This window comes from Varanus komodoensis, unplaced genomic scaffold, assembly GCF_004798865.1.
Source record: "Varanus komodoensis strain SLA01 unplaced genomic scaffold, ASM479886v1 scaffold22, whole genome shotgun sequence".
Taxonomy (NCBI): Eukaryota; Metazoa; Chordata; class Lepidosauria; order Squamata; family Varanidae; genus Varanus; species Varanus komodoensis.
In genome coordinates, this window is record NW_025335606.1 from 16,671,693 (window position 1) to 16,743,315 (window position 71,623).

Consider the following 71,623-nt stretch of genomic DNA (forward strand, 5'->3'; position numbering starts at 1 on the left):
GATTAGATGTCAAATGAGGAGGGAGGAAGCAGTGTAAGATAAGATGCTGATCAAAGCAATGTACCGCTCATGAGACTTGTAAACATTTCCCAATAGTTATCAACTCTCTTTATCCTGTCACCTTAGATTAAGCAGCTGTTTTTCTTAGCTGCTAAGGAGAGTTTGACTCCTCAGTAGCCATTGCTTGTAACACAACCAACAGGTAGCCTGAAGCAAGAAGAACATTTTGGCACAAAAGCCAATTGCTATAATTATGAATCACTGGCTTGTCTTCTTCAGGAGGCAGGGAAAGCTGGACAGAGAGGACTGCCCTCTGGAAAGCAGGACATGTGGACACCCTGGCTTTTCTCAGCATCCCCCCTGGCCTTCAGCGTCTGCTTCAGACATCTCTCTCCACTAAGAGATTACCTTTGAAGGTGTGTAAGTCGTATCTTTCACATTACAATACATGATTTGTTGCAATGCTTCACCATCCTTGTTTTGGCAAAACAAGGGCCACCCACTTCAGGCAGCAAGATCTCTTGGGCAAATTAGTTTATCTGAGAATCAGCTAGTTGCATTTGTTACAGGGTTGCACTGCTGAAAAGTTACTATCTCTGACTGTATACAAAGTTTGGCAAAGCAACTTGTAACTAAACCTTTGTTTGAATTCAGACCGTACTTTTAGAGGTGCTTCTCTGCAAGGGGAATGTTTGGTTCTTTAGCAATTCAGGCATGATAATAGAAATTGAACATTTACTAGCATTTTGTCTTAATTTCCGCTACTGGCTTCTCCAGCTGCCTAGTTGCTGATTAAGCAACTGGCTTTATTACACACTGGGAGCAAATTTAGAGAATTTCTCTTTACAGGACTCCCAGATGGTTTAAGCAGCGTATTTTAAAAGAGAGCTGTAGTACCAATAGCTCCAGTGAGGCAGGAACTTCAGGGGTAGTGTGCATGCTTTGAATAGAGCAGGTCCAAAGCACAATCCCTAGCATCTGCTGTAAACAGGAATAGACTCCTGCCCGAGAGCCTAAGAACCATGCTACACCAGGGCCATGGTCCATCAAGTTCCGCATTCAGGTCACCATGTGGGCAAGCCGCTGCCCAAAGAACCCAGCCATGCTGCCTCTGATGTGGGAGGTGTTATTACAGCAGCTAAACCAGAGGGAGCGATGATGGACCACAGAAAGGCATGCAGTTGTGTGTTAGCTATACCTGCAGGCTGGGATGGGTATGCATGTGTTTAAGGATACTTGGTAACAACCATGATACTGACTGTGGGTTGCATGTGTGGACACGACTCCCCACCAAACTCCTACCTGTTATTTGCTAAACGGCCTTGCCTACTTCCACTATAGAAGCTTGCATATTGTAGGATATTCTAAGGAGTACCTATCATGAAAGTAGTATGGGGCGAAGTCTGTTTTCCCTATTGCCCAATAATGACTAAGTGCCCACTATTCTCCTAAAGTTGCATGAGGGGTAAGAATGTTTTCCCCTCTTTGTTTTTTTATGCTTCCCTCAGTTGGACAAACTCAGTTAGCCAATAATTGGCTATGTTTTCTCTGCTGTTGTGCTTTGGAACGTGTGTGCAGTTGCGAAAGGAACAATTTCCCCTGCTACTATTTTGGCTGTTTCCTTTTTGTCAAGGGCACCCAACGTAGCCTTAAGAACCAAGTTGTGAATGGGGTAGGGTGGGGTAGGGTAGGGTATGGAGTTGCTTCAAGGCCCTTCTGACATTCCAGGTGACTCAAGAGTCTTGCCTTGATGACAGAACTGCATTGCAGTTACTAAGCAGATATGCAGAAGATCAGTATAGATACGCAGAGGATCAAGGTACAAGCAGTGCGCTCCTGTGCAAGTGAAGAGGCTATTTCACCTTAAAGTATTTTCATTTATAGAGATACACTCTTGAAATGAAGTTACATGTAATTGTCAAGACCATTTGACAAACTGCTTTTTACAGTGTAATGCAATCCCTAAAGTCCTACATTTCCAGTCAGAGACAAATACATATACATTGATAGCTTTTTTTTGCGCATTCCAGGAAAGTGCTGTAGAGTATGTACAGAGCATAATTCATAACAGGCTGGAAGAACAGATCACTGCAAACTGAGAATTTTCTAGTAAGCAGATCTCCAACGTTGCATTTACCTAAACATGGATATCCTTTCAAGTTTGTATTGGTAAGTGCCATTATGGAGTGACACTCCTGGCTCTTGAATCCGTTCTGCCTAGTTTCTTAAGACCTTCGTTTAAATGGGACATTATCACTATGCAGATGACTGCAACCATACCATACTTCTATTTTCCAGATTGCAATGTGTTGCCTAAAGTTTGATTGCTTTCTAGTTTAATAACATGTTCACCAAGCCTTTTCAGAAACACTTTGCTGTTTCTGTGTGCATCTTTTTCTTAGTCTTGGTTTGCTTAAGGAACCTAAGAATCTTGCTAGAGACCAGTTCAGTAACTCTAGATGTGCGAAGAAAACATTAAAGTCATTTCAGCCATCCTGGACAAGATATTTTCAAGAGTATCTGAAGATCCATTTAACTGTGTCGTCATTAGAGCTGTTCAGAACTTACCAAACACATTTGTATTTGCCCATTTTGTAATTCAGACATTCACCTTGACATTCTAGGTGGGAGGGAAATTGAGTGTTGGAACTTTGAAAAGCTTGCAGTAGGACTAGGAAGTATCTAAAGAGTACTTGACCGTTTTATGGTCTAGGTGACCCAGAGGTGAAAGTTCAGATCCTGGTCCTCTTTCCTTTGAGTGAAGGTGAATCAAACCTCGTGCAGTTTCATGTAGAAGGGTTTTAGTTTCTTGTTCATTTTACAGTTAAGTGCTTCCAAGCCTTGACAGGAGTGAGAGTGAAGGACTAGGAAACACCAGAGTGTTCAAATACTGAAATCTATATGAGGAGAAGTTCACTACCAGTTCCAGTTTGGTCTCTAGCAAATTCCTTCCTTGGCTTCAGGTAGCTGGAATCCAAGGACTTCCTGGAATAAACTGCAATCCAAATGTGGATGAAGAATGAGGCAGATAATGCAGAGTGAAGACAGGAATTTGTCATAGCAGTCCAGTAATTCCCTTGTTGATTACACTCACTTCTGGTCAAGAACAATGAGAGTGTCACCATCCCAGGACTGGCTACACAACACTGTTGTCTTGAAGTTCACTGTATGGACTATTGAAAACATGCAGACAAAGTGATGACTCAGATATCAAAGAGGAGGATCATGTAGCACTGATTCTCACTTTTGCACCTTTTGCATTATAAATATTATTGCAGAATGCAACACAATTCTGTGTTATCAGGATAAAGCCGTGTCCTGGCGCATGCTGCCTGAGAACTGGAGTTGCTGCAGTAACCCCAGACCTTCCCGTCCAGCCATGATTTGTATTTTATAGTGTAATATGCAGATCCAGGAACATGGGCTTGTTTCTCCCCTGGCAAGTCAGAAAAGTGACCCAAAACACTAATTGCAGTGGGAAGGTCCATGATTTGGTTTTAGGCACAACCAGTGGCCAGTGCGTGCTGTCCAATCATTTCCGCTACATGTGGCTTACTTCCTGGTTACTCAGAATCATGCCTTATTCCTGAGAACCCAGAATTCTGCTACATTCTGCATTATAGCTGCAGGCTAGCCAGGCCACCACTGAGATACAGAATCTAAAGGCTTGCCTCGGCACCTCTGTTTTGACCTTGAAGGCTGAAAGCTTAACTGGGCAGCTGATACTTAGTACACATAGAATTTCCCTATCCCAGGGATTTACCCAGTTCTTTAAATGAGGCTTCTTCCATTTTCATTGCCAGAGGCAAAAGGCATGCTTTACATGGGGATATTTCCTGGGATTTGTATTTCTCTGTTGTTCTGTGTATTCTGCTAAGAAACCACAAGGTGGAGGTAGGGGTCAGCTGTACTATAGCAGATCTGAGGTAACACAGAAAGGTTTTGCCTTGATTGGGACAATTTAGAATTTAATACGAGACTTCCCTTTCTAAAACGAAAGAAAAAAGAAAGGGTGGAAAACATAGGAAGGGCTCCAGATAGCCATAGCTTTGTGAAAGGACTCCACAAACTTTAAGGCAGGTTGAAGAATCATGAACACTCAATAAATAACTCCAGTAAAGAAACCCGTAATAATCAAACCATCTGCACAGTATCCCAGCTCAATCTTTTAAAAGGCGAACATTTGGCTTTCTGGCTGTGGAGTTTCCAGTTTAAGAGGAACAGAATCAGGACTGGCAGCCACTCTACTCAAAGCCACTCACCTATCAAGGCTATGCAAAGGGATTTCCAAAAGGGTCGCCAAATGGAGCAGAAGACAGCATTTGTGGAGCTGTAGTCTAGACAGGGGAGAGAATGAATTAGTCTTTATTTTAGCATGGCTTGAAACTGTGTGGGGCCTTCTTATATCACAGGGGTGTTGAACTTCTTAGAGCAGCTGTTTGGGGCTGCCTCCTAGATGTAATATGGAGCCAAAGGCAAATGAGGTGGGCCCCATAGAGTTACATTATTTAGCTTAAATTTCTTACTGTAACTTGACATATCCAAGTTACTTAAAATACCTGAGGCCCGAGAAAGGCATTTGAACCCATTCCAGCTGCTCAGCAGCTGTACACCTGCTCCTACCTCTGCTGAAGCCTGTGTACTGCTGCCCACCAGCCACCCCGCCATGTAGTCCCCCACCTCTTGTCCAAGATGAGGACCAGCCAAGACACCCTATTCCCTACCCTCTTTTTTACTTCTTAGACCATAAAGTATATAGCTTTCTAAGTCTGCACTCCAAGTGTGTACTTTTCCCATGAGCTAAAGCATGAAAATGCATTTTGGAGTGAAGAGGTGTGGAAGCATTCATTTGCAGAAGTGTGAAAGTAGTATGTTCTTTCAAATGCAAACCATTGTGAAAATTTCCTGAGGATTATGCTGCTGTTTGCAAATTGGACATGCTCATGTGTTTTGCAAACAGGAGCGACATTCTAGAACATCTCTTGCATCAGTGCTGAAGGAGCATCAGTGCTGTACACACAGATTGCCTGGCCCTGATTCATTGCTTGAGAATACCCTTCATTCTAATGACAGGCTCAGGACACATCTGCACACTTCTTTGTGACCTCCCAATTAAGGTGAGACCAGGAAACCCAAACCCAGCTCACGAGAATTGCTTCGAAGACCTTTCCATCACTGAATTTCTCTTCAAAAGCAATTTCTTTTCTATCAGACTGACAGAGAATGATCAAAAGGAATGTAAGAGACATTTTGGGCACCACTCTGCTTTTAAGAAGAATTTGCATACCATTGTTTCACCAATTGAAACAACATTTTATGGTCTGTCCGGCAAGGCTAGTCAGCACAGCTAGCCATATTCCCTTTGAAGATGCAAGCCAAGTTGGAAGAAAAAGGCCAAGACAGAAAACTGACAGATTGTGATGTCTGTCAGCACAGTATTTGGATAACTCTTAGGCTCTTTCACTTCACTAGGAATAGGGTTGTAGGACAGTATTGGCATATGGCTGACTGTAACAAGCTCACTGACAGCCCCGTAAGATGGAACCAGGCATGAGCAGAGCTCAGATACTTACTGAACTTTGTGAGGGAGCAGCAAAAGGGTCCATCTTAAAAGGATTCTCAAATCGGTCTCCAGCAGGTTTGGTAAACGGTCCTGCATTGTGCCTGGGAACAGGCTTTGGCAGTACTAGGTTGTACAAAATGACATGTATCAAGCTACCATTTCAAGGCCACTATAAGCAGCAAAAAGGCCACATTGTGCCAGTGAGCATACCCATACATCACACACGTTATGCCAGCAGCAGGCAACACAACAGCTGCAAGCATTCATGCATCCCTGGATACCTTTCTGGAGATCTGCTGAGGTGCCCTTCTCCACCCTCTTAAAGAAGTAGCTCTAGATCTGCTCTAAAGGTTTAGGAAACCCTCTGCAGAAGACTGGAGGGCTCACGGGGGTCTGCAGGATGGAACAGGATGCAGAATTCCAAATCCATACATTGTGTCCTTTAGATGGTAGAACAAAGGGTCTGGAACAAACCCAGTAGCTCTTCCACAGCAAATCTGCAGCTGAGCTGAGAGTTGACTGGGGCCGCCATGATTAAACTATCAAGAAGGTCAGCAAAGTATTCCCATCAAAAGGCATTAAGGAATATTCTCTTCCTTGAAAACTATGCCGGCTACTCATCATGTACACTCAGATATTTACCTTTAGTTCATCAAAATGGGTGAAGGAAAAGAGGCACCCATTTAAGATACCTCAGTGAGAACAGCCGTTTACCACCAATTTCTGTAGGCAGCCAACTAGCTTCAAAATTATCCTGGTCAGCCAAACCCCGGGGAACCCCCACTTGGTTATTGAAGGAACTATCAAAGGCTCCAGAACTGTTGAACAGACCTTGCTGCTGCTCTGCCCTCCTTGCAGGCACGGCAGGCGGCTTTGTCAGCTGGAAGTCCTTGAACATCTCTTTCACATCCTTTATCTCTCTATCACCAAGTGGATCCAGAGCAGTGAAGGCATCACTCTCTTTCCTGGTGAGCTCCTTTGGAGGCACAGTTCTGGGAGGGAGCTGAGGCGGCGGCGGACTTGCAGATGACATGGGGGACAGCACAGATGGAGGATGGGTGGCCAGTGTTGATGGGAACTGGTTGACCTGGAAGGGGTTGCCAGTGGAAGACGGCTGTGCCCAAGCGTTAGGAGGAGACACACTAGCAGGCTGACCCCAGAGATCAGGGGCTGGAGGCTGGGATGGTGCTCCCAAGGAAGCAGGCTGGTTCCAGCTTGGAACTTGCGGAGTGGCACCAAAACCAAGAGGTGGAGTAAAGCTTGCAGACCGGGCACCCAAAACAGAGCCAGGAAAGACTGAAGGTGACTGGCCGAAGACCGCAGGTTGGGAGCCCCAAGCTGGTGTTGGGGAAGGTGCAGTAGGCAAACCACCTGGAAAGGAATGGCAGGGAGACCACACGGACATTAAGCATTGTGCTGAAGTTATCCCTGGACTTTTTCAAGGCAAGGATTTAACTTGGCCTTGTAGATGCCAAGAATGGGTAGACAGAGTATGCTGTTTACCTGCATTTTAAACAAGAGATTTACCTGTGCATTTGCTTAATGAGTCTGTGACAAGCCTAGGGATTTGAAAGTCCGGATGGATGTGTACTCAGTCCCGATTCCCCCACCATTTTTGCTTTTTACATTTAAACACACCCCTGCTCCCACAACTTTTTTCCAGCTTGGGTTTTCTATAGTTTCATGACTCTAAGAAGGTCCAATATTATTGCCTGGAGGATTTGTATTTTAGTGTTTTCAGTGCTGGGGCAGGGGATCAAATTCATTTTTGTCTTGCTACATCTCAAATGCATCTAACAGTGCTCTTCAGCACCATGCTTAATCTGACTTGTAACATTCAGCATAACAGCAATCCTATGCATATACAGACATTTAGAGCGAGAGCGCCCTACAACTCCCAGAATTCCCCAGCCAGCCATGGTTGCAGAACTTGTTTTTCCTGACTAAATATGCATTAGGATTGCACCCTAAAAAGACAAATGTAATAGCTCTCCTTTAGCAACGTGGTTCTTGACAATGATGCACAAGTGAGTTGCTTCTGCACACCCTCTTCCTGCCTCTCGGCAAATTCTTTTTTTGGTGAGGTTGCTCAAGATCCATTCTCTGCAAACTTGAACAAGCATTCTACAGAAGAACAGCGGTGTGACAAACTGTTGAAATGAAACATGGACTGCTGCCTTCTCAATAGCTGCACACTCCTTATGTCTGAGATAGACAACCTGTGGCCCTTGGGAGGTTTTGGCTTACTCAGTTTTGTGTTCTTCTCCCTAAAGATATAGTCAATGACCTGGAGAGCCAGTATGTGTGGCCAGGTGTTGAATTTGGACATAGGAGATATGGAGCCTAGTCTTCCCAGACCATGAAGCTCACTGGGTGACTCTGGGCCAGCCACTAACTCTTAGCCTAAGGCTGTTGGGATAAGAATGAAAGAATAAATAAGATAACAACAGTAGCAGCAGGGGTTTGGTCCTTTCTTTCACTGTTTATTCTTCAGCCAAGCACTGGAGCTATCTGACTTAAAGTGACAAATTACTTTATATTGTTCAGCACCGAGGGCACTGATGTACTCCGTGCTAGGCATGTGTGTCTATGTTCATCAGGAAGCCTGCTCTATCTGCAATCATGCTTTCTCAAAATGCCATAGAAGTGTGCATTTACTTCACAGCACAATCCAGTTGGGTTGCTCATAGCCCTTCTGACTTGAAAGAGCACGGAAGGAAGGAAGGAGTGTAGAGGTGAGGCTTGCCTCTGTGCCAGACAGCCTTTCTGGATGTATAGGAATAGAGCCAGTTAAGCATCTTTCCCTAACCTGCCAAGACATTTTTTGTGGTGTAGCAGATCTGGGGTTTATTCATTTAAATGAATAAAGCAATTTATATAGACAGCCAGCCCTGTAACTCAGGTGATCCCCCAAAGTCACATTTCACATCAATGGCTTCAAAAGCCATCTTTACTAACCCAGTACAGGCATGGAAGCTGACGTGGGAACACTGGCCTTGAAAAGGTCTAGAGGACTGGTTTGTACAGGTGATGGCTGCTGTGCAGAAGTCAGTGTACCTGTTGCATTCTGTCCAGGAGCAAATATATCTGAGCCAAACAAATCATTACTTGTGCTCTGGAAAAGAGAGAGACAGAGAGAGAGAGATGATCAGAATGCTTGCTTTTGTTCAGGACATTCAACATTACCTGGGATCAAGGTGCTTACATGCCACTATCACCTGTCTGCAAACTGCTGTAGTGTTTGGACAACACAGATTCTAAAAAGCTGAGCTGGGATAAAAGAGCTAACTTTGCAGACTGACTAAAGATACTTCTGGTCAGGAGACAGATTCCAGAGCAGAAATTCAGACGGCTTTGGATGCAGTCATATTCCCCTTGAAGGATCTGGTATGCAGTTTGGGACACTTCTGGACCCCACGTTGCACCTGTATGCCTTTGCCCAGTTTAGGCAGGTGCAAGAGCTGCATCAGTTCTTGATGAGGTCTGATCTGACCATAGTGACACATGCCTCAAATTTATCTAGACTACATTAAAGCAGCACAATTGACTTGGGTCTATCTTTGAAGAGTCTTTGGGATGGTTTAGAACACAACAATGAGAATGCTACTGAGTGGTCCCTTAGATGAGCATATTAGACCTGCCTGCAATAAATGTATTAATGACCATTTTGGTTCTGCTGTGCGATGTGGTGTGATCTTCAGCTGGTGTGGTGGTGATTATTACTCTCTAAACGGCTCACTTTCAGGTTACCTTTGGAGCTCACCTTACCCTGTCTTATGACACTGAGCTGAAACAATTAGGCAGGCTTTTGCTTTCTCATATAGCTACATTTTTGTTTGATGTCTCTGCTATATCTATTATAAGCAATTTATTCTGGAAATGTCTAACATTTTATGCTTACAGACATTACCAGAAGGATGGAATATATATTTTTAATCCATTAAAAATCCCTTCAATTGCACTGAAGTCTATAGTTGAGTCTGTGCTCATGGAAAAAAATGCGTTTGTCTTGTGTTTGTGTTAGGCCTGTACAGCAATTACCAGGACAGGGTGTTGCTTTGGGGAACCATTACATGGGTTTGCACAGCAGGACCCCCAGTATGCCAATTGCTCCTTGATCTTATTTCCTAGCTTCTGAGGTCTACCATGCTGTGGAACGTTGCACAAGGAGATGACCCTTCCTGTTCTTTCATATGAAGTGCTCAAGTTAATCCCCCCTTTCTGGTTTTGGGTTCCTGAACTAGAATAAAACATTTGCTTCATGTTTGGGTTCTAGTCCCCACTCAGCCATGCATTCACTGTCCTTGACTCATAGCCTGACCTACCTCACAGGGTTGTGAGAATAAAATGGAGCTTTGCAAGCTGCCTTGAGTCCCTCACAAGAGGAAAAAAGGGTGGAACATAAATGCAATGTAATCGTATTCAGTACAGCATGACGAGTTAAAGCATCTTACTTACCAGAGTGACAGAGACATGGCAGCATTAGGAGAGAGAGAATTAAGGTTAGAAAGAATGACTATGGATGGACACAGAATGTGAAAGCCACAGAGAAAGGTTTACAGTAGCTGGAGCCTATCATTTTACAGGACAGGATGCAAGTATTTCTCTGCCAGCAGAGCTGTTGTTGAGCAGGGAGGGAAATCCCTTCACCTAGTCCAAGTAGAAAACATGCATGTCACCACTTCGTGCATGCACCAACGTTCACCTTAACAGTCCTTCTTCCTCTTCCTGGCTTGGTACTTTGTGGAGGTGGGCTAATCGTTATAGAGTCATGTGAGATGTTGCTCTCGGAGTCTAGCCGTAATCCATTTTGCACGGGAAGTCCTTTGGAAGAGCTCTCCATGAAGACATTGAGTGGGGATTTGGCAGCAAACCCATTCTGTTCTCTCTCTGGTACTCCATTTGGAGTCGTCCCTGCTAGTGGCACTGGCTTACTCTCAGGTGGCCACTGGCCGGTCTGCATTTCCTGCTTGCCAGTCCGGTTGGAAATCTGGTCAAACTGTTTCCCAAAGTAGTCTACATCCCCATTCACCCCGCTGTTCCCCATGGGGGGGCTAGTCACGCTTCCCATCTTCTGTTTGGCAGATGGGAGAGAAGAATCAAGTGGGGGCTGTGCCAATTGGTCAGGTTGCGTGAAAGGGTCATCACGGAAAGGGTCAGGATTGGGGGTAGGAAAGAAGCTGAGGTTTGCAGAGAAAGCATTTTCAGGCAAGAAAGGTGGCTGCGGCTTTGGCATTGGTAGGGAAGGTGTGATGTCATTCAAGAAAAGATCCTCCCCCTTGACAGAAGCCGGAAGGACCTCAATTTCAGAGTTTAAATCCACTAACAGGATCTCTTTATTCTCCTCCTATTAGGTTTGGGAAAGAAGAGAGATTAGTAGAAGCATCATTCAGACATGTGCAAGTAGTCTCATGTGCTGATTGATTGAAATCATGAGCAAGCAGGTTTGCAATGATATTTCCCCCCACTTTAAAATGGATATCTAGCATCTGGATGCATTTTGCCATTCCTGACTGCTGCAGTATACCAGCTATATTTGACCTCAGGCAAAATATGGCTCGCCAATTTGGCTGTCCAGGATTCTCTTGATGGCCAGAACCCATTTCCATGATCCCAATGCCTTTACTTTGTATTCTGACTGTTCGGAGGTTGGTGACCTCCGAACAGATTTTCCCTCATTCTGACAGGATGAAACATCTCCCTTAAGACTTAAGTTATTGACAGTATGGGAAACTTGCTGGCATGTTTGGTATTTTGGCCTCCCTGTTTATACCTGCGTCCCACAAGTCTGTGGCCTCCAAGAACTTCTCCAAAATTGGATTAAGCCCTTGGGTTGAAAGAGGGCCAACAACCCTATCCTACAGAAAAGTTTATTGTATAATCTGCATACTATTAATTGTGAGTTACACAGATTAGGGGCATTCATTTAGCAGGTCTAGAATAATGGTTATGTGCATAGCCTTTCTTGAAACAACTCTGGTGGCCTACTGGGGGCAACAGTGTTTGCCCAAGAATTGCAAGCTGGCTGGCAAATCAGGCCACCTTCCTATGGATCTGACTTGGGTTCTCCCTGTTGTCCACTACAAGCTGCCTTCTTCATCCTTACTAGTGGTGCTCTCCAGAAGCATGTTGAACTCCCACATCTACTTCCATACCAACTGCTGTTTGATTCAACCATGCATAAGATGTCTGGCACCAGCTCAGAAGTGCAGGGGTCCATCTGTACTGTAAAACTACTCTGGGACCTTTGATGACTGCCACCAGAAATGCCAGCTACAACCCCTCAATACTGAAAGCATATCATTGCCCACTAAACTAGGGATAAATGTTACTTCCAGAACCCACCACTGAGAACCTTATAATAGGTAGAAATGGAGCAAATTTATTTATTTAAGTTATTTGTATGCCATCCTTTGCAAGAGCCTCAGGACGGCTTACACAAATAAAATTCTGAAGTACATAAACAATATAATATAAATAGACAACCCACTCTGGCTGCAAATTAGAGTGCGGTAATAAAAATTCAGTATTAAAACTTGTTAAAATATTGATTAATAAAAAGGTCTTAACCTGGTGCCAAAAAACATGCTGGCGCTAGGCAAACCTCTCTGGAGAGCGCATTCCATAGATGGGGCGCCACCGCAGAGAAGGCCCTCCTCTGGGTACTCTGTCTCCTAATGAAATATGCAATTTCATGTGCATACAAGGGAAGCTTCCTCCATATGAGTACTCATCTGACTCTATCCTAGACACCATGTATGAACAAGTTCTTAAAGATTCCTGCTCTTGAAGTCATTTAACAGAAGGAAGACTAGGCCTTAAAGATGTCCTCTGCTGTTCACTAGAAGCCCAAGGTCCACCAGCTGAAGCCAAGTCTAGAATAGTGGCTCAGGAAGTCAGACACAAAACAGCAAAATAAGGTGCCTCCAGGCACATGCTCAGAGCATGACTTTGTTTTCAGCTCCAGAAACAGAGCTAGTAGGAAAAACACTCACATACACACTAACCTGCTCCTATTGCAGCCCCCAGGTCTTTTTTCCAGCAGCTTAAGTAAAGAAGAAAAATGTTGTTGTTGCCACACAGTTGGGAGTCAGTTGTGTCTTTGTACCACTCCCAATAGGGTACAAATCTCTCAGAGCTACCTGTAGACCCTGATTCAATTGATGCCAACTCTGAACACATCAAATAAGTTATTACTACTCACTGTGGGGCTGTTCAGGTCAGGAGGAGTGGACATGTCTCCAAACAGATCCATCTGCTCAACACCCTTTAAAAGTAAATTTGCAAGAATTATGATTGCAACAGACAAGGCCACCGGAGCTGCACTGTGCATGCAAAAGCGTCCAGCAGATCTTGGCGCGTGTGTGTAGCTGGATGTGCTCCAATCATGTGCTCTAAGTTTGGCTCCACTACTGTTCAGGAGCCTGCTAACTGGCTATTCCGGGCAGAGAGTTCCACGTACCAGCTTGATCTTGCCAGCTTGATCAGTAGTTGCTTCATCACCGCCATTCTGAAACAAAGCAAAGTCAAAGTCAGGATAGATGATCAAGTGCTGTGAACTTGTGTATGGAGATCTCACTTCATTTTGCTGGACAGCAGCAATTGCATGAGAAGTGCACCACTCACCCAGGCTTTTGGGTCTGAAGAAGTTCCTTACCTCACAGGTTTTACTGGCCTCTTCATTCTGAAAAAAACAAGTTACACTTTCAGTATGCAGATGCCGCTGTTTTGTACAACTTGCCTAGCAAGTTGCCTGACAGAAGGTCACTCCAGAGGACTTTTCCATCACCTGCTAACCTGGCTTCTCTTTTTAAAGAACTAGAGTGGCCTGGGACCTTCTTGGTGGTCCCTACCAGTGAGCTGTGGTACCTGCCATCAAGAAGAATGATACACGTCATCTTACATTTCTCCTTACTGAGAGGATTGCTTCAGAAATAATTGGTAGCATCAAGTTTCAACAGACTCCTGTCGGCCTTGTCTGATCTTTGGAAGCTCCAGCTGACACAAAATGCATCCTTGTGGAGATTAGATGGTCCAATTGCACTGCACCATTTCTGCACCAGCTGCACTGGAAGTCAGTGCATTCCTGACTGACCCAACTTAGAGTCGGTCCTCGAAGCCCCAAACTGTTGGGGTCCAGGTTACTCAAGCACCTCAGTTACAGGTGTATGGACTTGTCTTGGCTTTAAGACCATTTCACCAGGATCAGTAAGGCTGGGTGAACCATAACTTTAATCAATTCCTCGTCTACAACTATTGGGGAGCTTAAAATCTGAAGAGCTGCAACATTAAGTAGCATTACCTTTCTCTTGTCATCCTCTTCTTTTTTCTTGATGTTATAGATTACTTGGAACAGATCCTTAAGATCTACAACTAGTGGTTCAGCCTAGGAAGAAAGCAGGGTGGAGTTAGTTGTTGTTGTTGTTTTTAAGCAGGAATAGCCCAAACTGCTTGAACTGCTTGGGCCAACAAGCTTGCAATTCCTATCATTTAAATTAAGCAGTAAACAGAACAGCTGTTGTACTTTGGGCACATCATGAGAAGACAAGACCCACTGATGAAAACACTAATACTAAGGAAGGTTAAAGGCAGAAGGCCACCAACTATGTGATGGACCAATTCCCTAAAAGCAACCTTTAGTCTGCAAGAGAGCAAAACTGTCCAGGACAGGCCATCTTGGAAGGTATTCATTCATAAGGTCACCATAGGTTGGAGATAAATAGATGTCATGCAACTAAGTAAACAGATTAAATCCAAATGGTGGAATCTCCTTAGGGACAGGCTAGCCTGTGCAACCCAGTGGAATGGCTTGGGCATTTCCCAGCATTTCTCCCTTTCATGCTAATTGGCTAAAGCGGATAAGAGAGAAGCAGCCTTGTTCACTCTAGGATCCAGGGACAAAGTTCTTGTTCTATCTTAGATCCTTTTCAGGAAAGTCTGCCCACACATGATCTTGGAGGTGTCAGACACCCACCTCACCCGGCTGTATGTAGATATATACAGCTCTTATTCTCAAGCGTTGTGTTCTCTAAGCGCTGTGGAAATATATAGGACATGCATAAAAAGCACTACTGACCACTGGATCAGTAAGTTGAATCAGACCACATTAGTAGCAATCAATGGCTGAATGTGTCAAGCTTAGTTTTAGCAGGTATTCATTTTTCCACTACTGAATTTGTTACTTTTTTCTAAATCGGATTGTATTTGCTTAAAGTCTGCATAAACATTCATTAAATCATTTTAATATGCCTTTCTTAAAAATGCCCAGTTGTATGCATTTTTACATTTTTAAAATGCATGCATTTCTGCAGGCATTTGAGTGAGTTTTTCTAGATATACAGTTTTTGTATGTATTTTTATAGTATGCACGTTTGTTTCAGATGTTTGCATTTTATTATGAACTGTGCTGAAACTCTGAAAACCTGTCAGTTTTGATGGTTTCCTGAATCCTGGTTCCGTTTAGGTACAGAAATTGTGAATTCATGAAATCATACCGTGAAGACCGCTGGGTCCAAGCCGCTGCTCAAGTCTCCCATCCAGATTTTAACCAGGGCTTACCGAGCTTAGGTTCCAAGATTAGGCGATATCAGGCATTTCAGGCTATACGGAATCTATAAGGGTGATTAGGGGTGCCTTCCTGTGTCTGTTTAGACAGGAAATACCCTGCAAACTCCCATGCTTGCTGGGAAATTCTGGGAGTCATAGGACTTTGTATGAATACATAGATTTGTTCCCTAACTTATTTTGGATTCAACCAAATCAAACATACTGTAAATAAATTGAATGCAAGGGCATCTGCAAGTGCTAGATGTTAAGCAAACACAAAGCTGGAACCAACTGAGTTCCAGAAGATCCAGTCCTCATTTGTGGGCTTAAAAGGTGGGCAGACCCTTTGAAGGTCAGGAAATGTGTGAAGACAGACTCACTGATTTTGCAACACTGAGTATGTTTTTACACCAGTATCCTCTCCTCTGTGTAATACTGCACTTTTAAATCAACCTGGAAAATGCCGTTCTTGTTCACACAACTAGATGCAGGGCTAGATAGGCTGTGTTCTCTCTGCAGCAGTGCCCTGGAGCTCATTGTGCACTGAAGATGATCCCGCTGCTCTGACTTTAGAAAATCATTTCGGTAGCAGGGAAGGGGCCTTAACATTAATGCACCATTTCTAATCCCATGCCATGATTTAGGCCAGGCTGGTTTCTCTTTTAAACTTACATTGCTTTAGAGACCATGATTTTTAAGGCAAAGAATGCAATTTCAAGGGTTTTATTAGCACTTTCATGAGTGGGACTTGCTCTAAATTTCTGCAACCTGTTTAGTCCATTAGACATGTAGTGAATTCCATCCTGCCCCCTTCTACTTGTCTCTAACAGAACCCAGCCCATGAAGGGAACCAAATCAGGTAGACCAATGCTAAAACATCTATGTTTCATTTTTTTTTTTTTTTGCTCAGCACTGAGCTTGTATGATTTGGCTTCTATCAACCCAGAATGCTATAATTTTAGTTTATAGTACGTCAGCATCTCTGGTCCCAAGTAAGTTCCGTTGCAGAAGTTTACCTGCTGTGCTGTTTTGATGGCAAAGAACTGATGCTGCCCTTCTCCTCCACAAACATAGCCAAAGGCACGGTTGTCAGTCACATCCCGAGCAATAAAGGAGATTTTGTTGACTGGGTGTTCATGCTCAATAACCTAGAATCAGAATGGAGGGCACTTTTAGTTCTGCAAAAGTGTAATGTACAGAGAACACCTACACAATTCCCATCAGCCTTAGTCAGCACAGCTGATGGTGGAGAGTCCTGGACCAGCATCCAAGAAGCCACAAATTGCCTACTCCTTGACAGATTATCAAAACTCAGATCCAAGCAATTTGAACAGTTTGCAGATCACCTGTAATTGTTCACAGACTTTAGAATGCAATGAATTTTGACTTTCCTCATCTGGAAAACTGCTCACCTCGTTTGCTTTGGCATAGGTATTCACAGTGCATTATAGACAATGTGGGCTTTGGTGGTAAGGGCTACAGAATTTAGGTTTCCTGTGAAGGCACACAACTGATCATAAGGGTAAGGAATGGGTTTCCATGGGAGGTGGCTGAAGCCCCATCGGTGAGGGTGTTCAAGGATAGGCTGGACATGCACATGGTAGGCATGCCATGAGCAAAGCTGGCTGGACCAGGGGTCAGACTAGATGGCCTGGGAAACCCCTTCTGACTCACTCTGTTTCTATGTTTCTATCTTAAAACTTGAAAGATTTTACAGGCAATAAAAAGATTGCCAGAAGCATCGTGCAACAGGGTAATTTCTTCCTAGCTTATAGGGAATGCTAAGAGAGGGGTGTATGTGTGTGTGTACACACACACAAGAACATACTGATTAGAAGACTTTCAATTGCTTTGCTTTTTGAATCAACAACATTAATTTCTTCCTTGCCATTTGAAGGTATCGGCAATCTGCTTGAACACTTCCTCTGAGTGCCAACACGAAGGGAAATGTAGAGGGTGGCAACAAGAGGGAGGGCTTTCCTGGTGGTAGTTCCCCATCTATGGAATAAGCCACTTCATTCTGGCTGATGCTGAATCTGAGTTTTTCTTCAACACCAAGTTAAGACATTCCTCTTTCCAGGGGCGTTTTAAAGGCTTTCTTGGCCATCCAGGGGGTTGTGGAGGCTCACCAGACATTTCGTAGGGTCTCTTTCTCTTGTTATTCCTTGTTACTGTCTTTTTATTATCTGTTTTAGCTGTTTAAAGTGTTAATGTTTTTCCCAATTTTATTACATTTTTATTGTATGTTATCTTTTTATGTACTATGTTTTATCATGTTGCTATACTAACCAGAAAGCTTTGTCCACGGGGTGGTGTAGAATTCAAACAAGGACAGAGGCAATGCACAGGGCTGGAATGATCCACGAGGCATACCAAGAGGCACTAGAGCAACTGCAGCAGACTCCAAGTTTGGTTTGGGACTGCTTATAGATGATCCGTCACCTAGATGGATAATTAACTTGTTTGGACCAATGTAGTTGAGGCATTTCTTTGAAGTGACTCCAGTAGGAGGTGTTCCTTATTAGTTAAGTCCAAGTTTAGAAGGCTTATGTTATATATTGGCATTTCTCGTGTTCAGAGAGCGCTAGCGGTTTTCTAAGCAAGCTCTACTTGACCTAGATGAAAGAGCCTAACCTGAGAACTTACCCCCGTCTTCTCATCTATGATTTTGATCCCAGCAAGAGAGATATTCACCCATATCTTTTGCTTGTGTTGTCCTTGAGAGCGGGCTGCTACAGCCATTCCCTACAAATGGAAAGCCAATATGAATGCAGTCTTTCACTGCTGCAGCAAATATGTTCACCATAGTAAACTTCAGCTTGATCAGTTAAGGATTATCAATAGGCAATATTCTGAAACAAGAGACAGCCATGTGTTGCCTCCTAACACCCTCTCAATGATTGGGATCAGATAACACAATAACCCAAGTCAAGGTTTGCGTGTGGGTCAATGGTGAACCATGGCTTATTGTGTTTGCTTAAACCCAGCCAAGCCATCTTATTAACCACAAACAACCCACGGAGAGGGTTTGTTGGGCTGTGAACTGTGGATAGTTCACCATTGTTTGTTATCGCAGTAGGGTTTGTAAAAAAACGATAACCAGTGTTAGAACAACCACCCATGGTCCAGTGACAATCCATATTCAACCCATACTCAACTTCTGAGTGGAGGTTTTCATGTTTGTTTGTTTGAACCCAGCCAATTGTCCATTTAAGACAGATTACATGAGTGAGTGGCTCTTTTTTTACAAGAATTCAGCAGCATTCCACCTTGTGATGGCCAGGAAAACAGGTGAATGGTTTAGAAATTCAACCACCATGCTCCCAACAGGATCCTCATAACTGCATCCTAGTTTCTAGGAGGTCATTCACTTGCATTTAAGCATAATGCTTGACCTTGGAATTCTGATCCTGCAAGATAGCAGTGCGATGAACAGTCACTTCTCAGCTAAGGGGTTCTGGATGTGGTGATAACAAATATACACTTGGGGCCCATTAGTTAAATCAAGGGCAGGGAAGTCCTGGCGCAGAAGCCTACGTCTGGCTCATAAACGTTGGCAATGGGCATGTGGAGGGTTGGCATCCTCTCGTTTCTATTCCTCAAGCCCCACTCCTGACTTGCAAGCTTCTCGGGGCTTGGAGAGGAGGTAGGAAGAGGATTCCACATGATAGCTCCAGTTTGAAGCTGGTCCTGCGAGCAGCAACTGAATTGCATTGCTTGTGCCTCAATTGGGATGCAAGTGGTGTGGAAAGGAGGAGCCCAAATGTACACACTAGTTAAGTGCCTTTCTCCACCCAAAGAAGCCATAGAACTCCACACCTCTCCCTGCATGGAAAACGGAAACATGGGCAGGCTGAAGCCAGATGGAGAGGAGCTCCTACTTCTTGGAACCATCTGTCCCAAGTTGGTAGGGGCAGGCCGAAAGAGTTGCCTGCCCCTGAGCTGTGTGTGTGGCAAATAACTATACAGAATTCATACAAACATGCCTGAGCCTCAAGATAACCAGGAATGTTTAGCTTTCATTGTTCTGGCAATGCTTCCATGCCAGATTCTCCCACTATGCAGCTTCTAAACATTTTCCTGTTATTTGGATTTGCAATATAAGGTGCTTAAAGGGTATTGGGTTATTTTCCAGTTTAAGGGAAGTATAATGATCCTGAAGAACTCTGGGAACTAGTTTTGCAAGGATATCAGGACAGCCATTATCAGCCCCTAAGCCCCAATAGCTCTCTCATCCCACTTACTGCTTCTTTAAGGCCCAAGACAGACTCACCTTTAGTTTCATCATTGAGTCTTGGCTCATCTTATCTCCCCTTGCTTCTGGAACATCATCAATTCCAATCAGTTTGGCTTTGTATCTTACACCATCACCTTGAAATCTGGCCAAAAGGAATTCTTCTGTCTTCTCCACACCTGAAAAACCAGTTTAAGACATGCAACTTTTTCTGGGCTGTAAATATCACGGTCTGCATCTCTGTTCATTCCAAAGGGTGCATTTAATCACGTCCATTTCCCTGCATTTGGGTACTCCTCATTCAGGCATGTTTTCCATCTGCCACAGCGATCAAACATTCAGAAGCTTTCACCCACAGACTGCAGCACTCATGCAGAATTCTGTGTGGAAGAGCTCAAAGGGTGAATTCACCCACACAAGTTTTAGATGTGCACCATTAAAAGGTGCAGAGGCAGGATTTGCTGCCGATTCCTGCCCAGAATTTGCTCCACAGCAGATTCGTTTGCAACTGTGCAATCTATGGCAAGGCCCAGAGGTGGCAGCCTACTCCCAGTTTCAGGCTGGTCTGCTTTTCCTACTGGGATTGGCTTGATGGTATATTAACATAATTTTAAGCACCTAATTGGAAAGGTAGGAAAACATACATACTACATCTTTACATATTTTAATATCCCAAAAAGGAAAGAGGAATAACTGGTCAGATTTTCAGCCAGCAATTTTGGGACTAGTTTCAAACCTAGTTGCTTACTGGACCAACAGCAGGTGCTGTCCATTTTCAGCAACTTTTAGACCAGGAGTGGGGAACCTCAGGCCTGTGGACCACAGCTGGCCCTCCTGGGAGGTCAAGCTGACCCCACCATCTGTCTTCTCACCACCAACTGGTTGGCTGTTTTCCAGCTTCTGCAGTCCCCACCCCCTTTTAAAAAGGTTACAAGGTTTGTGAGGATTATTTACTGGAGGTAGCAGCTTTTAAACTAAGATAATGCTGGGTTTTGGTGTGTTTTGGCCTTGTCCCCTTCGCCTTCAGCCCTTCCCACCACTGGAATGAGGTCTTTGAGAGCTTCTCTAAAACTGAGTTTGGCCCTCAGACTGAAAGCAGTTCCTCGCACCTGTTTCAGGCTATGTGGCAAGTGTTTGAGCTGCATGGCTGGCCTGCCTCCTGATTCACTTATATCAGAGCTTACCTTTCTTCTTCTCCTTTTTGGAAGGTTGCACTTTTAGAGGTGTCTGTTGCTGGGCAGGCTGACTGTTGACACTCGCTGTTTCTGCTTCGCTCGACATAGTGAGAAGCCAGCCTCAACTCCAGGAGGAAATGCTTGCACTTGATAACACAACTGGAACCCAGTTAGCAATCCTCAGTGAACAAACATACTATGTTGGCCTTCAGGAGAGAAAGTTGGGATAATCTAAGTTCTCAGATATTCTGGCATTGCCTTAAACCCAGCCAGGCAACCTGCTGCCCTCCAGATATTTTAGACTACAACTTCCATCAGCCCCAACAAGCATGGCTGATGTCAAGGATCACAGGTGTTGTAGCCCAAAGCACTGGGAGCATGCAAAAGTTGCTTGCCCTTGCTTTAGGAATTCAAATGCAGAGCTTAACAGGAAGGGGTATAGAAAGCTATTTAATGCCAAGCCAGTCTGTCATATTTGCCTGGCACCAACTGGCACCTGTACTGCAATAGGGCACAATATGTTGTTGGGAAAATTTTTTCTCTAGCTACTGTGAGATCTACAGCCAAGCTCAATGGGGAATGGGAATCTAAGAGGTGACAGGTAACATCCCTAATAAATAACTAAATGGCTAACAAAAAGCACTGGCACAGCATCCCTGCAAACCTTTGCTCTGCAACATCACTGTTAGTCACAAATATCTTTGCATACTACCTAGCCAACTTCTCTGTGAAACTCTGCCTAGAATGCTGTTTGTATCCATTGAAACAATTATTCCCTGTGGACAATTAGATTTCATGGGCAGATTCAATCCATGGCTCCTAACTATGGAAGAATTTGGATTTGGTGGAAGGGGACAAGCAGGTGTCAGACTGGGATGAGTATGTTGAGTCTACCTCCCCACCCTGATCCCAGGAGGTTTTCTTAGACTCCCCACCCACAAGCCAGGCAATTTTGAGATCAAGTGAAGGCTTTTGCTCAAAATGAAGAACTTTCAGGCCAGATCTCTGCTACTTAGTCTATTTGCCCAAGCAGTCAGCGGCAGAGATGTTTAAGAAGAAAATTCCACAAAATATATGCTCGAATGTACCTTTAATTTGGCATTAGCTCACATAGGGATGTGTCAGCGGTATGGATCAAGCTAGTGCTGCTGTCTCTTCACCCCGCTGCCCCTACAGTCATACTCTCGATTAGCTTAATCCCCATACTGGCAACTGTCTGTTATGAATTGAAAACTATCATCTTCTTGGTTTACAGTAATTTAGAGGCTCTACTTTACAATAAGTTACTTGAGGTACAGGTACCTGCTACAGATTAGATATTAACCAGTTGGATGCCTTATGTGATAACTTTTGTATAAGTAGCTATGGCTTGTGCATGGCCCATTTGTATAGGGTTCTCATTCCAGCTTTGTCCCACTACATTTAAAAGCCTGAATTCAAGTTCTCTAGAACGTCATCTGTTCATTTACTCATGCTTTGTAAATTGCTTTACTCTCATGTCACAGGTACCATTACTCCAAAGTCTAGGCGTGTACACATATGCAGAACAAGACGGTACAGTCCTATGAGGCTACACCACTTCCAAAATCAAACCGGCATTTGCACTATGAGTGCTTTCATGTATAGCTTGCTTGACTGAGAAGCCAATGGACTTTTGTTGGCATTACGGGAGAGCATTAGAACAGTCAATGGGTTAGACTCCTACTGCTGCAGTCCCTGCAAAGCTACACCAGCCTTTAGAGATATTGGACTTCAACTCCCAGCATTCTCCAGGCAGCCATGCTGCAAATGTTTAGAACACCTTTTAGATGCCTACTCCTTGTGCACCAAACCCAGCCTTCATTCCACGTGCAGACATTTGTCAGGTCTTTAATGCTAATCGCTGAATCATGTTACCAGAGTTGCTTTTCCTGAGCTCCATCTGGAATTTCTAGTTGAGATAAGGCTGGATTTCTAAGTATTTTATCTACACTGTAGCATGCTGCTCCATTCAGCCAGTTGAATCCACCATCCAGTTTCATTTTTCCTATGTCATTAAATGTCTAGCCCAATATGACTATTCAGAAACTGCATCAGGCATAACAGGTCACTTAACAGTGCATAACACTTGTTGTTATTGATTCTTATTCTGTTCCATAACATTGAAAGAGCAAAGGCGGCAAGGCAACCGGTACCCTCTCATCCATGCCTACTGAGTAAGGGACATAATAGATGACAGAGGGCTTTGATCTGCTCTGCTGTTGTTCAGGTTCAAGACAGGTGGTGGCAGCAGAAATGCTAGTCTTCTGGTTTTTAGAAGATACTTCTGGGGTATGTTCTAAAGTTTTCACTTTACTTTTCTTCTTGCCTTATGCTACAGCAGCAGCACAGGGTTGGCTTATCACTAGTAACTTAGAGTCACCTAGAAACAGGCACAGTTCCACTGATGGTACTGGAATGCCGATCAAGAGGTTCAGGGTACAAAGGCTGCAGTCATACCAGGTTAATATTTTAGTGATTGGGATTCGAGGCTAAGAAACTCATTTTCTTCTACATGATCTCTTACTCAATTTCAGTTTATTCCAATCATTATAACTAGTACCTTGAGATTGGGGGAAATGTTACTAGATCCAGCATCTTGGGGACACAAATGAAGTTTACGCTTTTTTGCATTTTAGGTGTCAGGATGGCAGCTCCTGGATTTTATGTCCTCTCTTCATGTTTGCAGACAGAAGCTCTGCAAGGAGCTAGAAGCTGATAAGTTGGGACACTTTAATCCCCATCAGTTTCAACACCTTTCTAATATTACAGTTCCTATAGCATAATTGTGTTTAAGGTTGCTGTGGAAGGAGGTTCACCAACATGCTTGTTTTGTGGCCATAAGATACTACAGTGCAGTTTTTAAAAGGGCCTCTCTCCTGCTTTGTACCATGTGTTGACATGGGTCAAGAAGAATAAGAGGTACAGAAAATGTTTCAGCATGATGTAACCATCCCTTAGAATGTAGCAGCAACTAAGCAAGTTCCCAGTCCTGTTACTCTTCATTTTTTGTCAAGCACGAGTTTTGACACTTCTGTGCTAAGCTACCAGACAGACGCACTCTACTGCTTGGGACACACTCAGGACCAAACTACATCAGTCCTGTGTTTAAACTAAGTGGTTTAACCTGCTTTCCTTTATTTTGAAAGAGGAGCAGCTGAGGAGGAACAATCCAGATATGGTTTGGTGCTCCGTGTAGACCTCAGTGTAGATTGCGGCTTTAGGGGTCCCTAGCAGGTTCTTTCCTAAAACAAAGGTATCACCCTCTACTTGGATGATCCGCTTTGAGAGAAAACAAACATTGGTGTTCACTGTTAAGGAATTATGTTATTACACTGCATTTACGTCCTGCCTTTTATCTTTTTGGGAGGAGGGTGAGGTGGCTTCCACAGCTCCATATTATCTGCACAATAACCCTGTGAATTAGGCTGGACTAAGTGTCATTGGCTAGCCCAAAGTCACCCAGTGAGCTTCATAGCCAAGTGGGGACTAGAGCTCAGATCTTCTAGTCCCCAGTCCAACACTCTAACCACTATACGAATTCTCAGAAAAAGATATGGAATGCATCACAAATTTGCATGTTGTCCTTGCACAGGGGCCATGCTAATCTTCTCCATATCATTCCAGTTTTAGCTGTCAAAGCAAGCACTTCTCAGCAGAAAGCCTACATGGGTGGCTTGCAAGGTATGGTGGCCACGTGCCATTTACAGAGGCTCATTTTCTTTTGAATGGCTGTCCTGTTCAGTTCCCACTGAAAAATAAACAGCTAAAAGCAGTTGCCCCTCAGCAGTGAGCGCCTGGGCAATAGGCCAAGCAGGCAGGTACACACGTTTTACTGGTCACACCTTTGTAAGTATCGCAGTTCCCATAAGTCTCAACATCTTTGCAATTGCAATAATTCCTATAACATCATCTCATGGTTTGTAGGATGCTGTGGAAGAAGTCCACAAAAGTACTTAAATCCATGCCCTGTGAGCAGTTGTGTTGACAAATTCATTTAGTGAGATCACTGAAGTTCTACCATAATATTTCTAAATTGGCATCTATACATATAAATTAGCATATGCAAGTCAAGGTCTTATTTGGGTAACATGGTTCCCCCTTTTCTGGTGATGCAAAAGGGGCCATCATCCTCAAAGGTCTAGAAGCCTAGTTCTGGGCAACAGTTGTTTTTCCTCAAGCCACCACAAGAAGCCCTTTATGTTCTTAGGTCTCAAAGTTACTATGCATTAAAGATGAACAACATGATATTTTTGGACTATCCCAACAAACCTCTCGCACAGGTTATGAGTTGTACCAGAGCTGGTAAAGACACAACAAACAACCCAAGCTGCATTTGACTTGGCACTTCTAGCTGAAAGCAGATCCAACCAATACACTGGTGTTGACCAAAGAGCCTCAGGTATATTTTTCCAGCCCTAAAGTAGCAAGTCAGCCAGTTCCCAACCTAAAGCCATCAGGAGATGAACCAACCAGAGTCTCTTTTGCCTGTGACATAAGATGACCAGCAGGCTCCCAATATGCTTATGGATTTGCATGCATTCATGTACTCAGTGCTGGCATCAATTACAGGTATCCCATGGCTCATCAGAGGTCCCCTGAGAAGAGCCTTCTGGATTTACTTCTCCCTCTTATCATTGCACCTCGCTGTATCACCTTGCATGTCACTCTGACCCAGACAAAGGTGGTGGTGAGAAGGAATGTTTTAACAAAATCCCTCTCTGCAATTTTTTTTCTGAAATGCAGAATGCAGGGAGAAGGTACATATTTAACCAGGAGCGGGTTTTTGTGCAAAAGGACAATAAGCTCTGATCAGTTCTGGTACTTAAAAAACAATCAGGATTCCTGAACTGTATTTTTGAGGGCATCTGGCTCCAGTGGGCTGATCTTGGGGTTCTAAGGGGTTGAGAGCTACTGGTGCAGTGGTTAAGAGTGTTGGACTGGGGACTCTGCACCCTTTCCTAGCCTTGCCTACACTGAATCCAGGGACCTTTTGCATGCAAGAAGCCAACTCTACAACAGGCTTATGGCCATTACTGACGAGCAAGAGAAAAGGAGGGGCATGACTCATCTAAATCTGCCCCACTATCCACTGCCCTGAGCAAGCTTGGACTGCCAAGATTGTTTGACCCTTTAGAAGCCTTACTGAAGCTCACATTAGTTTGCATTGCTATAGGAAGGCTAGAATTGTCCATAGTTGTGGGAACTCTTATAAAAAGAGCACAACCTGTTCCCCTTTCATCTTGGGTGGTGGGGCAAGTTGTGGGGAGAACACCCTGCCTCTTTCAATAGCCATTTTAGAGGGAGTTGCCCAAGAGACCCTATCCACTGATATTCAACCTGTTTTGTTAAGCACCCAGCAAGGTAGCCAGCAAGGCCACTCCCATTGCTTGGTGCAGGTTGGCTAGACTCCTGCCCAGGAAACTTCCTTCAGCCAGTCATGCATTTTCTACCCCCACCACCCTGCCAACTCCTTGGTCCTTCTTGAAAGACATGCAGAATATTGGAAGAACAAGGATTTTTTCCCCTTGGAATCTGAAAAGATCTGGAATTTCAGCAGTGCTTTCAACATTCTAGAGCAGGGATCCTCAAACTTGTTCACCAGGGGACCAGCTGAAAGGTGCCGGTGGGGCGCGTGGGCCAGTGAGCGGGCGGGGGTGGCATGTGCGGGCACACGCACTGAGGCGGAGGAGGAGTGCGAGGCGAGGTGTGGGCGGGTGTGCACGTGCTGCAAGGGGAGGAAAGGCGGACGCACGAGGCAGAGCTTGCTCGCTTGGAGATCGTTTTCCCCAAGCAAGCAAACCACTGCCTCCCCATGCGCGGGACGAGGTGAGCGGCAGGTGTGGGCGCATGTGCGGCGGGTCCAACTGAGCATTGCAGGTCAGATAAATGGGCATGGCGGGCCAGCTCCAGTTCCCGGGCCGTAGTTTGAGGACCCATGTTCTAGAGCCTTGAAAGTGTTTTGAGAGAAGGGGATTGGGGAAGCCAGAAAATTTATCAAAATTCACAAGCAGGGGGTGGGAGGTGGGAAGGGAACCAACTACCTCCTTTTTTTCCTGGAATTAATATCATGGGATTTTATCAGTATAGTGGTAATACTGTTGGACTGGGGATCTAGGTTCTAATCCTCACTCAGCCATGAAGGTCACTGGGTGGATTCAGGCCAGGCAGTCACTTTCAGCCTAACCTACCTCACAGGATTGTTATAATATTATACATTGGATAACATTTATTTATTTTATTTATTTATTAAAACATTTCTATGCCGCCCCTTGCCAAGGCATGTTATACATTGCAAGGAACTCATAGTATAATAATTTTTATGCTTGAGATTTGGAAGGGCAGCAATGAAGGAACTAGGAAAGAGCATGAAGAACATTGCACTGGACAGCAAGGCCAAAATCATCCTCAGTATTGCAGCCCTGATCACTGCATAGAGCTGTGAAAGGTGGACAGTGTATAAAGTAGACAGGAGAAAAATTGATGCATTTGAAACACGGTGCTGGAGGGGAGCTTTGTGAATTCTCTGGACTGACAGAAAGATGAACAAATGGGTCCAAGGTCAAATCAAGCCGGAACTTGCCCCGAAAGCAAAAACAACAAAACTGAAGCTGGTGTCCTTTGGATACATCATGAGAAGGCAAAACCCACTGGAGATAACAATAATATTAGGAAAAGTTGAAGGCAGAAAAGGAAGACCAAATATGAGATGGATCAATTCTATAAAAAAGCCACAGCCTTGAGTTTGCAAGAGATTATGCAGGATGGTCATTTTGGGAGGCACTCATTCATACAGTCTCCATAAGTGGGAGAAGACTTGATGGCCCATAACAACAGGTGACTTCCTACCCACTTCCTCAGCCTTTACTCAAAAAGCTTTTACTCCTGGTCTACACCACTCCATGAACAACCCTTAAAACAGCTTAAGGGTCTCTGTACAGGCCAACTAGGATTACTAGATAAATGAAAGCCCCCTACTTATGAATGAACAAACTTCGGAATTAATCCCTCCCCCTGAAGACAGAAGAGATCAGTTTGCATTTGCCAGTTTATATATACTTGAACTATGAATCACATTACAGTTTAAATAGAATTATAGCAGAACTCACCAAAGTGCAGAAGACTGTGAATGGCTGATGTATGTGGCTTGCTCACAGGTATGTGGATTATTATTGCCATTCTTATTCTTATAGCCCTCTAGGTGGCTTATAACAGCAACTTCCTTCTGAAGGTCCAGCTCTTCCTTCTGATGGTTCTTTAACTTTAAACTAGACAGCTCTTTGAAGAGCAGGCACCCACAAAGCAGAAGGCAGTCCTCTGACAGGCTTTCAAGTAGAGCACTGACCACTGTGGACAGCACAGACATATCCCACCTAGCCACACTGCTCCGAGTCTCCTACTTATGGCACCAGACATTTTGGGACCTTTCACTTCAAAAGCTGTATGGGTCGTGGATCAAAAGTCACACACCACATTACTGCACGGAAGGCATAAACAGCCCCCCATCGGTGCATGCAAGGCCCTGGTTGCATGGGGTGCAACAGCATATTGATGCCTGTCTACAAGCCTTGACCTACCATGATGCTTATGCATATAAATTTTGACGCAAGCCCTGCTCAAGCCTGGGGCACAGTCTTGCATTGACAGTTCCTTCGAAGGCTTCGGAGAGCACTGTGCTAGCATTAATAGATGTGAGAAGGGCACAAGCTGCATGTGCCACAAAACAGCAAAATCATGAGACTGGGAAGCTGAGTAATATATATTCAGAACTGTATGTGTTTTGCAGAAAATTGGACTGAACACAGAACGTAGCTTTCAAGGGAATTTTCTAATTCCCAGAACTGCAACTACAAGCATAATACCTGCTGAAGTCTTAAAAGCAGACCTTTGGGGTCATCCACCCCTTTCCTCTTTGGAGGGTGAGCAAAACCCAGATTGATACAGCAGAATGAGGACCAGGACTTAAGTCAACTGACTGGTTAGATTTAAAAAAACCCCTTCTTCGTCTCAGGTCAGGAATAAGCAAAAACTCTTCTCTCAAGAGGCTCTGGACTGTCAAGATTCCTTATCACTGACCATGTAGGCAAAGATTCCTAGGAACTGATCTGGAAAGCCACGTCTTGCCCATCCCACCTTATGTAACTCAGACTGAAGGGCAGGAGAAAGGACATAAATTCTTCAGACCCTCAGATAGGGATACTATTCAAAGTACCACCTTTTACAACAGTGACAAACCATTGTTTTTAGGGGCGGGGGTTCACTTGGGCAAGATCTCTTCTGTGGGTCTACCTGCTTCTCACTGTACCCCATTCCCTCTAGGCCAGTCTGCATGTCATGAGTGGAGCCAGCGGGGGGGTCAGACTAGATGGCCCAGGAGACCCCTTCTGACTCTGTTTCTATGCTTCTATGGTTACTCAGGAGGAGAGCATTAGGGCAAAATGCTGCCCTACCTGCTCACTCTCTTCTCCATTTGTAGGAGTACACTAACATGTATCATAGCAACTGGACAAAATTCTCATATTTCTAAAACAAAGTTCTGTCAGTGAGGAGACACTGGAAAGAAAGACTCCCAACAATCCACAGAATGCAGACAAAACGAGATTAACAAATTCCCTGTATTCCTAACTGATCTGGGAGGAAGAAATGCATTGATGTTAGTTTCCCCTCCTTTGCTCAGCCATGCACAAAGATGAAGCATTGGACTTGGTTGCATGCCACTGCACTAGAATCAGTAATATAGGACTAGCAATTATGCCAAGAATTTGCAAGACCAGCATATCTATTGTGCTCCTACTACCAAGTGTGGCGGCATACATAGGTCTAGGGCAACTCAAAAGAAGGGTCATTCATGAAGCATTATGTACTTCAAGGGGGAAGAGAGGAAGTTAATGAACTACAGAATTCCAGCTTAAGGGCTATGACACATTTGCTAACACAGCATATTTCGGCATCAATGAGTACATTTCCTTTGAAGAGCGGGTAATGGTAGGGCAACCTCTTACAGATGCCAAAAGAGAGCAAAATGATAGAATAGAATTGTCCAGGAACTGGTGGGCTTCTTTGGTAAGTAGACATCGCCCTTAAGCGCAATATATACTTAAGGCACTGGTTCATCGCCATTCCAATACTGACTGTTAAGTAGAGTGGCTAGGCATCTCCTCTTTACTAGGGATTTTGAGATTTGATTCAATATTTATGATTCCTAGACTGTTTCCTAGTCTTACAACCACCCTGTTAAGTCAGTAATATCCACATATTATAGAGGGGGGAAATTGAAAGCGAGTTCCATGGGGGTGGGGGGAGAATACACTCATTTGAGATTAGCTAGTGAGTTTCTGCCAAGAGAGGAGATTCAAAATAAGTTCATCTAGATTCCTATCTCAGTTTTAGCCATTGCACTGGATGAATTCATGCGCTATTTTAATTGTTTTATTATGTGACTTTGAATGTGTCTGAAGAGCAGGATATAAATATTTATTTAAGTGTGAAATTCTTTCCTCTGACAACATGATAACCCAGGCTTGGCATGTACTGTATCAGGCTGATAAATTGCATAATCAGATGCTCTTCTGCCTAAGCAGCAGTGGTACAGCCTTGACACAAGTTTACTCGCTTGGCAGCTGTCCTAGGAAACCAACTTCCAATTTCAAGATTTCAAGATTCAGTGCTCAGCTCACATCTGTCAAGTCCTTAGGGTAGTCACGATCAGGTTCCCCCTCTTGAAAGGGGGATGCATCCTTCTCCAGGATACCTGTGCGCCCACTTTCAGCCTGCTTCTGCCCACAGAGAACAACATAAGTATGATGATATAAAAAGATCTTTAGGAAACAAGTGATTATCCTCTGTGGTGATATTCAGTGTGTTGAAGGGAGATATCTATGCGCTTAATATATTAAGATGAAAGCCTCCAATGACTCAAACTTTGACTGAAGTAGCATTCCTGGATTGCAATGAAAATAGTCCTGCAAGAGAATTTAAGAAGTCTGTCAGTCAACCTTGTAGATAAGGTATTGCTTCAGGATAAGGGTCCACAGCTTGTCCATCCCTACTTTATGTGGATCGGAAGCCCAAGATAGTTTTATGTTGCGCCACCATCCAGATAAATCAATACAGTTTTGGGTGGTTCATCACATATTTACAAGAATTGGCTGCTATGTCCTCCTACACTATATTCCATGCCAAAGCAGCCAGAAACTTTCCAGCAGTCAGAAGTCTGAGCCAAGACTTTTCTAAAAACGGTTTTTGAACAGGAACCTCCAAATTAGGTTGTGTTTACCATTATGGACCAAATGCAGCTACCCTCTGGATCATTACCACGGCAGAAACAGGTTTTATATTCATTTGACCGCTATAACATCTGAGGAATTCTTAGCTCCTCAATGAATAATTTCCAGAGATCAATTCATAGGATTCACTTGGACAAAATAAAGTTATACTGAAGCTAGGGTAAAGATCCTAATGTTTCTTTCCCATCAACTGCACACTTTAAAGAAGCATTATTTCCCTGCTTTGCCATGTGGTGGAACATCAGGAATGGTGGAAAATTTTTCTATACTGCAGATAGTTCTTAAGTAGTACACATATGTACCTTTACAGATAAGACTTGGTTTGCAGGTTCCCATCCATTCATTCTCCCAAAATCTTCCTTACCAAATTCAGCAGTATTTCCCAAGGTGTAGCTTCTCTGGTATCTGCAACCAGACTCATGAATTTAGGCTCACTTTGGCATTTTCTACAGATTCCTGAAGCAGGACAGCCTATTGCTGAAGGAACATAGAGCAGAATATACAAAGAAAGCTGGTTGTGGAAGTTGGATGGTGAAGGAAACTGACAGGAAAAAACTAATGCATTTGAAACATGGTGCTGGAGGAGAGCTTTGCAAATATGCTGAACTAACAGAAAGACAAGCAAGCGGGTCCTGGATCAACTCAAGCCAGAGTTTACCTTAGAAGTAAAAATGACAAAACTGAGACTGTCATATTTTGGACGCATCACAAGAAGGCAAGACTCTCCAGAGAAGACAATTGTGCTGGGGAAAGTCAAGGGCAGAAGAAAAGGAAGACCAAATACAAGATGGATTGATTCCACAAAGGAAGACACAGCACTGAATTTACAAGAGCTGAGCAGGGCTGTCATGGATCTTTTAGCTTTGATTCATAGGGTTGCTGTAAGTCAGAGATGACTTGATAGTACAAAACAATTGCAAGGAGACTACCAGTAGAGTGCTCTGGGTATCAAAGCACAATGAATACTGTTTGGTGCATTTTACTACTAGAGTTATAATGGAGAAATCATACTTAATGTGAGGTGCATTTGATTATCCCTTTCAGATGCTGGAACCTTACATTCCTAAATATTACAGTAAGATATTTGTCACCTGGTAACTAATGAAGCATCATCACTGGAGGTTAATTGAGCAAAGACAGGTCAGCTCATCTGTCTTGGTTCCATCTCTGACTAGATGACTTGAAGGTCACTTCCAACTCCATTATAATGATTTTAGCCCCTCCCAGGTCTATGATAATGTCACCAGGGAAACACGGTTGAAGTGCACGTCACAGGTAGGGAATGATCTCCCTCTCATATCCTAGATGAAACTCAAGTAAGGGTTGAACTTTATATTGTGTACAAACTAGAAGCCTGGTGACCACTTGTTCTAGTTTGCTCCACATTCTCAGTGTGGTACAGTGGTTTAAAGTGCTGGACTAGGACCTGGGAGATCTGGGTTCTAGTTCTCATTTAGCCATGAAGCCCACTGGCTGCCTCCGAGTCAGTCAGTGCTTCTCAGCCTAACCTACCTCAGAGTGTTGTTTGAGGATAAAACCAAGAGGACCATTCTGAAAAAATTTCTGATTCTCTATGAAGCTTTGTACAAGAGGGGGCTGGAGCTGCTGCCATGGGAAAGACAAGGCAGAGAAGTCCACTTCTGCCAGCATAGTTGATCCAGCTCAAATCTGGACTGAGTGCACTGCTTGGTTAGTCAATGCCAACTGCTCTAGATTAGCTCATGTAAACTATCCAGTCACAGTTGGATAGTTGTGACCAGCACATGTAAACTCTACTTGCATTGGATTTTTTGCACTCAATTGCAATGGCCTTCTTTCAGGAGGCTGCCTGAAAGAATTCCAGTCAACTGAGCACCTCCAAGGCATAGCAAAGTGATTAAAAGACAGCCCTAGCCAACTGAAAGTTGCGGTTGCTAATAGCTCATTGCTGGACACCAATCTGGATATCAATGACAAGAAAGTTGAGGGGAAAAAATTCCTGGAAGTAAAGCTACTTAAGATATCTTTACATGTTGACAATGAACTCCAGTAGAAGAGAGTCAATTTGTTTTAAAGGAATTTTGTTGCACAAGGAAAGGCCAAACCTTTGTGACAGTTTTGGCGGAAGTTGCAAAGCGGTCCTGACATAGGGAGACCTGATGTATTATAAAAGCAACAAGGCCAGGTCAACGGTGCCATATTCATGTCATCACCCATTTCCTGCTCTCTTCCTTGGCCATGCTGGGTGGGAATTACAGGCATTGCAGTCCAACACATCTGGAAGGCTCCAGGCTAAAAAAGCAGCCCTGGCATTTGCTACAGGGCCCAGTTGTCCTCTCAACATGTTACAGTTTTAAGCTGTTGCAGTCAGGGCTCTCATTGCACTGAATGAACAGTCGACCAGCTTACAGATGATAAAAAACTGCATACCCAGCCAGAAGTTACAGCCACATTTTTACTTTCACACCCCACACCCAGTGTAGCTCCTAGCATGTACATCCTAGCTTGTTATTTCCTACCAAAACATGCTTATAGCAGAAGGAAGGAGAAAGCAATGCAGTGACTCTTGTTATATAACCCTAAGTAGGCCTTCAAGTCACAATTGGTTTTACCACTGGATAAGGCAGCAAGGTAGAGGGGAAAATGGCAAGGTTGAAGCAGATGTAGAGCAAAAGAATTCAAGACCTTCCTGGCTTGTATTTGAGTTCCTAGGTTGATTTAGTATTATGAATGAGGGATACCATTCAGTTATATTCAGGCAATTGTCCAGTCACCATTTCATCATGTTGAGTGGAAGAAAGGTAGAGGAAACTATTGGCCTGGTCACAACTACTGGGTGCTTTCTCAGCCTTCCACATGTTGGGAAGGTAGCTGGTGAGTGTGGAACTTGCAATATATGTGGAGACTGCCTATGTGAGATCAAAAACCTCTGATCTTCCGACATTTATTTTTTGATTTATATCCTGCCTTTTTCCTACAAAGGGCTCAAGGCAGCTAACATCATTCTCCTCCTCCATCTTATCCCCATAACAAGCCTGTGAAGTAGGTTGGGCTGAGAGTCTGTGACCGGCCCAAAGTCACCCAGCTGGCTCCATGGCTGAGTGGGGACTAGAACCCAGGTCTTCTGAGTCCCAGTCCCGTGCTCTTAACCACTACACCACACTAGCTCTCAGTGACATAGGAAGAGAAAGGAATTTGTGATGGGAACATAAATACCATGACAATGGGCTTGCAATCATATGGGCAAAGTGCCTAAACAAGGCTTTTCCTTTTAAGAGCCCAGTATTAAATTTAGTAGGCTGGTAATTTCCTTATTAGCATCCACGTCTGATGATAGCAGATGTCTGATAGAATGCTTTGGACTTCCAGCTCCAAGGTTGGAAGAGAGCTGCACATTTGGATCACCTCACAATGCAGAAAGAACCAGAGCAGCTTTGCCTCTGAGGTTGTAAGGCCCACTTAAAGAAGGGACACAGTATTCTGGGGCCAGGCAGGAGAAGAAACTGGGTCCACCGGGCTTTGATATACCTTGGTGGTACTCCAGGCTCCTTCCTCTCACTGAAGCATCACAGCTAGAAGGCCAAAAGTCACCCACCTAGCTGGAGCAACTTGCTCCTTCAAGCTCAGAGGTTTGTAGGCATCTCTGCTGGATTTAAGACAGAGAATTCTTCCATATTTTATTTAATTCCCAGTTCAGCAAAACATTGCAACTATATTGTTTCTGACTTGACTGCAGGAGAGCCAATAAATGATGCTTGTTTTCTCTTACCTATCAGCATGTGTGAACCACACATTTCTCAAGGACTGGAGATCTAAAGAACAGCTTCAGCGGCTTTCTACGCATTGCTCTTTTCCTGTCCAGGCATTTCCTTTAGCACAACTGGGGAAGCTTCATCTTCCTTTCCCATATTTTCCTCTTCATGTCAATATTCACACTGGGCTATTAGCCACAGATTGACATTGCCAATCATGGGAAAGAACAGCAGGTGGGGATGCAGTGGGGAAGACACCATCCAAGATAGACAAGGCAAGAGTGGCTCTTAACACATCACCAAAACAACAGACAGATCCGTATCAAGTTAGCATTGCTAATTCATAGAGATGCAAATACAGAAGGAAATACTATATTTTAAATAGCAACACCACATATCTCACCATAGTAGGGGAAGATTGGGGTCAGGGTAAGCTGTGTACCTGCCCAGTCTGCTTTCTAGGTGATGTCAGTGGCCTGCCCTCCCCTCCTTACAGTTCTTTAACACTGGACTAATGAAGGACACCAATGGAGAACTGTTCTTGGAAAGCCCCCCTAACAGAAAACTGCCTCTGTATAATAGAACACACAGCCAGGGCTTATTATGGTATTCTGGAGTGTGAATCAGGGCTACCTACTTTATTAATCCCAGTGCAAGGCACAAGTCCCCAGTAGCTTCAGAAGTCCAGTTATGCCAAACGTACATGGAAGAATTATTCAGCGAATCCCTTGGACCCTAGATGTCTCTAGGCTGAAACAGGGAGGGAAGTGAAATCCAGAAGGTCATTGCATGACATTTAGCAGCAGCAGCAACCTTCAATGGTTCTGAAGGAATGCACAAAAGCGATTACAGGGCATTTGTTGCAAGGGCTACATTACTGATGCCAGAGAGTTCCTAGCTTTAGCCTTCCATCAAATAATGTATCACCTCCTCCAAGCCAACATGTGTGTCCCAGATTTAAGATATCGTGCTGTGTAATAAACTATGTTCAGTATGAAGAATTTGTGATTTACATCAACTTCACCTTGCCAGTGGCAACCAAGCAATCGTTTCAGCAACATACATGCAATAACTATATTATTGCTTCTATTACAGCAGGCTTTGCCTGCTCAATAGCCACCATTTTGTGTTTTGATCTGTGGTTTCTATTTCATGGCTTTGTGATTTCAGGTTGGTAGAAGCCACTCTGAGCAGGGCATAGGTACTAGCAGTCTGGATAAAAAAAAATGCAACCCTCAAAATAGCACTTATAGGTGGTGGGGCTTGTTGTCCCGTTCTTGAATACTTGGCCTTAACGAATGGCTTGACACTGACGAAAATGACAGGAAAGCAGACCTAGCGGCACTACCCTCATCTTCCTTCTATGACTACTGTCTCCTCCACAAACTCAAGAGCATCCAGAGTTAGCAGCTGGAGTGTCCTGGAACATGTGGCTCAACACACCCCCATTGGAAGGATGCTCCTCACTCTCCATGAATAAGCCCTGCATTCCACTCATCCTTCCTCTCCTATTACTCGATTGCACTATTAACTGCTGAGCTAACAGAAAAATTAACACTCAGTGCCAGTACATTGTCTTTAGCTGGCCCTGCCGTGTAGAATGTTTAGTAGTAGGTCAATTTCTAGACATTTCAGAGTGTTAAACACTACAAAAAGAGACCAGCTGTGCACTGTATACCATCCCCCCTATAAAATATCAATAATTATTTGATATAATATTGCTGAAAAGCCATCAGGGTGGTGTATAGCAGTTTAATATGCACTAAAAAGACAATGCAAAAGGAATAAAACAGCGAGCATATGAATAGGAAGAATGGCTAGTCAACCAAGGCAGGCCTCCTGGGAAAAACAATGTTTTCAGGAGGTGGCAGAAACACAATGTTGCCAGTCCCTTCATCTACGGAGGCAGGAAGTTAGTTCCACAGAGATGGAGCCACCACACTTAAGGCTCTTCTATAGGGAGGCTTTAATCAGGCCATGGGTCAGTGTGGGACCAACCTGTCTGGTGATCTCTGACTGGGTCGGCTGTTAGAGAAGGCACTCTCTGAAGTGCTCGGAACCCAAGTTGCTTAGGAATTTACACACTCCTGTAAAAACTTTAAGCCTGGCATGGAAAGGCAGGTTTCTACCATAATTTTTTAGGTTTCTACTATCATGTTTTACAGTTTATTCATTGTTAGTAAAAAACAAAAAGTTGACATAATAAACATTCTAAAATCTGTATTAGTGTAATACTTTTATTAGGTCAACAAGGGCAAATATTGTGCAAGATCTTCAGATCTTTTAATCAGCCAAAATGCTACAAAAAGCAGCTTTTGAGGAAGAAGAATAGGGAAGGAAAAGAGCTGATTGATGGTGAAGCCATTGTTAGTGTCTCGTCTCGAAACAGTGTGGTAAGCAGGGGGTGGCAGGAAAAGGTCCCTGCAAACATTTAAATTAGGCCATGCAGGCCATGTGATGGAAGGACCTGCAGCTCCTCCAAAGACTGATGGGAATCAGAAAAGGGGAAAATGTTGTATCCCTCATTTTGAAAGTGCAGGGAAATTAGTGTCAAACTGTTTGCTACTTGTAGTAATCTATGGCCTGCACTCTCATCCAAACCCACCTGTTCAGCTGCTACCTACTTCAAACATTTATTTCCAACTGAGGGACCTTTCACAACGTACATTTCCAGGGATTGCCTTACTTTAATAAAGGACATTTCTGCCAGACATCATTTTCTTCAATGCTTTGGAATAATGATCAGTATTTCTGAAGAGTGGCATGACCCTCTATGGATAAGCAAACTTAACTAACGTTCATGTATGAGCATGACGAAATAAGCTTTATTTCCCTGCTGAGGAGCACTTCCTGGGCAGCTGAGACAACCAATCATCAAGACATCAAGTAGCTGGTGTTAATTACCAACAATTAAGGGCAAGGATACTACTAGACCTGCTTTAGTGGTCACTTGTTAATACATGCATGTTCTCAACCATAAACACATGCAGGAGTTAAAACAGTCTTCCAGAGGTGTTGACCTACAAGTCCCAAGAATTCTAGTTCAGCACATCTGGAAAGCACCAGGTCTGGTAACATGGGTAGAGGTTGCTGGGAGTGGCAGTTCTTAACATCTGCAGATCTACCTTCCGCCCAGCCCCGAGCTGGACTAATCTTACCGAAGAATTCACTTGCTGGGTGCATCACAGCTGCACAGAACTGGACAAGCTTGTTATCTTAGCATACCTATGGGTTATTGCAGCCCCTTGCTGTGACCAGAGGGATGGCTTTCCTTTTACATGACAAATGATGCTGAAGATGAAACTCAAATACTTTGGCCACCTAATGAGAAGGAAGGACTCCCTGGAGAAGAGCCTAATACTGGGAACAATAGATGGTAAAAGAAGAAGGGGATGGCTGAGAATGAGGTGGCTAGATGGAGTCACTGAAGCAGTCGGTGCGAGCTTAGGTGGACTCCGGGGGATGGTGGAGGACAGGAGAGCATGGAGGAATGTTCCCCATGGGGTTACGATGGGTCGGACACGACTTCACTAAACCACAGCAGCATGCTGAGGCAACTTCAAGGCCTTCTGTAAAGGGCCAGTTGATTTAGATCACTTGGTTTAACTGCAAAAACATTGCAGGTTCTCACAATGTAGTACAGCTGTACCATGACTATTTTTAAAAGGTGAGTTGGACTCCTAGGTGATCAACTTGCTGCCAAATTCTATGGCCCTATTAATATAAGCATTCCATTTCTAGCATTAATATATAAACATTGTTTTATAATATGCTTTATTAATATATAAAGCATATATAAAACACTTTCCACATTTTCTACTCCTTCTTCGCTTGTCAGACAATTTGCATATGGTTCCAGGCCAGAATTCTAACTTTTGTACCAGAACGCAGATCATAAACTTTGCCCCAAACATTTCTCCCAATGTTGCAAACCAACTCGGTTGCATCAAGTTTATCCTTTATTCAGCCTGAGAAAAGTATAGGCAAGGATGTTAGTTAAGTTGCAAAAGCACAACGTGCAGCTAATGTCCTTTTTAGATCCTCTTTCACCGATGAAAATCATGGCTTAATTCCTTGGCAAATAGCTTCCCTTAACTTTCCTCATTACACCTGTGAGGGAGAGGTCACCTGCCTCTTATCTTCCTCTGGTTCTTTTTCACATGGTTGCAATAGCAATTATTTCTATTTTAAGGCAACAATGGCTTGGCTCCACTCCTCTGTGCTTAGCCTTTGAGAGCCAAAACAGACATGATAAATATGTGTCTAGCAGCTACAACTTCTCTTAGATTTGGATCAGGAATAGGCACAGCTCCCTCTTAATCCAGAAGGGAAGCTTTTGAGATCTGAACTGGAGTCCCTGCATCTTCTCTAGAGTAAAATACACACTTAAGAAATGTACTAGATACAAATTTAAGGTAATGTCTGTTGGTGCCCCAAGATGAATCCCAAGGTGTCCACTGGCCCATTAAACCACCTTTGAGAATGCACTGGTAGCTTCCCCCATGGCCATAGTACTAGAGGTTGCAATGCAGGCCTCTAGGGTTCCCATGGCCTACTAACTTTGTAACTAACAGGTGAGCCCCACCCCATTTCTACTTGGCAGATGAAGTCCTTCCTGCCACGGGGCAACATTTTACGTACACAGCTACTCTAAAAATTGCTGGAGCTAAACCAGCCCAGGAAATGGGAAATCTACATTCTTCATCAGCAATCAATGACCTTGTATTCCATGGAGAGGTTTTAGGGCCACCCTCCATGAAGCCAGCTGGACTGCAAGTATTGTGGCCAAAATAAATGGGCTTTTAGTAGCTAAAACTTTGTTTGCTCTTGAGTAGGCACAGGGTATCCATCCAAATTGGGAGACTGGCGTTGTGTACAGCACATGTTAAGATCTTAGCTCACCCAAGGAAACAAAAGACATCACTGCTGAATGCACATTTGAAGCAAAGGCTGTTTGGGACCTTATCTTGTATAACTGACCAGGGTGTCATACACAGAGATAACACCCACTCTATAGATGCTTGCTTCCAGATGCAGGTACATTAACTTTGACATTCTGTCCTGCTGGAATTATTTTTCCTTCCTCATTTGGCACTGGTAAAGAGGAGAAAAGGAACACAAGCCCCAGTTCTCTAGGGGCTTTAAGAAGTTAACTGTGCCTTCCAAGCCACCCTGTGAGCAAGAAACCCCAGAGATGATCCCAGTCCCCTTGGCTAGCCATGCAGTCATATGCCAAACCGGACCCAACCAGGAGTTTGGGAAGAAGAATTTGCCCCCCCCCCCCGCTTGCCTGAGTGTGCAATTGCTTTGTTTTCCTTGGAGCAAGGAAGAGGTTACAGGAAGGATTTTACACCTGGAAGAACACTCTGCTCCGGGCGAAACTATTAGGCATAGGACTCTAGGCAGAAACTGAAAGGCCATGTGCTTGGCAATCACCAGGGTCCAGTTCAAGCCTACCCATGCCTCAGCAAATACTGCGGGGGTTAATTTTGCAGCACTGCAGCGAATCTACACAACTTGTGATGCATTCTCGATCTGGCCTTCTATAACTTCCTTGCTGCCTTTAAAAATACACTCAGACCAAGGGGGTGGGGTATATACAGTTGCCTGCTCTTAACCAGACTCTTCCAATACTTCATTTTCTTTTAAGCTTCCCCGCACCCTGCTGCCAACGTCCCAGTCTCTTCGGGTGGTCCTTTCCATCCAGCTTCTGCGAGGACATTTTCCCAAAGCCAAGTTTCCTACGCTTACCCTACACAAACACCATATTTACAGCTAACTCGGCCTCTTCCCCCGCCCCACCATTCATTCTGCTACTCCTCCTCCGCTACTCAAGGTTGGCAAAAATTGCGGAATTCCTTTAAAAAGCTCTCCCTACCACTCTTTTAGGCATTGAGGGATTGCGCACATGCACTGAAACACAAATTCTTAAAAGCACCTAATCTAACCAGGCAAAAGGAGCCGAGGGACTGTTTGCAGCCCGCACAAACCCTTCAAGGGGGCTACTCGGCATCCGAGGGCGAAAACCAGCCCTCCTCTTTGGTCCAGGCAGACACCGAGCGGGGCGGGCGAGACGTGCAGTCCTCCCCGGCAGGCAGGTTCAGCTGCGAAAGCAGCTCGGGACACGCGCTTGCCCGCGGACGGCTGCCAGGTCCGTCCTGGGGGCGGCGGGTTGGCCGAACCGGGGCTCGAGGGGGCGGACCAGCGCTGCGCCAAGCGGGTGCCGCCAAGCCCAAGGCGCCGCGGCGCCTTCCCGGCCGCTCTTCCGTCCCATCCCGGAGCTTAGTCAGTGCCCTTCCCGGCGACCCTGCGGACTGGAGCCCGGCCCTGGAAGCAAGACCACCCCCGGGAGGTCTCGAGGCTCCGGGACGCGGAGCTACCCGCTGGAAACAGCCGGGGAAAGCGGCCTCTCCCGCCCCGCGCCCCGGCGATACTTACAAGACTAGATCGAAGCCGCTCTGTGCATGATCCGCGCACCGCAGCCGGCAAACGGACTGACCCTCTCGGCCCGCTTAAATATCCAGCCGTTTTGTAGCCTCTGTTTAGTTAGCCACTCACAGCGAGAGAGATGGTTTTAATCAGATGTTGGCAGCTGAGCGCTGCCCAGGAATGCGCTGTGATGGTTTTGCTGCCTCGGCTTTGGCGACTCCCCCTCAACGTGCCTTGTGCTCCCAAACTTAACTCTTTCTGCGCCGGGGAGGAGGAAAGGGAGGAGGAAGAGGAGGAGGAAGCGGCGGCGGTGAGAGGAGGGTGTCCACAAACCGCATTCCCTGGCCAGAGCCCGGGCTGGGGACTGCGAGGTTCGGGATCGGAGAAGAAAGGGCTCTGGGCATGTCTTTCCACTTCGTGGACAGCTATAGGAACGGGGAAGGCTGCAAGCAGACACTGAGGAAGGCTGGGGTGGGTGGTTCTGTGCACTTCTGGTGGCCCATACATCTCACTGAGCTCAATGGGGCTCCCATCCAGAGCAACGTACATGGGATGGCAGCCCCAGAGATTCGTGGGGCCTAATCCCTTCTCCCTTCTGGCAGCCCCAGAGATTCGTGGGGTCTAATCCCTTCTGGCACCCCTCAGCTCTCCCAGCGAGTCAGAGGCCCTCTGGTTGAACCTCATGTGACTTATGAAAGGGACTTCTGCAGAGGAAGGTGTCAGAGAATTGTGGCCACAGGGGCCTGCATAAATGGCAATGCACACATCAGCATGGGCAGTTTGGGGGTCTCTTGTTTCTGCTTTTGCAAATGATACTATCATCATCATCATCATCATCATCATCACATTTGTCTTCCGTGTGCACACGCCATCTGGACAGCCCTGCCTTGTTTAGAATGTATGTTTGATGCAGGAATGCCTCCTTTTTATTTTCTGTCCCGCAGTAACCACATTCACATGGGAAGTAAGCACAAAATCTGTCGGAAGGTGCTTCTTTTAAACCTTATTCTATCTGTGTTGCTTTCCAAGTAAGTCCTGTTGAGTTCAGGACTAGGCATGAGATGTTTGGGAACAGAGGAAAGGCAGGGGACCTAAGGAAAAGGGTGCTGTCACGCTAAGGTCCTGCCTGTAGGCTTCCCAAAAGCCACTGTGTGAAGAAAATGCTGGATTAGGCCACCTTTTGCCCTGACCCGAGAGGCTTTTCTTATGTGCTTAATGCACTGTCAGCATGGAACTCAGTGGAAATCTGGATTTGCAGTAAAAATTATAAGGTCAAGCTACTAGGGTGAAAACTTCCATAGCTTCCTCCTGCTAACCTATGGAGCTGGGGCAAAGTCTTTGTTTACTCAGAAGTCCCACTGACTTCAATAGGCTGCTCTCCTAAGTATGTGTGCCTTGGATGACATGTGGCCTTGGGTCAGGAGGAAGGGAAACAAACTCCACGAATGCTCAGGCAGGCTCCTTTTACTAGCTCTGCCCCCCCCTTCCCACCCCTTGTGAGAGCTAGTATTGCATAGTTGCTGAGCTATAAATCAGAAAGCTTCCTGTTCAAATGTTGTCTCCATCACACTATTATTTTATTAGCTTAATCTTACTATATTAACATCCCATCTTTTTCCTCCAAGAAACCTGAGGCAGAGAACATATAAGTCCTGCTCCCTATTTTATCCTCACAACAGCCCTGCAAGCTAGGTTAGGCAGAGAGTCAGTGCCTGGCCTAAAGTCATGCAGTGAGGTTCATGGCTGAGTGGAGACTAGAACCCAGATCGCCTGAGTCGCAGTCCTATACTCTCACCAGCACAGCACACGGTTTCCATTAGATAGCCTTCTGAAAGGCAGTTTAAGCCTCAGTCCAGCCCCGCTCCCATCTGCAACATGGGTTATATTAATACTGACCAACTTTCACAGGGCTGTTGCAAGAATTCTAAGTAGAAAATGTGTGTGCCTTCTGAACACTTAACGGCACTGTAAAAGCATTGTTCTTGCATCCTTGCCATGTCTCCAAGCAGTGAGAAGTTCCAAGAGCAGCATGAGAAGTTTTAGTTTCCTTTGGATATGAGGAAGCCTAAGACTGAATGGTATTTTAGTAATATTTGTGGAACTGGAACATAAGTGGAAGTGACTGCCATTTTCTTCAAGGTCAAAGTTCCAAGACTGCACCCTCATTTCTAGCTAACTCTAGCTAGAGATTCTCAGCTGTCTTTTTCTCTCTGCACCTGACTGCTGGCTCAGTTTCTGAATTGCCAGCTCCTAATTCCCAGAACCTATCTCTTAGTTGTCCCAGCTGGAATAGCTTCACCTTCTTCAAACTCTGGTGGGGCTGTCATTCCCAGATCTCAGGAAACCCTCTCCTCCTTATTAGCTCCCATCAATGAAACATCAACTAAATTTTCCTGACTCATCAATAGTCAATCATGATCATTATTTCTAGACTGTCTTTAAGGCTAGAATCCCCTCTTGCTTGCTGCTGGCTACTGTTAGAAACCAGATGGTGGGCTATTGAGCTGTTCAGCCTCTCCAATGTTCCTGTGTAACAGTATCAAGTAAATGCATGTGTTGTCCTCCCTTGTAAGCAGGGCTGGACCTTCCACGAGGCCTGCATCATCCGGAGGAGTGGTGGGCTCTCCCATCCACCCAAGGAAGGCCCACTGGCATGTACTCTGGAAAGCCCTCCAGCCATAGCATTTCCTGCAACAAGAGATGCTTAAGATGGATGCATTTCAAACAATGATAAAGCATTTCAAGTAGATGAATTTAAGACGATAGAAAATTAATGTACAAGGGATTTTTCCCCCAAGAAAAAGGCATGTTTCAGAAGAAAGAAAAATAAGATCCAGTCAACTTGTGATCCATGGGAGAAGTTGGAGAGAGAGAAGTAAGCAATGAGATGCCTGCTTGGCCATTTCTCTCCTCAGGTGAGTCATCTCAGTTCCTAACAGTGTTTAGGTATATTAAAATATTTAGCAAAGTATTAAGTTGTAAGTCTGCCATTCCCTTGCAATTAAGTCATAGAGGCCATGAGAATCTGACCAGAGGTGTTTGATCCTGCCAACACTGCTACTCGGGTTCTTCGGAGTGCAATTGAGGTAGGTACAGGTACCCTGACCCTGTGTGCCTAGCCTCTTCCAGGATGCAGTGGGCTCATGGGCCGGGGGACAGGGGATACCTGTTGTAGCACTCATCAGATGGCGCAGTGGATCCCAGGCTTTCAGGAAGGCCGCTTTGGCACTTCTTGACAAGCAGGGAGGCAAATAACATCTGCTTTCTTCTGCAGTATTTCTTGTTTCTCCTCTGCTTACCTGCAATTTTGAACTCTCCGTGGAGGGGGGATCAATTTTTCCCAGTAGCAATATGCTGCTCCTTCCTGTAATGCAAAGTATTTTGAGGTGGCTTAGTCCTACATGGCCAATTAAAACCCTCCCGTTCCACACAAGACCTCCTTCTGGTGGAGATGAAGACCACTAGAACTGGTTTGCTGATATGGATCGATGCAGCTGCCTGCATTTTGGACTCACTTTGGACTCACTTTGGAGGGTAGCTTTGGGCAGTCTCACGGCAGGGTTCACATGTTCACAGGGGAATATGCAGGGACTGGGTGGGCAGGCAGGCTGTAGCTTCAACTGATCCCAGAACCCTACAACAAGCCACAGTTTTTGGGGTGGTTTGGAAGCCACCCCTACTGTGCACCTCAATAGGTTCAGGCAACAAGGGAAGCTGTACGCCATGAGGGTAATTAGGTAAGTCACATGCAGTGCAATTGGCACATGCGAGGCGGGCAGAGAAGCCACCACGGCTTCTTTTCTGGAGTGACTGCACAAACCTGGGGATGATTGGTGTCTGCCCTTCAGCTCATACTACTGCACTGTGACACTTGTCATTTGAGACAGGAAACTCTTTCGAATGCCTTGGCTCAGCTTTTCACATGTAACAACATAGCAAAGAGATGATTTCATTTCAGCTTTCAAGAGGCTACTAGGCTCATGGAAGTCTTTTTCCACTAAGGACTGTGGAGATTAAACTATAACTCCATGATCCCCAGCTGAAAAATGCAAGCATCACTTGAGTACACTGCTTCCGCACTGCTCCCTAACTTGCATAGAGGTCTATATGACCTTGGTCCTCAGGGTGGCTTGCAGAACAAACCGTGGAAGAGGGCCAAAACATGGAATTGCTGAGTAGGACACCCAACCAACAGCCAAGAGATGGATTGCGGTAGTGAAAGAAAGACCCTCTTCCCATGCTCTCGGGCAGTATAATGTGGACTGAGGAATGTGTGCATGTATGCGTACTGGCTGGGGATAAGGGGAGCTGTAGCCACTGAATCTCAGGGGCAACATGTCGGGGAACTCTGCCTTACAGAAACCTGTGAGTGGGCAGCTCTTTACGGACTTTATCATGATGTCCTTCCTGCATCCAGTGCTAGCACCAGGAGTCTGAAGGAACAAGACACCACCTGGGGGCCCTAAACCTTCTCACCACCGTTGTCTTCACCCTCTTTCTCATCCCTGTTAGCAATGGCTTGCTTGATAAGCAGGGAGCCGGAGAGGAAAGAGGCAGTGGCATCTCTGCCTTCTCCTCCTTACCACCTCCAGTCCCCTCGAGGCTGCCTCCCTTGTCCCCGACACACACAGAACCACTGCAATTGCCGCAACGAACTCTCCTCTCTGTAATGCCTTGACATGTAAAGAGCCAAGCCCAGGCAAGGGACACAGCTTCCCTGTCTCAAATGAAGCTCTAGCAGAAAGCAACTATAAAAAGCAACTGGAGAAAAGGAAGTGATACAAGCAAATCCTAAGAACAGGCAGGCGCTGTAATCCAGGATGTCTAGAGATTACTCATGGTTGTATGGTCATCACCCTTTCCTGTGGATATGAATGGAGAAACTTGCATGTTCTAACAAACCCTACCAAGGTCCCAGCAACTTGGCTGCGAATGCAAGCTTTCAATACCATCTTAAAATGTTGCTTTTACAGTAGACTGCAAGCTCTTGGTGGGGGAGGAAAACAAAACCACCTGGAATTAGCTGCTGTGTTGTGTTGCTCCAAGCAGATCTTTGGTTTTTTAGTTTTGTTTTTGCAAACAACCACGGCTGTTACTCCAAAACAAGCAGTGCTGCCATAGGAAGTGCTCCGGGTGCCAACAAGTGCTTAAAGGTAATCCTCTCCTGCCCTGCCCACCCATGTCTAATCTTCATTCAAAATGAAATCCTGATGAGTCGAATAATCACTGGTTTAGACAGTATTAACATTCAGAAAGTAACAAAGAGATTTACCAGTGGTGCCACTTGCCAGCCGCAAGTAAGATTGACACGCTGAGAAATAATTTCACAGGAGTGAGTTTGTCTCCTCCAAGTACGTAGATTTCAAGTCAACAATGGAAGAGGGGCTCAGAGGACTCTCTGCTCAGCTTTGAGAAATGCACCTGTGAGAGTCATGGGGCTTCATAGAATTAACATGACTTCATTGCTTTCTGCTGTGCATTGGAGAGGTTGAAAAGGGGCCCTTTGCATGCACCAAAATGCTCACACAGGACTCTTCCATGAAGGGGAACGCTGATCTTCCCAGCATCCCTCCTCTGTGTGGAAGAGCTCTAGATGCAGAGATTGGCATCCTTGTAGGTGCAGCATAGTTGGGCACCTACCAAGGGCCTCACCCCAGCAGAGGTCAACTGGCAAGCACTCCTCGGACTTATTGCTCCTCTTCACCACTGCGACCTGGCAATGGTGGTGGTGAGATGGAGGAATGGTGGAGATCATGACCTACTTCCTCTGCCTGCCAGGCAAGCGAGTGGTAGCACTGACGAGGCACAAAAGCAATGGATGGCAAGGGTGGGTGACTCCCTGAGGAAGGGGGAAGGGTCATTGAGGGCGTCTTGCCTAGGCGCCCTCAGAAACATGGAGCCAGCCCTGTCAAATGGTGGCTGAATGAGCAGCCAGTGGGGTGTGTGTCCATCCAGTAGATGTATGAGTGCAGTGGGTGGGGCTAGCTCTTGCAGTCCCAGCACTCCTCAGGTGCATGTTTAATGTGTGTGGAGTTCACGTGAGCCCCCTAACATGACACCAAATACATGCTTTCAAGGGAGAAAAAAGACCTCAAGGCAAGGTCAAAAAGTGGAAATCATGCATGGGCCATTACGGGGTGCTTAAAATGATGTGTATGTTCGATCATGCTGAGAGTAGGCAACCAACTGCCCCAACCCCAGAATGGTACCTATTGGCCACCTTCTGGGCAGAAGAGGATGCTCGCCAGCAGGGGGTTGGGCCCAATGGCCTTCATGGTCAGTTCCAACTAGGCATGTCATGAGTGGAGTTGGCTGGAGCCGGAGGTCAGACTAGATGGCCCAGGAGACCCCTTCTGACTCACTCTGTTTTTATGTCCTATGTTAACTCTACTGTTCTATGATTCTGTCAGCCCCCAGAATGCCAGTGTGGGAGTCTGTAGGGCACAATTCTCATCTTTTCTTTAGCCAAGCAGCCTGTCAGAGTGTACCATTGCAAACTTCTGGGAAAGACTTGAAGATACATATTTCCTTATGTATGGATGTGTTTGTTTATATAAAATACCCAAGTGGTTCTTGGGTCTTACATGTTTTGGATCCTCGTACTGTTTGGGCTGGAAGTTCAAAATGTTCAAAACAAAATTAAGTTTTGCTGTGCTATCGTCAAGTAGGATTTTTTTTCATATGGGATTTTATTCTTAAAGCCGGTCATCAGGTCTATGAGCCCCAGAGGAGGCTGTAATCCACCCCATTGCAGCCTGCTCTGCAAGGACAAGGCTGGCTCCCAGCATGCTCTCTGATGGGAGATCCTCTGTTACATGCGGTGTGCTTCCCCTGCAGAGGTGTTGCTCAGGATGAGCCTTCAGCTCAGTACTCCTCCACATGGGGGTGGCAAGGAAGTGACCCATTTATCTGGCACTTGGAGAAGCTGCTGAGTCCCTTGGCTTTGCCTGCCCCATGTCCTCCCCGGTGTGGAGATGTGGGGCAGACAAAGTTGAAGCACCAGGTGGATCTTCCACTTGGAATTTTGGCCAGAGTGTCTTCCCTGGCTGGGTATCTTCCTGAAAGGGGAAGTGGCCCTGATGCCATTCATCAGGGAGGGCTGGGTAGGTGGGGTCATCAGGCCCCTTAGCCTACAAAGTGCAAAATATTCCGACAGACAGACAGACAGACAGACAGACAGACAGACAGAAAAGAGACTATCCTCCATCCAGTCAGGGCCAGCTGAGTGAGAGGGCTGCTTCAAGCAGCGGTTGGGGGATGCCAGCAAGGTGTTGGAGGAGAGAGCATGTATGCCATGCAACCTGTTCTTCCTCAGTTAGCCTGATGCCCTCAGGAGCAAGGGCACATGCTGTTGCACACCCTCTCAGGAAGGAGGAATGAACTGCCTGTCCATTTGGCGTTCATACTTGGAAGGGAAGGAGTACCGGCTTGTTCTTTGCCTCAGGGAGCAAATGTCTTGGGCTGACCCTGTCCAGAGAACCCCTGAGGCTTCTATGGCAGCGCCCTTTGATTGTGAGAAGGAACCATCATCCAGTGCCTTGCTCATCTGACAATTCAAGATCACTATAGTAAATTTTATTGTATTTTATTGTGTTGTAAGCTGCCCCGAGGCTTTGGCAAGGGGCGGCATAGAAATGTTTTAATTAATAAATAAAAATAAATAAATCACACTTTTGTTCTTTTTGATGACTCCTTTCACCATTAGGCCACTCCTTTCCCCCGCTTCCTCCTGCTTCTCCTTAATGATGTGGTATAAATAATCTTTTTGCTCTTAGAGATGGCTGTTCCAGATTTCAATTATAGTGAATACAGGAGGAAGGTATATATCAAGTGAAAACATTGATCTAATCCATGGGGAATCAGACCAATGCAACCTCTAGGGCATTTTGGGAAAAGCAAAATTGTGGCTGCCAGATATTGTTATGCAATACTGCTCCTAAGGGGAGGGGTGCTGCCCTCCTGCATTTATAAATAACACTCCTGACCTCACATCTAGAGATTTGTGCTGCGTGCCTGAATATAAACTGAAAACCAGCGCTTCAGGCTGTAGCTCATCTGGTCAATGCAATAGTGATCATGAAATTTTTTAGGCCATCATTTGAGGTCATAAGCTTTGCCTTCTTCCATAGATTCACTTTTTAACCAGTGAAGTTCTGTTTATTCTTCTGTGGCTAACACTTCCAAAAATTCAAACTGGATTACCTTAGTTTTGGGTTCTCAAGTCATAAACCTCACCCTGCATTACAAAAAGCTAGCACTAGTATTATTTGGGGTGATTTTTGACCCCAGAAGAAAGAGCTTCAAGCAAGAGAAATGCTGCATATTAAATGTTTTTGTACCAGCTGAAATTTCCCCCAGGAGGTTTCAATCAATGTTAAGAATAGTTTTCAGCTTTTGGAGAGTACATGTTTGGGTTAGGGTTTGATACTTCCTGAGGCTATGCAGAACAAGAAAATCTACATAACCATGCTTGGTTCATTCAACTTTTCTCAGCATAACAATATTTTGGCCTATTTACTTAATATATAGCAAACATTCCCTTAGTTTTGGTTCTATTTTGGAAAGTTTTTGCTAAGAATATTACCACTAAAAGGGAACCAAGATGATCTGTACTGAACCTTCTTTTGTTTGCTTGTTTGAACCTATTGCTTGAGGCATAAAAGTATCCTATAAAACTTTTATATGCCCTGGGAATGTTTTGGTTTGAAGGGGAGACAGGAAAGTAAAAGCCAGGAGGCTGAAATTTGGGAAAGTTTTGGATTAGGCACTTTGTGGCAATGTCATAGAAAGATAAGGTGGTAGGCCAATACAGAATGTGATTGGAAGATGCCAGTTAACGCAATAATACTTTATTAAATGTGTTTGAACATCTAGAATTTCCCCTCATGCATATTTACTACTTCTCCAATGTAGCAAGTAACCTTCGTCAAGCAGATAGCCTACCTGCCTTGATCTCTGTGTTACTTCCACCATCTGTTGTTCATCTCCAGCCTTCTAAACACAATGGGATGGATCTAGTATGATATTAAATGTAGAGACTACCACTTGCAGAACAGGATGTCTGCCTTTGTACTCTCAAAATCTGCTCTGGAGGATCTCCTCCAAAGAAAATATCAGAAACCCTGAGGACATTGATGGAGCTCAGACAATCCCCAGGACAATACTCCAAGACTGAATGTGGATTGTTACTGAACTGCGGTTATTCTCGAAACATGGGTTATTGTGTTGTCTGAACCCAACTGAAATAATAAACCATGGTACCTGTACTTCCCAACCTAACAGCAAACTAAAGATTCTTTTCATAAGCTGGTACTGATCAACCAGGCCATGGCTTGTTAGCTTAACTGGGTTCAGACAATACAATGAGCCACATTTCAACAACTCACATTCAACCTGTACACCTTTGACTGTGGGTTATTATGTTGTCTGAACCCAGTCACTGAGATAAGGGACTGTGAGGATTATAAAAAATGCAATGACTAACATAATGAACATGAGACCTAACCACAAAGTATGCCAATCGTTTTGCGTGGGCTTCAAAATCAGCTCAATGCTGCCTAATGTTAGGGAACTACGTTACAGTCATAAAATAATTCCAGTAATATTATCCTAAACTCTTCATGCATTAGTAACTTTCATTGTGCAACTCTACCTTTAAAATGCAAGTCTCTCTTTCTCTCCACCCACACTCTCTGTGTGTTTCATGTGGTAAGAATACATTTATTGAGTTAATTCTCCAAGTTCAGATTTGGATATGCTGATAAATGTGGACAAATGTGAAAGGCTAACTGGTTTTAATGAGGCTGATGCTTCCATTATTAGGGGTGTGTTGTACCCTAATTAATCTTAATCTTATCTGAGATGAAGTATTGGCTGGGGGTCGGATAGAGCTTTCTCAACATTGCAAAGCATGGCAGTAAATATGGCAAGCATACAGATGAAATGATGTGGTCCCTATCTTTCTTGGCATTGAAGGAAGTTAACTACTGTGCTTACAGCCACCTTATCCCTCTCTCTCATACTCCACCACTCCCATACTTGGCAATAAACATTTTTAGGCATTCCTTTCAGCCTTTCTTAGGGTGCTTCCAGATGCAGATTTTATGGTGCAATCACTTTACTTCAAAAGGAAAGATCTCATCTTCCTGTCTACTTGTTACCCTCCCATGCTTTCCCATTCTTTCTTCAGTATTTTTCCTTACCACATCCCATCAAAAAACCCAAAAATATAAAACAAACCAAGACACCACCTTCAAGGAGAAAAATACAGCAGTGCTGTACAATGCCTTTGGATTAGTAGTGCTAAATTGCTTTTGTTGGATGAGCCCTTTTACTGAAGTTAAATTTCTTAACACAGAGACCTGTTCAAGTCCTATTGACTTCTGTTACTTAACAGTGTAGAAAATGGATGTGCTGCTGTGGATGATGGGAGCTGTAGTCCAAACCATCTGAAGGGCTCCAGGTTGGGGGATACCATAGTATTTAAGCAAGATACTTGTTTTCCCCAGGGGAGTTCTAAACAAACAAGCAAAAACTGAATCCAGCTTGCCCTCTCTGTGACAATATCCATGGCTGTGGTGGTACGGGGAGAATTGTAAAGATTTATTTTCCTTCCAATCTGGTATTTTGGAGGAATGTGCCTTTAAGGGTTACTATAGCAATCCAAACTGCTATTGAAACTGTAAACACCCATGATGACTTGGAAGCTGACCCCGCAAAAACATTTCTCTCCTTTGGAGCCAGCCGTGCAACAACACTGGCTTCATAGGCGACCCCCACTGAGAGAACACCAGGAGTCAGAGGGGGGTTTTCTAAAAAGGAAAAAGCCAAAGAAAGAAAATGAATTCCTTGACATCCTAGATAGATACTTCAATCCCAGGGAAGGGAAAATAATACATTCTAATTTTATAAGAAACCAAAGTTCCTGTTTCAGCATATTCTGAGCATTCGCCATGTATTTTGGGAGTCTGCAAAGCTGCATTTAACACACACACACCCCCTTGCCAAATGCAGAGCCTTCCTCCTTTCCCTTCTGCTTCAGAAACATGAATGAGAAAGTTGAGACTCGAAGAATCAAAGACTTGTTTTTCAATGTTGGTATGGCCTTCTGCTGACCATTTTGTCAGGCAGCTCAATCCATCTGGTATTACTTTGGGATATAGGAAGGGGACTCCTGAGGATTGGGTTCTCTCCTGTGTTTTTGAATGAGAGGTTCCTTGGTATAGGGAGGAAGGACCTGAAATTGGCCAAAATTGGAGGTGCAGCTGTGGGACGGTGACCCAGTCGCTCTTGGGGGAGAGACTTGCATCTACTTGTGCTCTGCTTGAATATTTGCAAGCATGAAACATCTGTCACAAAGACCTCCTAAGTTTCAATTCTGAAGGAAACTAAAACTAATAGTGCTGCTGCTGCTGCTGTCACTACTTAGATGGTTATATTTATATTTTATTTTAATTCCATTATGTTTTATGGTTTGTTTGTTATTCTTATTTATTTTTATTTATTTGTGTGTGTGTGTGTATTGCCCTGTGATCTGCCCAGAGAGCGTCTGGCTGTGGGTCAGCATACAAATGTGCTAAATAAAGTTTCCAAAGAAAAAGCATGTTCTATAGTAAGAACATTTCTGGCAGAGGTGTCAAGCCTCTCTCAGCCTGAGGCTGCAGTCCATTTCAGAGACGCTGCCAGGGATGGACAGGGCCAAAAGCAAAGGAGACAAGGCCAAAAATGCCAGCATCTATTAGCTTAATGCTCTTACTGCCAATAACTAAGTAATAAGAGATGGATTTCCATTTATGTTCTGTTTGTCTTACTTGAAAAAGGACATGACTGAGTTGAAAAAAGTGCGGAGAAGGGCCACAGAATGATCAGGGGGCGGGAACAGGTCCCCTATGAAGAACGGCCATGACCACTGGGACTGTTTAGCTTAGAAGTAGGGTGACAAGGGAAGGCATGATAGAGGTATTTAAAAGAATGCATAGTGTAGAGAAAGTAGAGGGAGACATTTTTCTCCCTCTCCCATAACACTTGAACCCAGGGTCAACTCATTAAGCTGATCAGTGGAAGGCTTAGGACAGATACATGGAAGGACTTCTCCAGCCAGTGTATAGTTAAGTTGTAGACTTTGCTGCCATGGGCAGTGGTGATGGCTGCCAATCTGGATGGTTTTGAAAAGGAGGGACAAATTCAGGAGGGAGGAGGCTATCAGTGGCTACTAGCCTTGCTGGCCAGCTGCTTCCTCCTCCACCAGAGCTGGTCTGCCTTCATACCCCCATTGCTGAGGAGTTTGGACAGGAGGAAGCCTTGAGGGATCCCGTGAGGAGCTTTTTTTCATTGTGTGTATGGAGGCTGGACTAGATGGACCTTTGGTCTGATCCAGCAGGGCTTTCCTTATGTACTTTTATTCATATTTTCGAATGGTGAGATAACACACAAAAGCTCAGAAATCACCTAATGACTGGTGGTTGCAGGGAAAGGGCTGGATCCAGGAGGAGGGTGCGTGGCAACTTGGGTAATCCCTGAAAGGCAAAATATGGGCTGAACTTCTGCACCCCTGAGTTATGGGCTGCAAAGAACTCTGTATCCCAAAATAGACTAGCAGCACCACCCAGAGTGTCTGGGACTTTGAATCCCTGCTGAGAACCCGTGCATGGTTTTAGGCCCAATACATTTGACCCTTCAAAATCATTTTTCACAACAGCAGTGGCCCTGAACTATTTTGTCATGGAAATCCAACCCTCTTAGGAAGGTTGGCTCATTTTAATTTTTTTTTGAAAAAAAATAGGAACACAAGAGCATAAGAAAAGCCATGCTGGATCAATCTAAGGGTCTAACAGTCAAGGAGCTGCTCACAAGAAACTCACAAGAGAACATGTGATCGCATTTTCCTGCATGTGTTTCCCAGCAACTGTCCCTGATCATGTATAGCCATCTGGATCCATAGCCAATGATAGCCTTCACCTCCCTGAATTAGACCCTTTTTATAGTGGCCATCACTTTTTCTCCTGTGCTGTATGAGTAATACTTTTTTTCATCAGTCCTGAATCTCCTACCAATCAGCCTCATGGGGTGAACAGTTACTGGCTAATCACCTATCATAACTCCTGATATCAGGGATGGGTCTTGTTTTGGCATTGGTCCAAATTACACTGCATCTTGGGTTGGAAGCCAACTATTGCTGCTCTTGAATTCCTATAAATATGTGGAACCTTCAGGTCAACTCAGTCGCTCATCTTATTTGGAACTACAAACAGCTGAACAGAGATGGTGATGCTCTCAGGCCTTCTTTTCTGCAAGCAGCTTTGCATATAACCGAAAATCCATGATTACACTTTAGAAGGGAAAATGAAAGAGTGCCATTTTATGGATCCCCAGCTTTCCAGGAGACCCTACCAAGCCCTGCATCTGATGATGATGATAGTTTTATTTTAAGAACAGTAAAATTTAGAAAGAAGAGAGGGAAAAAGAAAAAGTAAGAATAAATGTAAAAGATACAAAGAAACAGGAAGAACTAATGTTTCCTAGAATATAAAATATTTAAGGAAAATTGCTGTAAGACAACAATTACTATCCTTTCTACACAATCACATTTTGCACATAATTAAAATTCATATAAAAATTCACATAAAAAATGTAGATTCTTCTAATCTCATACAATTTTCTCAAAACTTCTATTCCATTTTCACTTATATTTTTCCATAGTTATTATCCCTATTAAAAGAGGTTGTGTATAATACAATTTTTGCTTATCATTTTCTTTGGCTGGTTGTCTTTCTAGATAGTTAGTTATTCTTAACATTGCCACATAATCAACTGACTTACTATTCCAATCTTCAGTAATTAAACTTCTGCTTTCCAGCAATCCCTGCATCCTTGAAGCTGTTGAGGAAAGTCTTGCTCAGGCTGTCCTCCTCCAATTTCTCAGCTGGGTCTCAGAGGTGGTGTGTGTGGGGTGAGGAGGGAAAGGGGGCTGGGGCTGCAGAATGGCACCAGCTCCAGTCAGCAGCCCGGCCTCCCTGCCTCTCCCTTCCTGGCACTACATCTGGAAGGCTGCAGATGGCAGAGGCGTGGCCACGGAGGTGGTGGACTTGGTCCCTTGCCTGCAAAGTTCAGAGGCTTACAAGCATCTGCTGCAGGGGTGATAGGACTGCATCCTAAATTAGATCGACTGAGGACACAATCCTATGCATGCTTAGTCAGAGGAAAAGTTTACATCTCTCAGCACTCTCTAAAATGGCTGGTGTAGTTGCCAGTTGTCAACCCTTTTCCTGCCTAAACACACACAGGATCGTGTCCTTAATGCTTTATTTTGCTTTTGTCACTTTATCTTGTCTCCCTCTTTTTTTCTGTGTCAAACCTATTTCCAAACTAAATTTTCTTGATATATCTTAATGATTAACTACATGGGTTTACAGAGTATATTTCCCTGGAATTTTTCCACCCTACACTTCCCGTATGCTGGACTGCCCTTTGTAATCCAAGGACATTTTACAGAGTTTCCTCTCCTATGGCTATCTGTCTTTATCATTTATGCTGATCCCCCAGCCTTTTAAATACTGGCATTTCAGACATCCATTTACCCAAAGAGGGAAAAGCTGCACAATACAACACAATTCAATTTGCAATTCTAACATACCAATCTGATTTCAAATGATGAAGTGAATTTACCATCTGTTCCCTAATATTACAGGCCAGAATGTTCCACACACCTGACAAAGAAAGCAAATGTGTCAGTTCTGCCTGGAATGTTTTTTTAATAGGAATAAGATAAGAATCTTTATAATATATATGATATAGTAACACATGAATAATTGCTTCAGCCTCCCTGAATGATGTGGCAAAAATGCTAACAATAAGGGATGCTGGTTATTTTTTTTAGGTGTAATGAGCAAAACGGTACACAGACTGCCAAGTGCGGTTGCATCCTAGCTTTCTATGAGGGAGCCCTTTGTGCTTCAGAATTGTCAGTAAAAATAATTGTGGCATTCTTTATTTCTGAATTTTAGGTATTTACAATACTGCTTTTCCAAGGACTTTTTCCCACTGAATCTGCATGTTTTGAAATGATGCAATATCATTGAAGATTCATATGGGAACCAGAGGAGAAGCTTTGCTGCAGCAGAACAGATCTGGAGCAAGTCTATGGAGGAAATAGACTGAAATATATCATGTTATTCAGAAATAGACTAAGGAGAAAATGGAGAGGGAGATATTTTTCTCCATCTCCCATAACACTTGAACCCGGGGTCATCCCATGAAGCTGCTTGGTGGAAGGTTTTATTTGTTTAGTTGCAAAGTCATGCCCAACCCATCAGGACCCCATGGACAGCATTCTTCCAGGCTCTCCTGTACTCTACCATCCCTTGGAGGCCACCCAAGCCCATACCCACTGCCCAGTGACTCCATCTAGCCACCTCATCCTCTGCTGTCACCTTCTTCCTTTGCCATTTATTGTTCCCAGCATTAGGTTCTTCTCCAGTGAGTCCTTCCTTCTCATTAGGTGGCCAAAGCATTTGAGTTTCATCTTCAGTATCTGGCCTTCTAAAGAGCAGTCAGGGTTGATTTGCTTTAAAATTGACTGGTTTGATCTCCTTGCAGTCCAAGGGACTTGCAGGAGTCTCCTCCAGCACCACAATTCAGAGGCCTCAATTCTTTGGCACTCAGTCTTCCTCATGGTCCAATTTACACAGCCATACATTACAACTGGGAAAACCATAGCCCTGACTATATGCACTTTTGTTGGCAGGGCTTTGTCTCTGCTTTTTAGTATGCTGTCTATATTTTCCATAGCTTTCCTCCCAAGGAGCAAGCGTCTTTTAATTTCTTGGCTACAGGCCCCGCCTGCAGTGATCTTAGAGCCCAAGAAAATAAAATCTGTCACTACCTCCATTTCTTCCCCATCTCTTTGCCAGGAAGTGATAGGGCAAGATGCCATGATCTTAGGTGGAAGGCTTAGGGCAGACCAAAGGAAGTACTTTTTCAGACAATGTGTAGTTGAACTATGGAATTCATTGCCAAGGGAAGTCATAATGGCCACCAATCTGGATGGCTTTTACAGGGGAATTGGACACATTCATGGAAGAGTATTTGCATACTCCAGTTGCTGAGCAGCTTGGGCAGGAGGAGGCCTTGCACCCATGCTGCTGGAGGGATCCTGTGTGCAGCTGGTTTGCCACTGTGTTCAGAGGCTTGACTAGATGGCCCCCTGGTCTGATCCAGCAGGGCTCATCCTGTGTTCTTGGGAACGCTTTAAACTTTTCCAGAAATTGTTCCAAGCAGCAGCACAAAATCATCTATCAAAAGACCAATGGCCATGACATGGAACAGGTAAAGATTTGTAAATATTTTGGGGTGGTATTTCAGGTATCTGGTCTGTAGGGAGCCCAAATAGCACATCTTACTGAGAAAATTCAATGATTTGTGTCCGCCATCCTCAGATTCTTTTTTTTCTTGGAAGGGTGCTCTTTGATTCCCTTGGCAATTAAATGTTTTCAGGGTAAGGCAATGACTCAATTAATTTATGGCTTTGAGCAATGCATATATAAACACTTCCATCCCTTGGAGGTAATTCAGTTTACGTTTTTGGCTATCTAACCTTGGTGTCCCTAAAGTAAGCTTAATGCTTTGCTCAGATTAGAAGTTGGATTGTTTCTTCTGGACATGTGCGTGTGCATAAATATAATTAGCTTTTGGCTTAAGTTCAGTTTTACTCCCTAAGGACTAGCTTCCTTGATTTTAATAGATAATCTGACCTCAGGATGGGCTGATATGGTGGAAGAGAAACCATGTTATTATGGGATTTCTTCCTCAGCCTTGCTACAATTGGGGTTTACAAAAGCCAATGAAACAATGAATAGATGGATTAAGGAGGGTGCCATGGAAGGAGTCAGAGCCAAGGCATCACCTTATCTGTTATCAGTAAATGTGAGCTTTATGCTCTGGCGATCTTTAAAAATCACTGAGCCTTTATTTGGCCTGTTGAAATTCTGTACCATCAGATACAGGTTGGGTGTATTCCTGCATGATGAATGCATTGGACCGGGCCATTCAGGGGAGGCTAAAGCACTCACTCGCGTGTTACTATATTGTATATATTATAAAGATTCCTATCTTACACTGATTTTTAAAAACCCAGGCAGAACTGACCCATTCTATGTTTGCTTTCTTCAATCAGGTGTGTGGAATGTTCTGGTCTGTAATATTAGGGACCAGATGGTGAGTTCACTTTAGTATTTGATTTATTTTATTGATTATTAATAAATAGTGAACAGTCATCTAAATGGGATGATATAACTTGGTGTTCTGCAATAGCAGGGGGTTGAACCCATGGGCTTTCTGGACCATTCCAACTCTATGATTCTATTTATTAAATGTATTTAATGTATCATGTAAATGTATCATTGGTTTTATAGTAATTGCAGGTTTTATTATATTGTTATATTGATTATGTTTTAAACTTCCCAGAGAGCTGTATGGCTAATGGGGTAGCATATAATTCAAATAAATGAATGTATCATATTAGTATTTTGTTATATGTTATAGAATTGTGGTGTGTAACTTTTTCCTTCTCAGTATGAATGGATATTTTCAGTGTCTGTATCTGCAAGGCGGGCGACAACTTTAAATGAGAAAGGGAAAAAAACAGCTATGGGATAGGCCTGGGTCTGACTGCTGACCTTGGAAATATGTCTGAAGGCCAGAGCTGGGCCTCCCAGTGTGGAATGCCGTCCCTCCACCCTTGAAGCCGTGTGGTTCTTTCTCAGCCAGCTGCAGCTCTGAAGTCAGTGCCAGTTTGCAGCCATGGTGTGCTGGGAAGGGCAGAATTAAGGCTCTACCAGGATACAGGGAATCCCAGGAGGGCCTCAGCCCTCCTCTTTGCGAGCAGCAGCAAAAGATGCTGACAGATGCAATTGGCTATCTATATCTTTGTCCGGGTGGGAAAAGCACGGAGATGACCCTTGCCTCTGTGCTTCTCCTGCCCTTGATTGAATGCCTGCACAAGTCCAAGTTTGGGTGGTTATAGGCAGCCATGTTGGATGTTGCCCTGAAAAAGCCAGTATCAGATAATCCTATGAACTTTCGTGGACACAGTCTACCCCATCAGATGCACAAAGTGGACCCTGAAAGAGTTAGATGGTGAAAGGTATGAAAATTCACCTTACTTAATGGTTCTTGGGAGGCATTAAGGAAGCTGGGGTGGTGTATCACTTAAGAGTGCTGGATGAGAGTCAGGAGATTCAAGTTGTAGTCCCACCTGGCCATGAAGCTGCCAAGGTAACTTTGAACTGTCATTGACTCTCGGCTGAACCTAATTCACAGGTCTGTTGTGAGGATGAGATGGAGAGGAGAAGTCTATGGCAGCTGCTGTGGACTCTTTGAAAATGAAAACGGTAGGACAAAGATATAATAAATGTAATAATACTTTAAAGCCAACATTCATTTTAATATTTATGTATAATATTACAGTATATTTAGAAGGAATAATTAGAACTTGGAAATGATGGTCAAGTGATGCTCATGCCAATAAATAATGAACGCAAGAATGAACCCTGGTATTGTTACTTAATATTGCTTCTGTTATTGTTAGCTGTACTGTCTGTATTTCCATAGAAAATCTCTAGATGGTTTACTACAGTAAAAACATCAGAACAATTAATAGTAGTTGGTTAAAATAGAATTAAGTGAAATATATAAAAATATTAACCATTAAAATACTGGTTAAATAGAAAGGTCTTGGTGTGGCACCAGAAAGAATCTCAGCACCAGACTAATCTCTCTGGGGAACATATTCCACATTCAAGGTACCACCATTAATAAGGCCCTTCTTGTAACAGCCCTCCCCACCTCCTTCAAGAGGTGGGAAGGCGCCTGGAAAGGACCTCTGTAGAAGATGTAGGAGGAGATGTAAGTTGCCTTGAGCCCTTCGCAGGAAAAAGGCAGGATATAAATCGAAATCGAAGATCTTAAGGTCATACTTGTTTAGAAGCAAGGTGCCACTTAGCACTGCCCTGTATCCTCAAGGCAGCAATACTGGCCCACCAATAGGAATAAAACAAAATTTGTTCAGTTCACCTACTTCCCAAATGTTGCACGTTAGGCCCAGTACTTGAACCAAAACTCAATTATTCTTCAAAAATCATGCAACTTGCAATGGATTTCTCCAATAAATAAATCTACAAAAGTGTACATATAAGGGACTGTGCAAGCAAAACTGTGTGAATTACTGAAAATAGCATGCGTTTTATTAGGTGAATTGCTTTCAAAATGTGTATATTAGACCAAATTGTATGTACTAGGAAAAACATTCACACAAAAGTGTATGAATGCACATGTTCATTGAAAAAAAATGTTCACATTACTAAAAATGAGGTGCGGGGAGAAGGGGAGAAATTCAGTGTTTGGAATGAAGTTAAATTAATGTCAGAAAAATTCTCCAAATTTAGGATGAAGCAAAGCTAAAGTATGAAATACCAGAACTGAGTGATGCATCCATCCCTACCCATACAGGCTATTTTTTGCTGTAGCTTCTCTCTTTCCATCCACCGCTAAGAATGTTCCTTAGTGAGCAACATCATAGTATACGGCATGTTAATGATGCACCATCCATTTCTTGATAATCCCGGGATTTATGCCAAGGGACTCTCTTGAATGAATGAACCTTTGAATTACTTCCAGAAGGATAGGCACAGACAAATTTGATTGGAGTTTGGGGGTGAGGTGGGGTAGAGTTGCCATTTTCATCATAACAGAATTTCTATTAGTCTTGCTGAAACATTAAATTTGGCATATGGAAACAGGATACGTCTTAAGAAGGAAGCAAAAAAGAGCAGTTTGCATAAGTAGCTGTAAAATGATGCAAGGAATTGTACATCATGAATTAGAGATGAATTAATTGAGAAACCAAAAAGTAAAAGAGGAGGAGGAAGGATAAGAGCTGTATTCTTTCAGGAGCAGGGAGAGTTAAATAAAGACCAAGGATCTAAAAATAGGAACATTCCACTTACATATTGGCAAAATCTTGCTTCAGAAATGAAGCCAGCTTTTGAAAAGAGATGTCAAAGAGGGGAATCCAGTGAATCATGCATATTAGAGACCCAGACAAGTCAGAACCAACCCTGTTTCACTTGAAGTTCCATTTGTTGCTAGATTTACGCATTTAATTTGGCTGTGCAGACTCAACTATTAGTTAAAAGTGATAATCTAGGCTCATGAGTTCTCCTGGGATGAACTTTTCATTTGTATGCTAATGAATGTTTAATCAGAGCTTGCTTAGTTGCACAAAAGAGAAGGTAATTGAAATTCTCCAAGGGGATTTGGAAACCAACAGTGTGCAATCCTTTCTTAAGAAAACATAAATGATGGGTTAATTATATATTAATGGAGTTGCAATTAAGAGACAGAAAGAGATGACATCTATTAAGGCCCTTGCTTATGCCACCCACCTTGCAAACTGGGTAAGTGGAAAGCTAGTGTTAGAGTGCTGAACTGAAATTTGGGAGACCTAATCTGCCTCACAGGGTTGGTGTAAGGCATGGGTCCTCAATCTATGACCCGCGGGACGGATCCGGCCCACCATGCCCATTCATCTGGCCTGTGTTGCTGCCCGCGCACTCGCCCGCCATGCGGGTGGGAGACGGTGGCTTGCTCACTTGAAGATGGTTTTGGACTCGTTGGGAGATCTCCCAGCAAGTTCAAAACAATCTCTGAGCGAGCGAGCCGCCACCTGCCTCCCCCACACACGCGCGCTCACGGGCTGGAGGTGCTGGCTTGCTCGCTTGGAGATGGCTTTGGACTTGCTGCGAGATCTCTGACCGAGTGAGCTGCCACTGTGCGCACCCAATGCCACCTCGCGCACACCCGACGACACCTCACTGGCCCGCACGCCCAGCTCCCCCCCCCCCTCAGCAGCCTGTGCATGTAGCCGCCGCCTTTCAACTGGCCCCCTATTGAAAAAGTTTGAGGACCCCTGGTGTGAGGTTAAGACAAAAGCGAGGAGAACCTTGCAAGGTGATGGGCAAGAGGAAAGCTGGATGATGATGAAGAATCCTCTAAAGTGAAGGGCTATTGAGATATGAAGTGACTGGGGTCACTTTTTGGAAAATGCAGCATTCCAAGCAGCAGATATCAGCTTATAAGGTTCCGAAGCTGAACTGGAAGAAGAGGGGAGCTCAGAATGCTTAGCTGAAATGCCAGGAGCTTTGAGATAAGCCAAGTGGCTGATGAGAACTGGGCTGCTTTTGGTTTGGGGTTGAGGAAGACACTATGGAAGAAAGAGAGAGAGTAGAGGGAGTGTGGCTTTATCAGCCTCATGGTCTGATGCCAAGGCAGATCAACAGATCTATTGAGTGACATCTGGTGTTTCCACAAGCCTGGTGAACCTCCGTACAGGTGAAGCCAACTCTGGTAGGGAAGGGAAAGGAAGGGAATATGGTTGGAATAAACTCCTGGTATGAGTAGAGCATCTTACCTTAATGGATGCCTTTTCCTAACAACTTTATATTGTTTCCTGTGTATCATAAAGCCATTCTTGACTGGCCAGCTTTAACCTAATCAAGAGTATAGTTAGAAGCCTCTCACCCTGCTGAGAAGGGGAAAAGAAAGAGGTTGAGGGAGAGAGATACCGGTTCACAACATGACAACTGAAATCTTGGCTGTGCGCCATATCACTTTTCAAAGATGTTTGAATACAATCTATGCTGGCTGGGGCATTCTGTGAGCTGCAGGATGCTGCCCCCCCTCCCCACCAGGCATCTAAACACGCATCATACACGCTCGCCCGCCCCCTGAGATCTGCGGGAGAGGCCCTTCTCCAGGAACCCTCCATGAAAGAAATTAGGAGGGTGGGTACTCGGAGGAGGGCTTTCTCTGCGGTGGCGCCCAATCTATGGAATGCGCTCCCCAGAGAGGTCTGCCTGGTGCCGTTGTTATTTGTTTTTCGGCGCCAGGCGAAGACCTTTTTATTTAAGCGTCATTTTAATTGTTAATATTATTTGCTTATTTTATCTGGCCAGGGCGACTTATTTTATATTGTTAATTTGTTGTATATTTGGATGTATTATATTTTAATTTTATGTTGTGAGCCGCCCCGAGGCTTCGGCGAATGGGGAGGCATAGAAAAGTTTTAAATAAATAAATAATAAATAAAATAACTAAATTGTACCTGTCCTATTCTAAGAGCTGTCACCTCAGGTACTTCACTTGCAGGTCTTTGCTGTTTGCATCAGTCACATGCAAGCAGGCGGGTCAGTGGGCTTTTTTCAAGATGTGCCTGCCTTGGTCTTGCCTTCCTTCACACATCAAGGGGGCTGCCTCCTCCTCATTATTGTTGCTACCGCTTCTGCTACTACTATGAATACCAGCAGCAGCAGCAGCAGCAGCAGCAGCAGCAGCAGCAGCAGCAGCAGCAGAAAAACCTCTCTTTTTCCTGCTTAAAGTGACACAATAATTCTTATAATTATTTCTAAATTTACATCTCTGCATACACTTTAGCCTATGCAGGGATTATGCAAATCGACACTCCCTTTTATCCTCACTCTTGCTGATTTCTAAACGGTTCCCTTCCAACTCCTCCTTCCGCGCCTGCCAACTGGGGAGCGCTGCAAATGGCTTGGGGGTGGCAGTGGATCTTCTCTCTGCCATATTGGGCAGAGGGTTTCACCCATGGGACCCCCCCCCCCGAAGTATCTGAAAGCCCTTGACCCGGTGTCAGGGGAGCAAGGCGTGTTCCTTTAATCTAGTCCCTTTATTTGCTGGTGATTTTTATTTGATTGTGGTATCTGATCTCTTGATATGGTGCTGTTATTTTCCTTATTTTAAAGCTGCTGCTGTTTGGAATTAGCTTGTTACTGACTAGAACCAGTGTGGTTCCAGTAGAGCCACTGACTAGAGATCCAGGGTGGTGTAGTGGTTAAGGGTGCGGGACTGGGACTCAGACGATCTGGGTTCTAGTCCCCGCTCGGCCATGGAGCCAGCTGGGTGACTTTGGGCCACTCACAGCCCAACCTACCTCACAGGGTTGTTGTTGTGGGGGTAAGATGGAGGAGGAGAATGATGTAAGCTGCCTTGAGCCCTTAGTAGGAAAAAAGCAGGCTATAAATCGAAAAACAAATAAATAAATAAAGACAATTCTGAAACATATTGAGAAGCATATGAATCCTGTAAGCAGTTAGCTATCCATTAATAGCACAGTCCTACCTGTTGCCTCCTTTGAAGGCTTTGAAGCCCCTGAATGAGGAGGGTTCAGCGTTTCCTGCTGAGACCAGCATGGTAGGAGGAGCAGGAAGGGTGACCGTGGATTCCTTGCTCTTCATGTTGCTGACTTGAGCTACAGGGCCTTTCCAGCCCTCCTAGCCAGCATGCTCTGGAGGCTGAAGGAGACATAGGGCAACTTCTATCTTGGCATCTCCACTTCCCTCCTCTTCTTGCCCCCCCTCCAAACACCCTCTTTCCTGTGGCTCTGAAAGGGTTTCTGCAAGCTTGAACAGGCAATCAGAATGTTCTTCCTGCAAGATGGATCTCCTCCCACTTCTTCCAAGGTTGGAGGGTTTTTACAACCACCCAATGATCCCTTAGGATCATTCTCTCTCTCTCTCTCTCTCTCTCTCTCTCTCTCTCTCTCTCACACCCACCCACCCACCCACCCACCCACCTAAAACAACCTAGGAAGTCAGAAAAATAACTGCCTGTGAAATAGCACCAGATGACACAAGCAAAGCTGCAAACAAGCTAAGCTGTATGATACCAGAAAGCAAAATAAAGCAGCCCCCCTTCCATTCCCAGCTTCTCATATCCACACCTATCTAAGGTGACTAATCCTGGAAAGCTGGTGACACCTAAGCCAGTGGGGCTCCTCATCCGTTGCAGATTTTCTTTTGAGCTGTATAGGAGCTGTCCACACTGTTGAATGCTATCCCCCCAGTAGGTTCACTACCACAGAGGAAATGCATGACCAAAACAGAACCCTGCCAAAAATGCATAGGCTAATTTATCTTTACAGATGCAGATGCAGATGCATAAATAAATACTATAACTTATAATTAGTATATTTTAACAAGCTGGCCTCATGCTTGCAGGTTCACTCTGTTTTGCAGGGGCTATTGATGGGCAACAGTTCTTACTTTCTTTAAACTGGAATTGGACAGGACAGCCGTTCCAGCTGCAGACAGGGAACGGCCCTCCGTTGGCCTTTCAAAGCAGACACATGAGCATTGTGCAAGCACTAAAACAGAAATAGAAGGGAAACTACAGAATCTCTCCTTGTTCTTTTCCTTTGACCTGTTTCTGCTGGGGTCTACCTGGAAAAGTTACTAGCCCTGGACATTTTTAATAGCCCTCCTTCAGACAATTCCCTACACTAGTCACATTTAAAACAAAGTATTTTAGCAGACCTACCTTGCCCTATTACCTGGGGGCAACTTTTATGCACTGGAGTCATTCAGGCCTCTTTGCAAGTAAGCCATATGTCAACTGTCTATAAGCTGTCAAATTCTGTTGCTCTAGGGAAAGTTTCCCTCTCTTGTTTCCTAGCATTTGGGTGGCTCACACTGACTTAAAGTTTGGGTGGCTCACACTGACTTAAACAGTGAGTCACTGTTCCATGCCAGGATGGTTGTTCTCTTTCACATGGAAATATTTTTAGCCAGATATTCTATAATAATCTTATGGGATTGTTTTGTTATTGCATTCCAGATCTAAATAAGAAGCAGATTTCTACATTTTCCTGCAGTTGGCATAAAGACAGAAACGAGGCAGTAACAATCACAGTGGCTTTGGAGACCACAGTGGAGATGTTTACAGCCAGTGCAGGATGAGTGAACACTGACAAGTCACCTCTCTTGCTGCCTTCGGTGCTATTATGGGATTTAGAGAAAGCGGCCCCAAGGCAGCCTCAAGGAGTTACCAAGCATTTCCATGGGAGTCCAGAATATTTTGAATTTAATCTGGAATGTTTCCCTAGTCAAATATTTTGTGAAACAATATCTCTTCTTTTCTTAAACTAGTAAATCCCGTGTCCTCGGCAAACCAAATTCACTGGAGGCTGACGCTGAAGATCTGTGATTGCTCGATAAAGTTTACAGAAGCAGCACTTGATGTTTTCATTTTTCTCTTAGAAAGGGAACAAGAGAGAGTCTTTTCATTTTGTTTTGACTCGCCAATAGAAGTGGCATCCCACATTTTCCTTTTTCAATATCTTCACTTTCCAAAGCAGCACAATCTGCCCACCAGAAACCGAGAAAATGGATCAGTTTGTACTTTCAGTGAGGGTGCGGAATTCCTTTTGGATGAAGAACTCATTCCTTTTCAGTCCAAGGGCTGTGAGTAAGAGAGGCCTGTTTTTGTCCCCTTTCCCAGGTTTGGGGTTAGGGTTTGCAAGCCCTGCTGGTCTCATGGGGAAGATCAATCCTTTGGGAACCCAACTTCAGAAAAGCACTTCAAAGCAAAGTAGAAATGCCCAACTGCCACCAGGGAACAAGGACCTAGAACTGCTTCTGGACAAATGTATCATCATCAGCTGCACATGGGATCATTAATGACTTTCCGTAAGAGAGTGAGGAACTCGTGGCATTCCAGACATGACTGTAAATATTACCCCCATCTATTTATGACTCAGTGGCCTGAAATCGCATTATATGGACTACCGAAGGTCAAAGGGACTTCTAGTAACTTGTTAACTATTTGTTTTTCATTCATCTCCAGTAAAACAATAACTTCTTTAGGCTTTCTGCATAAAGTCACATGATGTCAGAAGCTGATAGGCCAGAAATGACCACCAGCCAGTTGCAAAATGCTCCGGAGGGATTGCAAAATCTGCATTGAGGTAGCCGCTTGCACAGGGGACAGGTCAGGCAGCAAAGATCAAGTGGCAACGTATCTTTCCCATTCAGCTGCCTCTTAGCCTGTAGTTGGGGTAACACAAATGTGAATACCTTCCCAAACAGAGAAAATTATCCAGGAGATCAACTCTGAGATGGTATTCTTTGTGCAGGAGGAGGACTCTTTTTTCTCCCATAGGAACAGCAAGGTCATTTTGAACCCTGGACTTAACAGTCTTATGTGAGGGGAAGCCGCTTAACTGTCCATATGTATTAGCTCAGCTGTGACACACACAACTAGCATCTCCCCTCCATCCCTGCTCTCATCCATGCTTTACAACTGAGAATACATTTCTGACGGGTTACAGCAAGAACAAGAAGTCTGTTTAAAAAAAAATCTCATGTAAGTCTATCTTAAACTCACTTAAATCACAATATCATTGTGGGTCCCCAGCTGTTCAAGTGGCAACGTTCCCTAGCAGCTACAGCTGCCCAAAGAGCAGCTGCAGGATGCCAAAGAGGGGCACTGTGAGTGGGTGCAGCAGGGAACATTCCTGGTGACCAAACTTCTCCCCTACTTGGGGTCACCAGGGGTGGTGGGGGTAGGCACAGAAGAGGGCAGTGCTTGTGCAGTGCCTGGAACTCAATTCCTGGCGTTTGCCCTTTGAATCCTGGGAATGCTCGCCTGGATGTCGGGCTCAGAGCTGCTGGAAAAGCGGACCAGAGTCTGGGAAGTCAAGCTCAGGGAATCTGACAAATTCTCAGCCCCAAATGGTTTCCTCGCACATCCCTGCACTATATGCTGCTAGAACGGGTTGGGAACAACCGCAGTTCAACTAAGAAAAAAAGTTTCAGGGCAAAGCAGTTGTTCAGGAACTGGGTGCTAGTGACAGAGAGGAAACAGGCCTCATGGCTCCTATTCCTCAGACTGGGAGTGGACAGGAAAAGCTTTCAAACTGAGCACTACCCCCCGCAAAAGAGGACACCTGGCCTTTTTAGCTTGGGGCCCTCTGTAAGGATCTATGTAAGCCAAGTGGTGAGGCCTCACAGGCCAAATCCAGGCCATGGGCCAGGGTTTCTCCTTGAATTTTCTAAGGCTGGAAATTTTTGTAGCATCAATAGCCATCTTGCATCCCTTCCCAAAATGCTCTCTTGAAACCTGGCATATTTCCTCCCTGCTTCACAACACATACCAAATCCAGTGATGTTCTTTGTTTCCAACTGTTCTGATCACAGGTATCACATGATATTAAGATCACAAGATTACTGGATCCAGCAGGTCCTCCTGCCATGCCATGTCATTGCTGCGTGAAATCACATAACTCTAGAGAATGAATACCATTTAAGAAACAGAATGGCTTTGTGTATGAATCAGACTAGATGGAGGTCAGACTAGATGGCCTGGGAGACCCCTTCTGACTTGCTCTGTTTCTATGCTTCTATGAATGGATGATGTGATGACATCGGGAGGATCAATGTAGGATTTTGCCATTCAACTGCTTTGAAAAATGGATGAAAACGGACAGAAAATTGTTGTAAGCCTAGAGATCCCTGTCGGGATAGTTGGCCACACACAAGTGTGATAGACAGACAGACAGAGGTGTCTGGCACAAAACCCTACAAAGGGACTGTATATTTGTGGGAACAAAGAACTGTGAAACAGAATTGGATCCTGTTTATCCCTAAGTGAATCCACCTGATTTAGTACAATCCAAGATTCTGGCTCTTCAGTGCTTCTATCTCAAGACAAGAAAAGTTGGCTTGTCTCCCTTGCCATCGTGGAGATAAAGTCATTCATGCAGAATGTGGGCTTGGGATAGCTGCCTCCTGCTTTGAAATAATCAGCTTGTCAGCTTTGCTTCCAGAATCATATTCTATAAATGTTTCAACTCCAGCTGACTGGAATTCTTACAGCAGCAGGAACCAATCCTGGAGACTATAATAATGTCAACCCACCCCATTTTCCCTTTGCAGTGCTCAAATATTTTGGTGGCCTTTTTGAACTAACAAAGCATATAACCAAATTCCTAAAGAACAGTAGAGAATGAATAATTACATCTGCATTCATAGGAATTTTGCCTATTATACATATCCGTTAACGTCTTGCGCAGGCCATGAAGAAAGTTTGAGGAGTGTTCTAATGCAAAACAGTGCGACATGTGGGAAAAGTAATTTTTCAGAGGTTCTCTAAGTGCTGTTCTCAGCATTTGCTGTGTTGGTGAGTCTCTGCACACACGATCAAGATGTGTCCGATTTTACTTCTCTGCCTAACAGAACTGTTTCCAAATGTCCTCTCAAAATTCCTCACCCTGTTTGTGGGCAGAGAAACTGGGCAGGCAGTTTCATCAAAGAGAAATTATCTAGTGGTTTCCACAGATAGAACTCAATATTGGCAGGTTGCAGCACCCCCGTTTTTCCCCTAAGGGTTTCCATGTGTATGTAAAGCACCACTGGCAACATCAACTGTGTTGGCAACCTGAGTGCCACTTTGCATCTTTCCTGGTGCTTCACACCTAGTGTCATTCCAGGGCACTGTTGCACACTTGGGTGTGTTTGGGGGAAACAAGAAGGCATCTTACAAATGTGAGAGTTGGTGTAGTGTAGTGTAATGGTTAGAGTGCTAGACTGGGATCTGAGAGATCCCAGTTCTAGTCTGAAGGAGCACCTCCTTCCATGCATACCTGCCCGCCCCCTAAGAACTGGATCGGAGGTCCTTCTTTGGGAGCCCTCTTTCAAGGAGATCAGGAGAGTGGCTACCTGGAGCAGGGCCTCCTCTGTGGTGGCTCCCTGGATATGGGATTGGCTTCCCAGAGAGGGGTGCCTGGCGCCAACACTTTATTCATTTCACTGCCAATCCAAATCTTCATATTTGATAATTTAACTGTTGATACTGTTTTAAAGATGGGTTTTATTTGTGTCAATTCAGTTAATGCTGTGCTTTTACTGTATCACTGTCCTGAGATGCAAGGTGAAGGACGGTAGAGAAAAGCTTTTAAATAAATAAATAAAAGTCCCCACTCAGCCAAAAGGAAATAAAAAACCTTTACTGGGTGACTTTGGAACAGTCACTGACTCTCAGCGTAACCTACCTTGCAGGGTTGTTTTGATGATAAAATTGAGAGAAGGAAGAGGAGGATTATGTAGGCTGCTCTGATTTCCTTGAAGAAAATAAAAGGGGATATAAATATAAAAAATAAAATAAAAATAACAGGGTGGCCTTTCAGCTCAGGGTAGGGGAAGCAAAAAGAGATCTCAAACTTCTCTGAGCAAAATGTCTTCTGAGAAATTTGGCTAAGATTTAGTTGTCATTCCTCCAAGTTCAGCACCTTCCCCAGACCATTCAAAGATTCAATTTGCATACTAGGGATTCATCTTGCCTCTAGTGCCAGTGGTATTTCCTGCCAGGCCCTGCCACCAGCACGCGCGAGGCAAGAGGAAAGCCTGCGTTGTACCAAAACATGCCCCCCAGTGTCCAACAAATTTCCTTCCCCAATTCGGCTTCTATTTTTCTGCCTCACATTGAGTACATTTTATGGTTTAGTCTTAATTTCTTTTGTGATGATTTTGATCTTTCCAAATCACTCTGAGCTGGCTGCTGGTGTTGTGTGCAGTTTTTACTCTGTAGCCCCCAGTGCTACTCATGCTTCTGGATCTGGAAAAGCCCTACGGGACACATCCCATGAGGTCTTCCCTGAGCTTTGCTTTAACTCTGGGGAGCCCACGAAGTGACGAGCTTGCAGAAAGAGGATGGTGCGAGGAAAGACAGGACTCATATACGCACTCTTTAGTGAACTCATAAGCACAGTCAGCATAAAAACCTCAAACCCAATTCATGAGAATTTCCCTGAAATCTTATTCTTCTTCGAATTTCTTTTCAAAAACTATTTTCCAACAGATCGAAGAAGGTTAGCTGAACAAAATGGCAGATGCTCCCATATCATGCCTGCCCTTATATCGTCTACACTGGCTGCCAGTTGAAGTCCAGGCCCAAATTAAGGTGCTGGTAATGATGTATAAGGCCTTAAATGGCTTGGGTCCTGGATACCTGAAGGAGCCCCTTCTTACTTATGTGCCTGCCCATCCCTTGAGATCTGGGGCAGAGGTCCTTCTCCGGGAGCCCTCCTTGAAGGAGATTAGAAGGGTAGCTACTTGGAGAAGGGCCTTTTCAGCAGTAGCACCCCGACTGTGGAACTCACTCCCCAGGGAGGTTCAGCTGGTGCCGTCACTTTCTTCCTTTTGGCATCAGGTGAAAACTTTTTAATTTTCCCCATATTTTAACAGTTAATTGGTTTTATCCTTGATTTTATCATCATCATTTATTGGATGCAGTGTATTTTGTGTTGTTTGTTGTATATGGTTGCTTTGTTTGTTGGTTTGTTTTCTCTAAGCTGTCCAGAGACTTTTTAGTACTGGAGGGCATATAAAAACTTTAAACAAACAAACAAAAAGTGAAAGGAATTTCCAGCACAGTATTATGGTGCAATGTGGTCACATCTGTGGGTCTCTTCAGCATGCACATTTGGCAGAAGCTGATCTGCCCAGATGACGTCTGAGGATTATACTCCAAGGTCAAGCCAAAGAGGTGATGAGATGTGGCACGTATGCCTTCCTTCCTTCTTATACATGTGGCAACAAACGGCATTGCCAAGTGGAGCTTTGAAGAAATCACATCAGACTTGGAAGCTTTGGGAAGGATAATCAAGAACTTTGTGTCTCAGACAGTTTTCTCTTCAATCCTACCAGTTTTTGGAAGAGGAACAGACAAGGAAAGAAAAAGACTGCAGGTGGAAGCCTGCCCATGAAGGTAGTGCTGGTGTGAGAGGTTTGGATTCG

At 44.4% G+C, this 71,623-nt stretch overlaps 1 protein-coding gene, 1 long non-coding RNA gene and 1 other non-coding gene across 5 annotated transcripts; all 3 read right to left on the reverse strand.

Annotated features, from left to right (window-relative positions):
• Window positions 1–1,856: 1,856 nt before the first annotated feature.
• On the reverse strand, window positions 1,857–41,181 carry DAB2 (DAB adaptor protein 2). 3 transcript variants are annotated; one of them, XM_044431608.1, is made up of 15 exons: window positions 40,992–41,181; window positions 20,528–20,724; window positions 19,383–19,522; window positions 17,756–17,854; window positions 16,126–16,257; window positions 13,866–13,949; window positions 13,221–13,247; window positions 13,026–13,073; window positions 12,768–12,830; window positions 10,269–10,910; window positions 8,522–8,678; window positions 6,395–6,934; window positions 5,574–5,686; window positions 4,263–4,337; window positions 1,857–3,173 (listed from the first exon to the last, which is right to left on the reverse strand). In XM_044431608.1, exons 2-14 carry the CDS (start codon window positions 20,622–20,624, stop codon window positions 4,272–4,274), a joined length of 2,208 nt encoding a protein of 735 aa, XP_044287543.1. In that variant the 5' UTR covers window positions 20,625–20,724; window positions 40,992–41,181; the 3' UTR covers window positions 1,857–3,173; window positions 4,263–4,271. The 3 variants fall into 3 exon arrangements, with proteins under 3 accessions (XP_044287543.1, XP_044287544.1, XP_044287545.1); XM_044431609.1 differs by having other exon boundaries at window positions 8,621–8,678; window positions 40,992–41,180; XM_044431610.1 differs by lacking the exon at window positions 10,269–10,910 and having other exon boundaries at window positions 8,621–8,678.
• Window positions 24,087–24,188, reverse strand: LOC123024187. The gene has a single exon (XR_006414872.1). It is a non-coding gene; the product is annotated as a U6 spliceosomal RNA (small nuclear RNA).
• Window positions 41,182–48,701: 7,520 nt separating the features above from the next.
• On the reverse strand, window positions 48,702–56,283 carry LOC123024139. The gene is made up of 2 exons (XR_006414863.1): window positions 54,801–56,283; window positions 48,702–51,793 (listed from the first exon to the last, which is right to left on the reverse strand). It is a non-coding gene; the product is annotated as an uncharacterized LOC123024139 (long non-coding RNA).
• Window positions 56,284–71,623: the final 15,340 nt, after the last annotated feature.

Excerpts from the sequence above, each read along its gene's own strand:
- DAB2 (XM_044431608.1), bottom strand. The coding sequence starts at position 20,624 with ATGTCGAGCGAAGCAGAAACAGCGAGTGTCAACAGTCAGCCTGCCCAG. Across the intron at positions 19,523-20,527 it reads CAAAAAGGAGAAGAAGAAAG|GTGTGGAGAAGACAGAAGAA; the intron begins GTAAGCTCTGAT and ends CTGGTTTTTCAG. Across the intron at positions 6,935-8,521 it reads AGCTTCCATGCCTGTACTGG|GTGGTTTGCCTACTGCACCT; the intron begins GTTAGTAAAGAT and ends ATTCCTTTCCAG.